Raw genomic sequence first — 72,089 nt, forward strand, 5'->3', positions numbered from 1 at the left:
AGTGCTCACCTAGCACGTGAAATCCTCAGCATCATATAAAAATAAATAAACAAAATACAGGTATTGTGTCCAACTACAACTAAAAAATAAAAATATTTTAAAAATAAATAAATAAAACCACTCATTCCTATGTCTTCACATATTCTTGTGGTTTTAAAGGGAATATTGATTCTTTTTCAGTTCTACTGAATTTTAAATTTGGATACCATGCTATTTATTTCTACTTGTTTTTTTTTCTGTCCATTTATCCGTTATGTTTTACATGTTAATTAACATTTTCCCCCATTAAATCTATCTGAATATTAATTGTTTTCCATATAAAAACTACTTTTACACCTACATCAGACTGTGATTTTTCTGTTTACTGAAGTCAGCCACAGATGTTTCTTATTCAGTGGCAGATTTAGGGGGCAATAAGAATGAAAACAATTTTTCAGTTGCTTGATGTCATTTAGAATCAGAAGGCTGCTTTCAAAGCTTCTATCAAGGGCTGGGGATGTGGCTCAAGTGGTAGCGCGCTCGCCTGGCATGTGTGCAGCCCGGGTTCGATCCTCAGCACCACATACCAACAAAAAAAGATGTTTAAAAAATAAATTTTAAAAATTCTCTCTCTCACTCACTCTCTCTTTAAAAAAAAGCTTCTATCAAAAAGTAAAATAGATTCATTATTCACCAAGTATTGAAAATGTCTACATATCTCGTTTGTCAGGGGCCAACTCAATATTTTGGTATTTGCTTCAACTTCTGCTAAGGACAAAGATTTCATTCCAAATATTTGAGCACTAGGTCTTCTGGCTATTTTTTAAATTGAAGTCACAACTTACTCTGCATGTCCACATTTTATTTTATTTCCATTATTTTGGAATTTGTTAGTGTTATTAAAAATAGTTTTGTTCAATATACCCATGATATTTTTGGCCCAAAAGAGATATGATTTTTGTGTAACATTCAAAGGCCATCCTACTTTTTAGATGAATTTTTGAAACTGGATACCATGACTGTTTTGGTTAGCTTTGTGTCACTATGGCCAAAAGACCTGTAAAGAACAATGTAGAGAAAGAAACATTTATTTTGGCTGAATTTCAGTGGTTCAGCCCATAGTTAGCTGACTCCATTGCTCTGGGGCATAGGTAAGGCAGAACTTGATGTTTTGATGTCTGAACAGAAGGGAAACAAAAGGGCATGTGGAAGAAAACAGCTCAGGACATTGCAACCACAAGCAGTGGGTGAGAGGGGAGAGAGATCTGCTCACCATGGACAAAATATAAACTTTAAAATCATGCACAAGCAACCTACATCCTCCAGTCACATCCTACTTGACTATACTTACCAACCAATTAATCTTTAACCAGGAGTCAATCCATAGATTAGGTTACAACTCTCATAACCCATTTATTTCAACCTGTGAATGTTCTTGCACTGTCTCACGCATGAATTTTTTGGGGTCACCTCATATCTAAACCATAGTAATGTTTAATGAGAAATTACATAAAATTCCATCTTGCTTTAAAGTCATGTGACTTTATGTGTTTCTGAGACAAGAAGAAAGCTTGATGTTTTGATGTCTAAATATTATCTAACCTTCAAAAATATGTATTTAGTGTCTAACCTTCAAAAATATGTATTTTATGCTTCTTTTAAAAATAGATTATAGGAAAAATGATAAAAATATATTTCTACTTGTACCCTAACTACATGTATGAAGACACAAATGGTGTGAATATACTTTGTATACAACGGGAGATCTGAACAATTGTGCTCTATATGTGTAATACGAATTGTAAAACTAAATAAAAATACTTTCAAAAAAACCCGAACATATAAAGGGGATTGACTATGAAGAGTGACAGGAAAATATTTGAATGCAGGAAAAACATCTATATCATTGTGATGAAGTTTTCAAAGTTGTATATTTTGTCAAATCACATTGCACAAATCAGTGAATTTTACTGTTTTACATTAAGCTTTAAACTGTTTTCATAAGAATAAAGAACTTAATTTGAAAAAAGTTGATAAATATATATTTGAAATAATGTTGACTAGAGATTTACTGTAGGAGTAGAATACATATTTTTTGAAAACAGAAAAATAATACTATTATATATTCATATTTTAATTCTTAAGAAATTATATTTTAAGCATATCATCTTCAAATTCACAGACAATATTTGCTTATCAAATATTGATTAGAAGAAATTTAAATGACAAATACTGAATCAAATAATTATTACCATTCTTTCTTTAGAAGTTAAATAATGAGTTATACCTTGAAGTGAATTATCCATACTATTTCTAAAATATATTTCTAAATAATTGAATAATTTATTGTATACATTTTACAATTCATTTTTTCAGAATTATATAGACAAAATTATAATAATGCTTCATGTTTGAATACATTTGTAAAGTAATTCATCCATTTTATTATAAATCTAGTATAAAAAGTGATAAAGTTTAACATGTTTTTTTTTTACTTAAGATAAATGTGCAACTCAGACTAGTCTATAAACAAGTTATTAATATTCAAACAGGATTACAAAAACAAATGTTCTTAATAGATAATTTCATTTATTACTGTAATCTTAGATTATATTCATAGTTTATTTTTTGCCTCATACTTCTGTATTACTACTTTTTCCTCCTATCTTTTGAGGAACTGAATTTTTCTCCTTGAAATTTAGCAATATGGACTATAAAAGACCTATCATTCTTTTATTTGACACTGCCACCATAAAAACCATTCATAGTAAAGGGATGAACCTTTAATCCAAATTGAGAGAAAGGTGTGTGTGTGTGTGTGTGTGTGTGAGAGAGAGAGAGAGAGAGAGAGAGAGAGAGAGAAAGAGAAGATAGGTGGGTTATATCAAAATATCAATTAAGAAAATTAAGAGCTCTTTCCGTTTTGGTCACAAGATATAAGTATATATGTCTAGAGCTACTGATGGACATGATCCTTTTATAGAGAAAGTCATCATGTAGGACAAACCACACCAAATAATTAAGACATAAAAGCTGAATATATCTCAGAAAGAATTAAAGCCCATGGTACTAGATTTTTCTGCCTTTCAAAAGGTTGTTTTCATTTCAGTCATTTACCTGAGGCTTTAGGGTTTTTTTTTTCCCAAATGACTATTTTTCTTCTTTTATTTTTATACTGTGCTTAAACTTTCAAAGTTTGGTATTGTTACTTGGAAATCAAGAAGTCTAAATAAACTCCACAACAAATATATGTTTCTGTCTCTGAATATATCTGAAATTATTCACAGGGAGAGAAACTTTAAAAGCATTTCTTATGTTACTTCCTGCCAATAACATAGGTTTGTATGAAAAATTATGCTGTCATTCTATAACTAGCTTCATTTCAAAGAAGAAGCCCTAGGTTGTAATGCAGGGGTACATTTTTTTTTTATTGTTGGTTGTTCAAAACATTACAATAGTTCTTGACATATCATATTTCACATTTTGATTCAAGTGGGTTATGAACTCCCATTTTTACCCCGTATACAGATTGCAGAATCACATCAGTTACACTTCCATTGATTTACATATTGCCATACTAGTGTCTGTTGTATTCTGCTGCCTTTCCTATCCTCTACTATCCCCCTCCCCTCCCCTCCCCTCTTCTCTCTCTACCCCCTCTACTGTAATTCATTTCTCCCCCTTGTATTATTTTTCCCTTTCCAATCACATCCTCTTGTATGTAATTTTGTATAACCATGAGGGTCTCCTTCCATTTCCATGCAATTTCCCTTCCCTCTCGCTTTCCCTCCCACCTCTTATTCCTGTTTAATGTTAATCTTCTTCTCATGCTCTTCGTCCCTACTCTGTTCTTAGTTACTCTCCTTATATCAAAGAAGACATTTGGCATTTGTTTTTTAGGGATTGGCTGGCTTCACTTAGCATAATCTGCTCTAATGCCATCCATTTCCCTCCAAATTCTATGATTTTGTCATTTTTTTAATGCAGAGTAATACTCCATTGTGTATAGATGCCACATTTTTTTTATCCATTCATCTATTGAAGGGCATCTAGGTTGGTTCCACAGTCTTGCTATTGTGAATTGTGCTGCTATGAACATTGATGTAGCAGTGTCCCTGTAGCATGGTCTTTTTAGGTCTTTAGGGAATAGACTGAGAAGGGGAACAGCTGGGTCAAATGGTGGTTCCATTCCCAGCTTTCCAAGAAATCTCCATACTGCTTTCCAAATTGGCTGCACCAATTTGCAGTCCCACCAACAATGAGCAAGTGTACCCTTTTCCCCACATCCTCGCCAGCACTTGTTGTTGTTTGACTTCCTAATGGCTGCCAATCTTACTGGAGTGAGATGGTATCTTAGGGTGGTTTTGATTTGCATTTCTCTGACTGCTAGCGATGCTGAGCATTTTTTCATGTGCTTGTTGATTGATAGTATGTCCTCCTCTGAGAATTGTCTGTTCAGGTCCTTGGCCCATTTGTGGATTGGGTTATTTGTTATCTTATTGTCTAATTTTTTGAGTTCTTTATATACTCTGGATATTAGGGCTCTATCTGAAGTGTGAGGAGTAAAGATTTGTTCCCAGGACGTAGGCTCCCTATTTACCTCTCTTATTGTTTCTTTTGCTGAGAAAAAACTTTTTACTTTGAGTAAGTCCCATTTGTTGAATCTAGTTATTAACTCTTGTGCTATGGGTGTCCTATTGAGGAATTTGGGGCCCAACCCCACAGTATGTAGATCATAGCCAACTTTTTCTTCTATCAGACGCTGTGCCTCTGATTTAATATCAAGCTCCTTGATCCATTTTGAGTTAACTTTTGTGCATGGTGAGAGAAACGAATTCAGTTTCATTTTGATGCAAATAGATTTCCAGTTTTGCCAGCACCATTTGTTGAAGATGCTATCCTTCCTCCATTGCATGCTTTTAGCCACTTTATCAAATATAAGATAGTTGTAGTTTTGTGGATTGGTTTCTGTGTCCTCTATTCTGTACCATTGGTCCACCCGCCTGTTTTGGTACCAATACCATGCTGTTTTTGTTACTATTGCTCTGTAGTATAGGTTGAAGTCTGGTATTGCTATACCGACTGATTCACACTTCCTGCTTAGAATTGTTTTTGCTATTCTGGGTCTTTTGTTTTTCCATATGAATTTCATGATTGCTTTATCTATTTCTACAAGAAATGCCATTGGGATTTTGATTGGCATTGCATTAAACCCATAGAGAACTTTTGGTAATATCGCCATTTTGATGATGTTAGTTCTGCCTATCCATGAACAGGGAATATTTTTCCACCTTCTAAGATCTTCTTCTATTTCTCTCTTTAGGGTTCTGTAGTTTTTATTGTATAAGTCTTTCACCTCTTTTTTTAGGTTGATTCCCAAGTATTTTATTTTTTTTGAGGATATTGTGAATGGAGTATTTTTCCTCATTTCCATTTCAGAGGATTTGTCGCTGATATACAGGAACGCCATTGATTTATGCGTGTTGATTTTATATCCTGCCACTTTGCTAAATTCATTTATTAGCTCTAATAGTTTGTTTGTAGACCCTTTTGGGTCTGCTAGTTATAGTATTATGTCATCTGCAAATAGTGATAATTTAAGTTCTTCTTTTCCTATTTTTATGCCTTTAATTTCTTTCGTTTGTCTAATTGCTCTGGCCATTGTTTCGAGAACTATGCTGAACAGAAGTGGTGAGAGAGGGCATCCCTGTCTTATTCCAGATTTTAGAGGGAATGCCTTCAATTTTTCTCCATTCAGAATGATGCTAGCCTGAGGTTTAGCATAGATTGTTTTTACAATGTTGAGGTATGTTCCTATTATCCCTAGTTTTTCTAGAGTTTTGAACATAAAGGGATGCTGTACTTTGTTGAATGCTTTTTCTGCATCTATCGAGATGATCATATGGTTCTTATCTTTAAGTCTATTGATGTGGTGAATAACATTTATTGATTTCTGTATATTGAACCAGCCTTGCATCCCAGGGATGAATCCTACTTGACCATGATGCACAATTTTTTTGATATGTTTTTGAATCTGATTCGCCAGAATTTATTGAGGATTTTTGCATCTAGGTTCATTAGAGATATTGGTCTGTAGTTTTCTTTCTTTGAAGTGTCTTTGTCTGGTTTAGGAATCAGGGTGATGTTGGCCTCGTAGAATGAATTTGGAAGTTCTCCCTCTTTTTCTATTTCCTGAAATAGCTTGAAAAGTATTGGTATTAGTTCCTCTTTAAAGGTTTTGTAAAACTCTGCTGTATACCCATCCGGTCCTGGGCTTTTCTAAGTTGGTAGTCTTTTGATGGTTTCTTCTATTTCTTCAATTGATATTGGTCTGTTTAGGATGCCTATATCCTCCTGACTCAATCTGGGCAGATCATATGACTTAAGAAATTTATCGATGCCTTCACTATCTTCTATTTTATTGGAGTATAAGGATTCAAAATAATTTCTGATTATCTTCTGTATTTCTGAAGTGTCTGTTGTGATGTTGCCTTTTTCATCCCGTATGCTAGTAATTTGAGTTCTCTCTCTTCTTCTCTTTGTTAGCATGGCTAAGGGTCTGTTGATTTTATTTATTTTTTCAAAGAACCAACTTTTAGTTTTGTCAATTTTTTCAATTGTTTATTTTGTTTCGATTTCATTAATTTCAGCTCTGATTTTAATTATTTCTTGCCTTCTACTTCTTTGCTGTTGTTTTGCTCTTCTTTTTCTAGGATTTTGAGATGAAGTATGAGATCATTTATTTGTTGGTTTTTTCTTTTTTTATTATTTTATTGTTGGTTGTTCAAAACATTACATAGTTCTTAATATACCATATTTCACAGATTGATTCAAAGGAATGAACTCCAAGCAATGAATTTTCCTCTTAGAACTGCTTTCAATGTGTCCCATAGATTCCGATATGTTGTGTCTGTGTTTTCATTTATCTCTAAGAATTTTTTAATTTCCTCCTTGATGTCTTCTATAAACCATTGATCATTCAGTAACCTATTGTTCATTCTCCAAGTGATGCATGATTTTTCCTTCCTTCTTTTATCATTCATTTTCAGTTTCATTCCATTATGATCAGATAAGATGCATGGTATTATCTCTACTCCTTTATATTGTCTAAGAGTTGCCCTGTGACATAATATATGATCTATTTTTGAGAAGGATCCATGTGCTGCTGAGAAAAAAGTGTAACTGCTTGATATTGGGTGGTATATTCTATATATGTCAATTAAGTCTAGGTTATTAATTGTGTTATTGAGTTCCATAGTTTCCTTATTCAACTTTTGTTTGGAAGATCTGTTCAGTGGTGAGAGAGGTGTGTTGAAGTCTTCTATGATTATTTTATGGTGGTCTATTAGACTCTTGAACTTGAGAAGAGTTTGCTTGATGAACATACCTGCACTGTTGTTTGGGGCATGTATATTTATGATTGTTATGTCTTGTTGGTGTATGGTTCCCTTGAGCAGTATGTAGTGTCCCTCTTTATCCCTTTTGATTAACTTTGGCTTGAAATCTATTTTATTTGATATGAGTATGGACACTCCTGCTTGTTTCCAAAGTCCATATGAGTGATATGATTTTTCCCAACCTTTCACCTTCAGTCTATGTATATCTTTTCCTATCAAATGCGTCTCCTGTAGGCAGCATATTGTTGGGTCTTGTTTTGTGATCCATTCTACTAGCCTGTGTCTCTTAATTGGTGAGTTTAAGCCATTAAAATTTAGGGTTATTATTGAGATATGGTTTGTTCTTCCAGCCATATTTGTTTATTTATGTTACTAAACATGGTTTGTTTTCCTCTTTGATTATTTTCCCCCCTTTACTGTCCTACATCACACTGTTGGTTTTCATTGTTATTTTCCATTTCCTCTTCCTGTAATGTTTTGCTGAGGATTTTTTGGAGAGATGGTTTTCTAGCTGCAAATTCTTTTAACTTTTGTTTATCGTGGAAGGTTTTAATTTCATCTTCCATCCTGAAGCTTAATTTCGCTGGATACATGATTCTTGGTTGGAACCCATTTTCTTTCAGTGTTTGAAATATGTTATTCCAGGATCTTCTAGCTTTCAGAGTCTGTGTTGAAAGATCAGCTGTTATCCTGATTGGTTTACCCCTAAATGTAGTCTGCTTCCTTTCTCTTGTAGCTTTTAAAATTCTCTCCTTATTCTGTATGTTGGGCATCTTCATTATAATGTGTCTAGGTGTGGATCTCTTATGATTTTGCACATTCGGCGTCCTGTAGGCTTCTAGGATTTGGAATTCTGTCTCATTCTTCAAGTCTGGGAAGTTTTCTCGTATTATTTCATTGAATAGATTGCTCATTCCTTTGGTTTGGACCTCTATACCTTCCTGTATCCCAATGACTCTTAAGTTTGGTCTCTTTATGTTGTCCCATGTTTCTTGAATGTTCTGCTCATGGTTCCTTAACAGTCATTCTGAGCTGTCTATGTTCTTTTCAAGTTGAAATACTTTGTCTTCATTGTCTGATGTTCTATCTTCTAAGTGTTCTACTCTGCTGGTAGTATTCTCAATTGAGTTTTTAAGTTGGTTTATTGCTTCCTGCATTTCTAGGATTTCTGTTTGTTTGTTTTTTATTACCTCTATCTCCCTGTATAGTTGATCTTTTGCTTCTTGCTATGTAATTCCTTGTCGAAGTGATCTTTCATTGACTGATTTTGCTGTCTAATGTCTTCCTTGAGACTCCAGATCATCTAAAGCATGTATATCCTGAATTCTTTATCTGACATTCCATCTGCTGCATCTATTACCTCTTCTAAAGTTGAGTTGACCTATATTGCTTGTGGTCCTTTCTTTCCTTGTCTTTTCATACTGCTCGCGTTTCTTTCTGCTTGGTGAAACTGTTGTGTTTTTGAAATTTTCCCCCTATATATTTATATTACTCTTGTATAGTTGAAAAGTCTCCCTTGCAGGGCGGGCAGCAGCTGTGCTCATCCTCCAGTTGGTGTGACGTGTCTACCACGCCCACGGACCCCTGGGGCTGTTCTGCCGGTCAGTCGCAGGTCTGCCTACCTTGCAGGCGCGGGCAGCGGCTCTGCTCTGCCCTTACACCAATTGGGGTGACGTGTCTACCACGCCGAGGGGTTGCAGGGCCTGTTCCGGGCGCGGGAGGCGGCTCTGCTCTGCCCCTACTCCAATTGGTGTGACGTGTCTACCACGCCTGCGGACCGCTGGGCCTGTTGTGCCGGTCGGTCACAGGTCTGCCTACCTTGTGGGCGCGGGTGGCGGCTCTGCTCTGCCCCTTCTCCAATTCGGGTGACGTGACTACCACGCCCACGGGTCATTGGGTCTGTTCCGGATGCGGGCGGCAGCTCTGCTCTGCCCCTACTCCAATTGGTGTGACGTGTCTACCACACCGGCAGGCCGCTGGGCCTGTCCCGCTGGTCAGTCGCAGGTCTGCCTACCTTGCGGGCTCGGGCGGCGGCTCTGCTCGGCCCCTACTGCAGTTGGGGTGAAGTGATACCACGCCGGCGGGTCGCTAGGCCTGTTCTGGGCGTGGGCGGCGGCTCTGCTCTGCCCCTACTCCAATTGGTGTGACATGTCTACCACACCGGAGACCGCTGGGCCTGTTCCGCCGGTCGGTCGCAGGTCTGCCTATCTTGCGGGCTCGGGCCACGCCGGTGGGTCGCTAGGCCTGTTCTGGGCGCGGGCGGCGGCTCTGCTCTGCCCCTACTCCAATTGGTGTGACGTGTCTACCACACCGGCAGACCGCTGGGCCTGTTCCGCCGGTCGGTCGCAGGTCTGCCTATCTTGCGGGATCAGGCGGCGGCTCGGCCCCTACTGCAGTTGGGATGAAGTGATACCACGCCTGCTGGTCGCTAGGCCTGTTCTGGGTGCGGGCGGCGGCTCTGCTCTGCCCCTACTCCAATTGGTGGGACATGTCTAGCACGCCGGCGGGTCGCTAGGCCTGTTCCGTGCACAGGCGGCAGCTCTGCTCTGCCCCTACTCCAATTGGTGTGACGTGTCTACCACACTGGCAGGCCGCTGGGCCTGTCCCGCTGGTTAGTCGCAGGTCTGCCTACCTTGCAGGCTCAGGCGGCGGCTCTGCTCGGCCCCTACGGCAGTTGGGGTGAAGTGATACTACGCCGGCGGGTCGCTAGGCCTGTTCCGGGCGCGGGTGGCGGCCCTGCTCTGCCCCTACTCCAATTGGTGTGACGTGTCTACCACGCCAGCAGGCCGCTGGGCCTGTCCCGCTGGTCGGTCGCAGATCTGCCTACCTTGCGGGCTCGGGCGGCAGCTCTGCTCGGCCCCCACTGCAGTTGGGGTGAAGCGATACCATGCCGGTGGGTCTCTGGGGCTGTTCCGGACGTGGGCTACAGCTCTGCTCTGCCCCCTGGCCCCCACAGAACTCAGCAGGATCTGGACCGAGAAGCAGTCTCCACGAGTTCCTCAGCCCTGGGTCAGAGCAGCTCCGGGAGCCAGAACTCGGCTGCTCTGGGCTCCGTGCATGCTCTGATAGGAGCAGGCTCCAAGAAGCAGCCTCCGCGGGCTCCTTAGCCCTGGGCCAGAGCAGTTCCGGGAGCCAGAATTCGGCCGCCCCGGGCTCCGTGTATGTTCTGATAGGAGCAGGCCCCAAGAAGCAGTTTCCGTGGGTTCTTTAGCACTGTGCCTGAGTAATTTGTCTGCGAGACGCAGGTGAATGGCAGCCTGAAATTACCTGTTCTATGGTTGAATGAGCTGCGATCAGTCGAAAACAGGGATGATGACGTCAACTCTCCAAGATGGTGGCCGCTGGCTTCCTCTGTGGTCTGACCGGTGGAGAACTGAACTGGACGGCTTCCTTCCCCCATCTCAAACCCAGAATTCAGCACTGTGTACCGTGATTGCACAGCTGGCAGGAGCCCACAGAATCCGCAACGCTGTATCTTTGCATTGCTATCTCTTGCTTCCCAGCAAGTGCCGCAGATTCTAGCCACGGGGCGATTTGCTGAATAAGCGGCGTGACCCTCCGTGTGGACAAATCGCTCGCGTTTGAGCCCCTGTAGTTGATCCTCCTGCGATGAAAATCCTTCCACTAGGTTTTGGAGCACCCCAGTTTTGCTAGAAATTCCTAACAAGATAGTTTTTAGCCGTTCTAACTCATCATTCTTCTGAACAGTGACGTGGAAAAACGGGAGTGATGCACTCCCTTCGCCGCCATCTTCCCCGGAGCCCAGGGGTACATTTTAACCAGCTCACTACCTGTCTTGAGCAGCACTGTTACTAATCATTTGGAGGTGGATTATCTTTAATGCAAGCATATATTTCATCATACCACTCTTCAAACATAAATAATTAATGCAAAAAGTGTTGGGTGTGCTGGTGCACCCCAACTAGCATTTAATGCACACTAATTAAACACTACAAGCAAAAAACACACACAATCTCAGGACAACCACAAGTCCCCAAATACCTACGATGCCACGTGACTTCTCTTAGCTGAAAAGCAGACATTGTCTTATCCAGTTGTTCTATCCAGCTGGCAGTGGGATGTCAGGGAATGGAGTTGATCTGGGTACAGGCAGCAAGCCGGCTAGTCTTACTGATGTCTTCAGAGCAGCCTCATTGATGTAGCAGGACAAGTGGTTGAAATATAGTTACAGGTTGGTGATTTACGTTGGTGATTGGTTATACCCAGTTAAAGTCAATATCCATTGGCTATGTCTAGTTAAGTGATGTAATTGCACTGGGCATGTTCCTTGTGCATGTCCACAGGGCTATGCTCCCTATCAATTGTAACCAGTCATTACTAAGCATGCCTATATCTAGTGCCCCTTACAGCTACTTATCAATTGCAACCAGACATGACTGAGAATGCCTATGGCTTCTGTTCCTTATGGCCAGCAACTTAGTGAGTCCCAGCATGCCCAACATGTCTATGGCAGATAATCTTTAAAGTGACCATACTTAAATGACCTAATCCTCTAGCTTCAGGCTCAAAAACAACCAATTCTCAGGGTCTGCAGTGACATAAACTTCTGATATGGAAATCTCTATCAAATCAGAGGCAATAAAATGTATTAAGTAAGGATAGTCTAGAGGAAGAGAATCAACAGAATATATATATTACATAATTAATATATATATATATATTATGTAATATATACATAATCTGTAACATATAACATTTTATCATCATATAATATATATCATGTTAAAACACTATATAACAATATATGACATATATAATATATAAACATAATCGTATATGTGACATTACAGATATATAATATATTACATATAGCACATGATATAAATATATACATAACATATAATTAACATAAATATATATTGTATATTATATATAATATGTAACATAAAATTTAAAAATATTATATGATTAGAGAAAGGGTAATTATTAAATTTGTTTATGTGACAAGAAGCTGGATAGTCCCACATTGGCTTGCTGCAGATTGGAGAGCTGTAGGAACCAGTAGCTCCTCAGTCCAAGAAGATGGACCCTAAGAACAAGAGAAATCAATGAGGCATGTGGGGTCACACACATTTGTAATGATAGTGGCTCTGGAGCCTAAGACAGTAGGACCATGAGATCAAAGCCAGCCTCAGCAACAGCAGGGCACTAAGCAACTCAGTAAGACCCTGTCTCTAAATAAAATACAAAATATGTCTGGGTATGTGGCTCAGCAGTCAAGTGCCCCTGAGTTCAGTCCCTGGTACCCTCGCCCAAATCCCTGCAAAAAAACAAAAAGAGGAACCAGTGATGAAACTCCAGTCTGGGACTAAAGGCCTGGAAAATCCCTAGAAAGTCACTGATCAGAGTCTGCTTTGGAAGAGTGAAGAATATCAGGTGATCACTGAAGCAATTAAGGCACCCACCCAAGAAGCATCAAACTTCATGTCTGCTCCTACTTCCTTGTTTTTCCAACTTTTTGTTCTACCTATCCCCCCAACCTACTGGACTGTTTCCAACACTTAGGGACTACACTCAGTTTCCTCTTTCACATGCCAATCATCCTTAGAAACACACTCATTGAGATACCCAGAAGTCTCTTAGGTGTTTTTTAATCCAGGAATGTTGCCAATTCAGGTTAACCATCATATAAATGAAACATTCAAACTATTAAATGTAGAGAAAGAAACTATCAGTTGCTGGCAAAAAGAAAGGTGATAGTGATTAATGGAAAAATCAAGTTATTAGTAAACATAAGCAGTAAGCAAAAAGATGTCATAGAAAAGATATAAAGCTAACAGATGTACAAAGTAGAGACTGAGAAAATTTGTTGGTGGTAACAAGTTATAGGAGAGGCAAACACAGAAGAATGTAAATGCCACAATGGAGAAATCATAATTAATTTATGCTGCAGGAGTACAAATTAAATCATCTTGGGCATTTCAGTTGTTAAATTGCATTTCATCTTCACTTGTATAGCTGTAAACTTATTTTTTTTGCAATTATACAAAAGTGTTCTTTTCTGATGTATGTGGCATTCATTATTTATCCCTACGTAAATAATGGTAATTTGAGTGAGTTGGGGTTTTTACTAAAATTAACTAAATATCCCAATTCTATATTTTTTCTTTATATCACACAATTATGAATTATGTAAAAATTCATTTTTGACAAGATTTACTAAACCATAACAAGGAAGGAGATATCCATAAGCAATGTAACCACATACCAAATAGTTAAAGCATTATTTCTATTAGATGAAAAATTTTTATAGGTGAGAAAAGATTGTGTCTCTTCATTTTTAAGCATTTGTTTGCTTATAAAATCCATAAATATTGTTTGTATGTATTCCAATCTTGTTTCTGTTTCTTAATATATTATTTCAAAATGTATATTTTCCATTGGACCATGAATCTAAGACTGCTTACTTTGGCCAAGAACATAGGTCCATGGGGACTTATATTTGGGAATGTATTTGGGACATACTTTCATTGAAGGTTCATTAAAATAATCATGATGTCACAAATAGATAAATTTTCACACAATTTACATACACGTGTTTACATATATTCACATATATATTCATATAATGTCTGAATGTGTTATATATAATCATAAAGGACCTTCACAAAAACTAATATAAAAGGACTACAAATGCACAGTTCAGAGCAAAATGAAAATAAGGAAACCAAAGACTAATAAATCACATGCATTATCATAAATGATTTTTCTTACAGAACATGGTAAATTTGACATACTTTTTAAAAGCAAGATAAAATTATTCTTTCTTTCAGAGAATAACTGATAGAGTACTTGTTCTCCTGGTAGAAATAATAAGAAAACTGGGACATATAGATAAAATACTATGTTTTTAGACATTGATCAACATAAAGTAAAGAACTGTGATCAGTGATGTTCCAGAGAGAGAGAAATGAGGAAGATGAGCCTAGGAAAGATGGGTACTCTCTCTACACTGAGAAGACAAAAACTGAATTTTAGTGAGGTTGAGATGGCTGGGATTTATACAGAAGAGTACCAGAGAGAAAGAAACAGCACAAAGGAAGTGCTACAGGAATTTCTACAGAAAAAGCCTTTTAGATTTTTTTAAAGCCATACATGCACAGGGGGAAACGTCATGAGGCTGAACAGACAACAAGTTTGAAAATTATGGTGTTAATGATTCTCAGGAATCATATTAGGTTTGGAGACATTTAAATTATGACAATCCAGATTCACAAAATTTTATTGTACCATAGAATAAAAGTAACTTAACTAAATGTCTAAATATAATTTAAAACACCTTAAGGGTGGGTCAAAACTATTGATACTCAAGAATATATTCATGGATGTCCATTTTATCATCAAAGATTAGTAGACATGTCAAGAAGCAAAATAATGTGACCCATAATAGGGGGTAAGTCTATCTATAGAAAAAGTAACATAAGTAATAGAGATAGTTCAATGATCAGAAAATACTTTTAAACAGCTGATACATATATATGTATATGTAAATATATATGTATACATATATGCTGAAGAGTAAATTAATAATACTTAACATAATGAGAGAAGCAAGGCAAATGCATAAAAGTAACAAAATTTCTAGGACTGAAATATATGTTAAATGAAACATTCTCTCAATGGACTAAATAGCAGAATAGACCCTGTAAAAAAATAGCAAGAAAATTTAGTAAAAATCTTACTGAAAATATCCTCCATAATTCCTCTAAAATACGAGTAAAATTGTAGTAATGTCCTTGAATAAGTTGATAAATTAGTTATGAAAGATATTAAATTTACTAATGCACTATATAATAAAGGGATTGTAAAGGGAAGAAGAGAAGGTAATGTGCAAAGACAGAAAAGAGAAGATATAAAAATAATACTAAACAATATTAAAATAAGAAAAATAGTGGGTGGTTGGGGATTTGAGGCAGGAACAGGTAGGTAATGCAAGAGAGAAAACAGAGACTAAGAGAAGCAAGTATAAACCTGCTGTAGGAAAGCAAAGATAGAAGGAATAATTCCAGGCAATGTTTTAAAACATAAAAAATACAATCAATTGATTTGGAGGCTATAATATTGAATAATAGGGGAATATTATGGATCCAATACAAAAAGTAGTATTTGTAAAATCAAAATTGACATTAGAGCTATTTATGGTATTCTATGTCAAGGTGCAGAGATTTCTTATTGAGTCTTCCTGATTTGGATTTCATCAGGATTTGGCACCTGTAGAAAATATCCACCACTCATCTGCTTTACCTTTACATTTCCTGCGTGTGAAGATAGTGATCACACCAGTTCACCTGTGATACAATTTGGTGAGGCCCACTCTGATTTTTGGTGTGCATAGGTACTTACTAGTGTTCTGGTGGGTCAAAGAAAACATCTCTTAATTTTCTATAACTTAAAAGCCAGAATATTCCCTGTTAGGGGTGCATGCAGCCTTTTGTCTTCTTATGAAGGTTCTCTGTATCCAGCACTATCAAGTTCAAAATGGGCACCCTATGTATATTTTGGAGTATGTGTAGTATGGCAATCTAAGTTAGAGGAATCATCTGGTTGGTGTGGTGGTAGGTGGTCCATGGAGTGGGGGGGAAGGTGTAGGGCTTCTGCCCTCTCTTAAGTACAAACGTCACAGATCAGTGGGCTTATATCTGGGCACATTGGACAGTGACTGGTGTCTGTGGGAAACATCTCTCTAAGCCCCTTTCTGGAGTGAAGTGATGTTGCATATGTGCTGAGGTTCTCCATTGGTTACTGGCAGTTATCCTCATGAAATTACATCTGTAGATATACATTTCTGAATAAGAATTGAGTTAGCTTGTAAGTCTGGAAGTCATAGCTGTGGAACTTTCTAGAAGTGCTGGGGCACAAGATTTGTGGAATATTGAGCACCCATTCCCTTCTAAAGGGGCTTCTTTATAACAGCATAGAACTTGTGGCTGTCTGCAACTGTGGGGCCTGTGCATTGACTGTGCCATCAAAGCCTCCATTCGGACTTATGTAGATCACAATGGCATTATCGCTCTATCTGGGGCAGACTATCAGTTAGCCAGATAATAATTGAGCACCTACAGCTAGTGACTATGAATTGCTGAGTGCCAGTTCCCCTCCACTGCGACTTTGTTGCAGTTGTATCTAAGCTCTTGATGGCTGATTGCACCTGTGGAGCCTTTGTGAGCAGACTCTCTGTTGGCAGTTTGTGACACAGAAGACATCACTGGATATGATATGTCAGTGTGAAAGAGATAGGGTGTTAGTTGTATTTGCTTGAGCTCCTGCACAGGGAGTTCTGGGTTGGGGTTAGCACTACCTGGGAATGATTTGATCTTGGGTCATCTCCACCCTTCCCAACTTTTCCTCAGTTTGGGGGAGGGATGGATTTTGGTAACGTTCAGCTAGCAGCAATCCCTCTACAAGTTCCTTCTAGATGAATTACTGAGACAACATTTTTGAAAGTGTTCACCATGGTTTTATTTGTTACTCTCTGTAGATGGTGAGAAGCTGTAGTGATTTAATTTCTACTATGGAGGCTGGCTAGCTGTGAACTCTACAAATGGCTGCCCTAACTGGCACAGCTTTCAGCCCACAGTTTGAACAAAACTGTGTGATCTCCTTCTCTGTCTTTGCTATTACTGTCCTGTTTTAACTTGGTCTGCTTTTCTTTACAATAGTTATTAAGGAAAAAACTTATGAGTTTTTCCCTCTCCCTCTTTCCATTACCCCTTCCCCTGGGGCCCACCCTCATCAGGGTTCAGTGTCAAGAAATTCTGTCCTTATTTACTGTTCCAGTAACAACATTCCAAATTCCTCCAAGTCTCAAACTGTCCAATGTTGATTTTAGAGTTTTTATTCTGTCACCCACCTCTATGGTCAGCTGTTCTTTCATTGCTTCTCTTTTGGGCTGTGGAGAAGTTGAGGGTTACTGCCTAGATCTGCTCCATAATCTTCTGAGATCTCCAAATTAAAAAAAATAATCAAATAAACAATTATTGTATGTATTTGTAATAATTGTTAGAAAGGTTGAAATAAAACCAGTATGGTTATAGAATATTTTAACAACCATGTCAACCAAATTGACATAATTTACATTTATAGAACACTACGTTAAAAGTAGCAAACTACATATTCTTTTCTATTACACCTTGATTTTTTTGCAAGACAGACATATTACAGGACATAAAAGAAAACACTAGTTGACACCTGGACTTGTATAACTAGAATTTTGGCTGCAAATTCCCTATAAACTGAGCTAGATATGGATGAACAAAGGCATGCATTTTCTACTCTATGAAATGTATGTTAAATAGCATCCTGCATTAATTAGCTTTTCACTTCTGTGAACAAAATACCTGACAAGAGCTAGTTAGAGGATAAGAGATTTACTTTGGCTTACAATTTCAGAGGTCTATGCCCATGGTTGGCTGATTCATTGCAGAAACACCACAGCAGAAGGTCATGACAGAGGAAAGCTGTTCAGCTCATAGCAACCAGAAAGCAAAGGAGAGGTGGGGTGAAGGGGTTAGGGACAAGACAAACCCTTTCAGGTTAGGCCTCCCAGTAGATGTGTGATCTCAGTATTCTATTCAGTTATCAATGGATTAATTCATTTGATGAAGTTAGAGACCTTAGATTCAGTTATTAACTAAAATCCCCATGTCTGAGCCATGCTGCATTGGGGACCATGTTTTCTACATATAAGCTTTTCAGGAGATATTCTGTGCCCAAATTATAACATCTGCTTAAGTCAGGAATGCATATTGGTTGCTTCTTTGTTTCTAATTTTCATAGAGATGGAAAGATGACATAGATAATGTTTTTGAATGAAACCACCAATGTACTTGAGAAAGAAAAGATTTCTTCTAGAATAGTGAGTGTTTTTGAATGCCATGGGCAAAACACATATAAATGAATTTTATCAAATGTTATGGCTTGGGAATTGAATTTTCAAACAAATATTTATACACTAATATTTCAGAAAAATATCTGGGTAATGACAACATAATTCATTACTATTATTTCATATGTAAATCATTAGTGTTGGTCTACTCTTTTTAATACACTATTTAAATACTTCTTTCTTCAGGTTAAAACTATTTAAAACAATGTCACCAAATCAAAAATTTTAGCTAAAAGTATTTTGATGCTCATTTATAATGTTTTTGTGTTTTTTTCAGTAGTTTTGTATATGGATTCAAGAAGATGAAGTTATTTTGAAAATAGTAGATTTGATGGCTCTGATTTTTATTGCTCTGTTAAAATTACAAACCCACAGAAATAGACAGGGCACTAGGCTAAGTACATTTTATATATCAACATAATTTCCTTTTTCTATTAGTTGTTCAAAACATTACATAGCTCTTGACATATCATATTTCATACATTTGATTCAAGTGGGTTATGAACTCCCAATTTTTCCTTGTATACAGTTTGCATAATCACATCAGTTACACATCCACGTTTTTACATATTGCCATACTAGTGTCTGTTATATTCTGCTTTCTTTACTATCCTTTAGTATCCCCCTCCCCTCCCCTCCCCTCCCATCTTCTCTCTCTACCCCATCTACTGTAATTCATTTCTCTCTCTTGTTTTTTTCCACTTTCCCCTCAATTCCTCTTATATGTATAACGATGAGGGTCTCCTTCCATTTCTATACAATTTCCCTTCTCTCTCCTTTCCCTCCCACCTCTCATCCCTGTTTAATGTTAATCTTCTTCTCATGCTCTTCCTCCCTGCTCTGTTCTTAGTTGCTCTCCTTATTTCAAAGAAGACATTTGGCCTTTTTTTTAGGGATTGGGTAGCTTCATTTAGCATAATCTGCTCTAGTGCCATCCATTTCCCTCCAAATGCCATGATTTTGTCATTTTTTAGTGCTGAGTAATACTCCATTGTGTATATATGCCACATTTTTTTAATCCATTCATCTATTGAAGGGCATCTAGGTTGGTTCCACAGTCTAGCTGTTGTGAATTGTGCTGCTATGAACATTGTTGTAGCAGTGTCCCTATAGTATGCTCTTTTAAGGTCTTTAGGGAATAGTCAAAGAAGGGGAATAGCTGGGTCAAATGGTGGGTCTATTCCTAGCTTTCCAAGGAATCTCCAAACTGCTTTCCAAATTGGCTGCACCAATTTGCAGTCCCACCAACAATGTACAAGTGTACCCTTTTCCCTGCATCCTCACCAGCACTTGTTGTTGTTTGACTTCATAATGGCTGCCAGTCTTACTGGAGTGAGATGGTATCTTAGGGTGGTTTTGATTTGCATTTCTCAGACTGCTAGAGATGGTGAGAATTTTTTCATGTGCTTGTTGATTGATAGTATGTCCTCCTCTGAGAATTGTCTGTTCAGGTCCTTGGCCCATTTATTGATTGGGTTATTTGTTTTCTTAATGTTTAATTTTTTGAGTTCTTTGTATTCTCAGGATATTAGAGCTCTATCTGAAGTGTTTGGAGTAAAAATTTGTTCCCAGGATGTAGGCTCCCTATTAACCTCTCTTATTGTTTCTCTTGTGAGAACAAACTTTTTTTAGTTTGAGTGAGTCCCATTTGTTTATTCTTGTTTTTAACTCTTGTGCTATGGGTGTCCTATTAAGGAATTTGGAGCCTGACCCCACAGTATGTAGATCAGAGCCAACTTTTTCTTCTATTGGACACAGAGTCTCTGTTTTGATATCAAGCTCCTTGATCCATTTTGAGTTAACATTTTTTCATGGCGAGAGAAAGAGATTCAGTTTCATTTTGTTGCATATGGATTTCCAGTTTTCCCAGCACCATTTGTTGAAGATTCTATCCTTTCTCCATTGCAAGCTTTTGGCACCTTTTTCTAAAATAAGGTAGTTTTAATTTTGTGGATTGGCCTCTGTGTCCTCAATTCTGTACCATTGGTCCACCCACCTGTTTTGGTACCAGTACCATGCTGTTTTTGTCACTATTGCTCTGTAATATAGTTTGAAATCTGGTATCGCTATTCCGCCTGATTCACACTTCCTGCTTAGAATTGTTTTTGCTATTCTGGGTCTTTTATTTTTCCATATGAATTTCATGATTGCTTTCTCTATTTCTACAAGAAATGCCGTTGGGATTTTGATTGGCATTGCATTAAACCTATAGAGAACTTTTGGTAATATCGCCATTTTGATGATGTTAGTTCTGCCTTTCCATGAAAAGGGTATATTTTTCCATCTTCTAAGGTCTTTTAATTTCATTGTCAAACCTGAAGCTTAATTTTGCTGGATACAATATTCTTGGTTGGAATCTATTATTTTTCAGCATTTGAAATACTATGTTCCAGGATCTTCTCGCTTTCAACGCGTGTGATGAAAAATCAGCCGTTAACCTAATTGGTTTACCCCTGAATGTAATCTGCCCTCCTTTCTCGTGTAGCTTTTAATATTCTCTCCTTGTTCTGTGTGGTGGATATCTTCATAATAATGTGTCTTGGAGTTGGTCTATTACGGTTTTGTTTGTTTGGGGTCCTGTAGGCTTCCAGGATTTGGCAATCCATTCCATCTTTCATGTCTCGAAAGTTTTCTGCAATTATTTCATTCAACAGATTGTTCATTCCTTTGATTTGGACTTCTATACCTTCCTCTATCCCAATGACTCTTAAGTTTGTTTTTTTTTTTTTTTTTTTATGACATCCCATATCTCTTGGATGTTTTGCTCATGGTTTTTTACCAGCCTTTCTGCGTTGACTATACTCTTTTAGAGTTGATAAACTTTGTCTTCATTATCTGATGATCTGACTTCTATTTGATCTAGTCTATTTGTAATATTCTCATTGGAGTTTTTGATTTGGTTTATGGTTTCCTGCATTTCTAGGATTACTGTTTGATTTTTTTTTAAATCTCTATCTCCTGGTAGAGTTGATTTTTTGCTTCTTGAATCTATTTATGTAATTCATTTTCAAAGTATTTTTTCATTGTTTGGACTTGCTGTCTAATGACTTCTTTAAAATTCCATTCCATCTGAGTCAGGTATGCCTTGAGTTCTTTCTCTTTCCATTTTTCTGATGCCTCTAGGTTCTCCTGTAAATTCAAGTTGTCCTGCATTCTTTGTAATCCTTTTTTCCCTTGTTTTTTCATGGTGTTCACCTTACTTTCCAACTCTGTTTAACTGCTGAGTTTCTGTTTTCTCCTATGAATTTGTTTTGGTTTTGTATATCTCTGTGGGCTCTCCTTTGTGGTGGGAGACTATGTCTACAGATGTTGGGCTTTATTGTAATTTAAAGCTAATTCATTTGATTCATAAAAGGATTATAGATTCTGTAGGCATATAGTAACCCGTTATTTGGTCTTAGGAGTTTATATTTAGGTTGGGTGCTATGATGGTATGAGGTTTATTATGTCTTGGCTACTTTGTTTGATTTCTCTACTGAAGGGGGATATTAACAGGCAAATGGATCAGGGTATTTGGTAATAGCTAGGTACTTAGGAGCCCTATAGACAGCCTCAGAATATTCACCTATTTGCATTTAGAAAATTACACATAATTAAAGTTGTAATGCTTAGGGTGAAAGTTAGGAAGAAGGGGAAGGAAAGAGTCCTTAAAGAGAAAGAGAGAGAGAGAAAAATAGGTAGAATAATGGAGAATGGAAAGAACAATAAAAATTGAAAAGGGAAAAGAAAAAAAATGATAAATGAAGTCTTAGAGTTCTATTTTCTTCTCTTCCAGTAGGCAGAGCTCTGCCCTCAGAGCAGAGCTTCTGCCCTCTATGTGCCGGCAGCAATCCCTGTATGGCGTCTCCTCTTCCCCTACTGGGCGTCTCTCCAATCCTGTTAGTCCAGAGCCATTTCTCTTCTGTGCCCCTCCCCCCTTTCTCATGCCAGCCAGCCAGGCCCCACTCAATGGAAGCAATCTCCACAGAACTAATTACACTTGCAGCCCCCCTGAGTGCCCTATTTCCAGAACAACTGTGCACTCCCTCTGTTTGTCATCCATCCAGACCCCAAGGTTGTGGAGCGGGTGATCTGGGAACTGTCAGTTTAATTTGTTGGGACCCCTTCAGTGGCCACGCCCCGGGAACTGGCGGCTAAGGCCTTGGGTGTCGCCGCTGATGGTAGTGGGAGTTGGGGGTCGGGAGTCCCCTCTGCTTCCCTCGGCCCCTACAGTCACACCCATGGAGCTCTGGGGTCAGATTTTTGAGGTTTCCCAGCTGTATGCATTTGGTGGGGATGGGAGTCACACACCTGTTTAAGCGATTTCGCTGGGAAGGGATCCCGTCCACCAAACTCTGATGACGTCAGCTCTCTGCTATGACGGGCCCCAGACTCCTTGCCGGAGGATGGGTCTAGCCTGTCTCTGGTCTGTCCCAGACATGGTTTCAGTTCTGGTCCACTGTTTCATAAAGGCTTGGTTAGCAACCTCTTCAAAGTGTCTCTATGCTGCACATGGTATCCCGCAGTGCTGAACTGCCTCCTTATGCACCGGTCACCACCGGTCGCCAGGCAGTGGTGGCCCGGACCTCCGTGCAGGGTGGCCAAGATTAACCTGTCCGGGACAAGCTGTCACCTCCAATAATCCCAAATTCCCCACCTAGGTCTCACTTCAGTGGAATTTTGCTGGGAGTTTCTCAGCAGGTAGAATCCAAACGTTCTGATGTGTCTCTCTGTCTGCATGGCTGAGGAGGTACTGAAAGCACTGCCTCCCCTCCTGCCGCCATGCTGAGTCTCTCCATAAGTTCCTTTTACAAAAGATAAAGTTAAGAGGATGTGCCAGAGAGGAAACAAAAGATGAAACACTTCACAACACATTTTCTTAGGATGAAAAAGAATAGCACAATAAGTGAAGAGGCTATAGTAGTTTGCCATATATTATTGTCTGGATTGTGAACATCACTAAATTCCTATTCAGGGAAGGCAACTGGGATAAGAAACAGAATTCTGCCTTTAAATTTGAAGGGCAGAGTTGATGCATATCCCAAACTGAACCAACTGGATACACTAACAAGTAATTTGAAAATTGATTTACACAAAGATCCAAAGAGATTTGGGCTGGGGATGTGGCTCAAGCGGTAGCGCGCTCGTCTGGCATGCGTGCGGCCCGGGTTCGATCCTCAGCACCACATACCAACAAAGATGTTGTGTCTGCCGAGAACTAAAAAATACATATTAAAAATTCTCTCTCTCTCTCTCTCTCTCTCTCTCTCTCTCTCTCTCTCTCTCAAAAAAAAAAAGAGATTTAGAAATTATTCAGAGTACAGAATAGAGATTACAGGCATATCAACTGTGATCAGAGGGGAAATCTTCAGGTAAGTTGTATTAACCAAACTTTAGTTAACTTCATTTTGCAATTTCTTAACTTCCTTTTGTTTCTTTTTTTAAACCAGTTTGTTCATCTTCCTGTTCATTTTCTAACTTGCACATTTTCCTTCAAACAAGGTAATTTTCTATGTAAGTTAACCAAAATACATGTCCATATACAGCTTTAAAGCCATGCTTATAAAATGAGCCTGGCATTATAGGATATGGATAGTAATTAATTTAATAAGTTTTAGTGTGTTAAGAACTTATGCTTTTCCTCGAGTATTATGTGTGATTTAGTGAAAGAGTAATGCCAATCTCGCCTCTGAAATAAAACTATAAAACTTGTCATATTTCCTTCTGCAAATTCATTCAGCTTTATAATACATGGTGTGTATAACTATAAAATTGAGTTCCATGAAAAAGGCAGAGTAGGGAGCTTCAAGACTTGAGTAACCATGAACCTGGAAAAAAATTCAGAATCAATTTTTTTTGTAGTACTGAGATCCAAATAAAAAGTTATATATATATATATATATATATATATATATATATATATATATAAATAACTAAATAAAGAACAAGGCTGTTAAATTGATTGCAGTAAGAATGCATGATAGTAATTTTGTTTATTCATCTTTCTTATTCTCCATCTCAGTGGTGGCTATGGGTTGGTGGCCTACATTTCCACTTCAGCTTCCTGGTGCCAAAGAGGAGGTATGGAGAAATACAGACCTTGTTCTCCAAAAAATTATGATTCTCTCTTCTGATTTCTTTGTCAGTTCAGTGAAAGAACAGAGCAGAAGCTTGCTTTCATCTCACTTACCCCCTCAATTTGGAACTATCTTGGAACTGAAACAGCTTTCTGATTGACACCTATTAAAATGGGTTGAAGATGCACACTACTTGCCAATTCCTGAAGCAAGGTATGACAGGCAAGAAAAGCAAGAGAGATCCCCCCAAAATGGAAAACAGAATGTTGAGGGGAACGATATATGGGAAGGTAAATACTTTGAAGAATTCCTGCCTATGTCATGGAGTCCTGATTTCAATATCTTTGCCCAGGTTCAGACACATATTGTCAGAGAAGATCATAGAGGAATATCAGCTCATATGTCTGGTTGAGGTTTAGTTTCCTGATGAGCAGTAGGTGAAGTATAAAAGAGAGTTGTAGGTAGTCTACTTAAGCACTGAGATGCTAACCACAGAGCCAATATGTAAAGACTGAAGTAGTATACATATATTCATAAATATATGTTGTTTTTAACAGCCTGCATTTAAGAAAGTCTCCATCAGGGGCTGGGAGTGTAGCTCAGTGATAAAGCATTTGCATAGTATTCATGAGAACCTGCCTTTGATTCACAACAATAACAACACATATAAATACATACACAAGCAAGGGTAAAGAAGAGAAATGAAAATTTCTATCAGGTCCCTGGATGACCAGTGAAATAATGGAATAGAAAGTTCAGTGACTTACAAGGCAAGGAATTCAGATCTAGCAAAAAATACTTTCAGGATGCCACTAAGCAAATTTATGACTGCAGCTCCCAACTGGCAACAACAAACCTGGAGTGGAAGAAAACATTCTAATTTTCAGAAATGCCACATTATAATATTCAAAATCCCTAATTTTCAACAAATAATTACAAGGTATACCAAAAAAATTGGGGTTACTCACAGGAAAATGCAGAAACATTGACAGAAACTGTCTCTAAGAAATCTTAAAAATTGGATACACTAGATGAATAATATTAATAACTGATTTAAATACATTTAACTAATAAAGGAAAATATGGTTAAAAATAAACAAATATAAAGGGACATAAGAAGAATGTTTCACTAAAATAGAATATCAATAAAGCTTACAAATCATGTACATTTAAGTCCAATATTAATTCCACAGTGGAAACATAATAGCTTAAAATTTTTAAAAAATAACCAGCAGATGCAACAAAAATTTTCAGTGGAAAAATTTAAAAAATAGTGAATTTGAAGATAGAAAAATTTACAATATCTTATCTGAAGTACAGAATAAAAATTTAATGATTAAAAAATGAAATGATCCTTAGAGACCTGTGAAATACCATAAAGCATACCAGCATATCTATGAGAGTCCTAGAATGAGAAGAGTGAGAGAAGAGAAATGAATGAATATTTTAAGCCTAAACACTCAAATTTTAAGAATAACATGAATTTACACAATCAAGAATTTCAAATAACTTCAATTAATACATAGGCAAGGAAATGCACACTAACACACATGATAATCAAATTTTCAAAACAAAAGACATAGACTCTTGAAAACATTAATAGGAAAAAGGACAAAAAAGAGAAAAAAAAAGGATTCTTCATATACACATTGTTTTCTATAAGATTTTTTTTCAGTTTCTCATCAGAAATTATGGAGGCCTGATGTCAGTGAGAACACATATTTAAAATTTAAAAGGAAAAAATGTTCAAACAAGAATCTAATATACAGAAAAGCAATCCTTTAAAAAAATGTAGAAATTAACACATCTCCAGCTACATGAAAAACTGAAGGAGAGTAACTCATAGCCAATAAAGTTAGTATGTAAAAACAGTAAATCAACTCCATATATAGAAATTAAGAACTCCAATACTAGTAACTACATAGACAAGTAAAAAGCCAATATTGTTTCATTTATAGTTTGTAACATTTTTGTTTCTTCTATGATGTAAAATGCAAAATGCATAAAACGTTAATTATCAATCTAGGTTAATGGGTTCAGAGTATATAAAGATAAATTTGTAACAATAACAGCATTAAAGAGTGTATAACTCTGCAAATCCTGACATACTGAGTGATTTACGCAACATAAATGTATTGCTCCTGGCTATGGGGAATAGAATCCCCAGTTGAAGTTCTAGCAGGTCTTAGTTTCTGGCAGTCTCTTCCTTTCTGATTTGCATATGGCTGAGTTATCCTTGCAGTCCTTATATGACTTTTCATCTGAATATGCATGAAGAGAAAGGCATTCGGGCTGGGGATGTGGCTCAAGCGGTGACGCGCCCGTCTGGCATGCAGCGCGGCCCGGGTTCGATCCTCAGCACCACATACAAACAAGGATGTTGTGTCTGCCAATAACTAAAAAATAAATATTAAAATTCTCTCTCTCTCTCTCTCTCTCCCCTCACTCTCTCTTTAAAAAAAAAAAAAGAGAAAGGCATTCAATCTTATCATATTAGGGTCCCACCTTTATGACATCTTTTAACCTTAATTATTCCCTAAAGTCCTTATCTCTGAAATCAAACCAGACTTTGTCTTAAAGATTCAACATATGAATTTTAGAGGGACTCATTTCAGTCCATAGTATGAAGGTAGCATGACGGTACAAAGTTTATATACTAGACTTTTTTAATCTCTTAAATTATTATCAACTTATCCTAGACTTTTATAAATTTAAACCCACTAATATTGACAGAAATAAAGAAAAAGAAATTTATACAGTGCTAGACAATTCAGTGTTACACTTTTTTGATATTTATTTTTTAGTTGTAGTTGGATACAATACCTTTATTTTACTTACTTATTTTTATGTGGTGCTGAGGATCAAATCCAAGGCTTCACATGTGCTAGGTGAGTTCACTACCACTGAGCCACAACCCCAGCCCTTACACTTTTGGTAATAGATAAAACATCCACATAGGTGAATAAAGAAATGGAGGACTTGAACAATAGTAAACCAAATATCCATAACAGAATTTAGAATAGTTCCAAATGCATATTGACAACACCAGGGAAAATACTAAATTAGTTTTTTAAAATCATAATTGATATGCTAATCATGGAAAGAAAAATAATCACATAAAATGATTAAAAACAGAAAGAGCTGAGTGTGGAACACAAGCAAACAAAAAACAAGGCAATGGGTGGAAAACAGAAATAATTTAGTGACTATTACAACTATATCAAATATCTCTCTGAATATTCTAAATACAATACTAAAGGGGATTTTTAAAAAGAACTCAACTATATATTGTTTACATGATAATCACATTAAATATGAAGACACAGAGTAAAAGTAAAGTGGTAGAGAAAAATATACCATACTAACAATATTAATCACAAGAAATCTGAATTAGATGTATTAATTTCCGGCAAAAGAGATTTCAGAGCAAAAAAAAATTTGTTGCTAAAGAGAAGGCTTACATAAATACAAAGGAGTAAATTATTCAAGAATATATAATAATCCTTAATGTTCATGTGCTTAACACAAGAAAGAAAAATCAGTAAGGATATACTTGAATTGAACTATCAACTAAATTTATTTGACATTTATAGAACACTCAGCCCCCAAAAGCAGAATAAACATTTTCTCAAGCTAATATAGGACATTTACAAAATTCACAACATTCCGAGCCACAAAACACACTTTAATCAATTTAATGTGAGAGAAATCATGCAAAGTGTGCTTTCAGATAATAAAGATACTAAACTAAAAATTGTTAACTTAAACATAGTTGAAGTAACCCCCAAATATTTTAAGATTAAATGATACACAATAAAATAACATATGGATTAAAGGAAAGGTCTGGAGATAAATTTTAAAATATTTTCAAAAAAAAAAAATGGAGCTTACTGAAATTTGTGTGCTGCACTGAAAGCAGTGCTTAGAGTGGAATGCATATTACTGAATTCATATAATACAAAAGAGAGTGTTAATATCTATCAAACTTTCAAACTGGTAAATTAGAGAAAGAAAAACAAATTATATCCAATGTAATCAAGATAAAAGTAAAAATTATAAATTATATAGATAAAAATAATAAAGTTAGAACAGAAGGCAGTTAAATTGAAAACAGGAAATTAGTTGCAAATATTTCACACATTACATGTTCTTATTACAGCATTTTTTTTATTAAGGATGAAATTGAACCTTGGATTTGATGATGTTTTCTGAGTTATTACACTGAAACTATAACCAATAAATAATAAACAAATAAAACCTCATCAAAATTAAAACTTTTGTGCATCATAGGAGAATCTCAAGAAAGTGCAAAGAAAACACACAAATTTGGAGAAAATATTTCTAAGTCATATATCTGGTATAAGACTTGCATTAAGAATATATAAAGAACATTTTCTACTAAAAAAAATGAGCTACCAAATCATGAAAAGGCATGGCAGACATTAAATGTATATTAGTAAGTAAAACAAGCCAGCCTTGATTCCAACTATATCACATTCTTAATGAGGCAAAACTGTAGAGACAATAGATCCATTATGTCATGGGCTCAGAGAGAGACAGATTGTGGATAAGCAAGTAAATAAAAGAGGATTTTTATAGCAAAACGACCCTTCTGTATGATATTGTAATGTTGTGTATATGATATTATACCTTTGGAAAAACCCATAGAATCATACAACAACAAAGAGTAGCTTTAATATAGCCAGTGGACTTGAGTTACTGTTAATGTACTAATAATGATTCATTGATTATAACAAATATACCACACACTGAAAAATATTAATAAGGAGACTGTGGTTGGGGGATAAGGTGTATAGAGCACCTCTGTATATTCTGTTCAGTTTTCCTGTAAACTCAAAATTTCTCTAAGAAATTGATTTAGTTTTAAAAAATAGGCAAAGCACTTGAATAAACATTTCCCTAAAGAAGATATACAAATAGCCCAATGCACACAAAAAAATGCTAAATATCATTAACAATTAGGTAAATACAAATCAGAATCACAATCAAATGTCAACTTGCACCACTAAGATAAAAAATAAGATAGAAAACAGAAAGTATTGTGCTGAGAGCCATTGCCAAGTAGGAATGATGCATGGCAAATTCTTTGTCAGCCTACTCCATGTTGCTTAGAGGAAGGACTCTCCATTGTGGAAATGGGCTTGCTTTTGGACCCAGGTCATTTGCAATGGCATTGCATGTATGCTTGAATAAGGTGACCTTGCTCAAGGACCAGGGCAGATCCGGCTTTAGGGTGGATCAGGTTTTAGGGAGTATCCTGCTCCTTGGGTTTAGGGTGGTTCCAGTTTTAAGGTGTACCCTGCTGGGAATAGGGCATATCCTGCTGCCTCAGGCACGCCTGCTCCTTGAGTTCCCGTTGAGTTCTCGCAGGATTCAGAGAGTATTTGGGATTCAGAACGTGGATTTTGCGCAGAACGTGGATTTCCCCAGAACGTGTGTAGAGTGCCAGTGTGAGTTCAGGAATAAAGTGTTGCTGTTTGAATCTACAAGGTGTGAGTGGCTCGTGATTTTGTGCCCAGCCAGACTGCGGCATTCATTAGCCCAATGTCTCCCTCTATGGCATCATGGGCAAATACCCGGTATTCTATTCCTTTGATACCTAGTTTGGATAAACCCTCCTCCTAATGGGCAACTCCTTTTAAAATGTCCTGTTTGTTCACAATTGTAGCATGTTTTTGGCCTGGCATCTAAATCCTGTTGTACTGCAGCTGCCAAGACTTGCCCTTGTTCATTAATGTCTCTTGCTCAAGCATACATACAATGTCACTGCAAATGACCTGGATCCAAAAGCAAGCCCATTTCCACAATGGAGAGTCCTTCCTCTAAGCAACATGGAGTAGGCTGACAAAGAAATTGCCATGCATCATTCCAACTTGGCAATGGCTCTCAGCAGTATTGGTAAATACTTGGACATAATGCAAACTTAATATGTTGCTGACAGGGATGAAAATAATGTAGACTCTTTAAAAGCAATTTGGAAGGGGTGGGGGTATAGCTCAGTGATAAATCACTTATCTAGCATTTGTGAGGCCCTGTGTTTCATTCCCAACAGCAGAAAAGACAAGTTTGACAGTTTTTCAGATAGTTAAACATGAAATAACCATAGGATACAGCAATTCCATTACTGGGAATGCACACAAAATGGTTTAAAACGGGTATTCTGCAAAAAGTTTTCCAAATCCTTTCATAGAAACCTTATAAAATAGTCAAAAACTGAAAACAATTCAAATGTTCATCAACTGAAAAACATAAAAATGTGCTATATGTATATACACACACACACACAATGTAAATAAATGATACACTGATATATACTACGTTTTTTGTGTTTGTTTCTTTTCTTTACTTCCTTGTAATACTAGGTACTAGGGATTGAACCCAGGGGCACTTTTCTATTGAGCTACATAATACCAGGTTCTTTCTTCTTTTCCTTTTTTTTTTTTTGGGGGGGGGGACTCACTAAGTTGCTGAGGCTGGCTTCAAACTTGAGATCCTCTTGCCTTATTCTCCTGAGTCATTGACATTATACACATGTGCCACCATGCCTGGCTGTAGTACAATGTGAATGAACTGTAAAAACATTACACTAACCGAAGAAACCCAGATACCAAAGGCTACCTGTTGTATGATCCCATTTACATGAAATATTTAGAGTTAGCAAATATATAGAAATGGAAAGCACACATATGATAGACAAAGTTGTGGAGAATAGATCATGGCTGGTTAATGGATATGGGTTTCCTTTGGGAATGCTAAATATTTTCTAGAACTAGATAATGGTGATAGTCACACAACACTGTGAATTTATTAAATGACAATAATTATAAATTTATCATTTATTTTATCATACTGAAAAAAATCAAGAGACCAATTATTTCCAACCCTCCTTTAAGTCTGAATGTTTATTGTAAATCCAGTCTGAAATTTTATATGTGTGAAATATATTGTAAACTGCTTATCTGATCTCCCTTTAAAATATACAAGCAATATTATCTTCAAATAAATTATTTAGAAAATAACTACTGTAAGTTCTATGAGCACATCTGTGATTGTTTTGTTCAATGTTATATTCCAAAGTACTTTGGGCAGGAAGTGCTCATTAAATATTGGTTTGGTATAGAATGATCTATTTGTGCAGCCATATTCAATGACATTTTGAAAGCAATATTTAGCTATGGAATACAAGAGTTGAATATTTAAAGTAATGTCAAAAAAGCCAATAAAATAGAAAGGTACCAAATAAATAAATACTCTAACACTACAAGTCTCTGGAAAATGAAGAACAAATTAATACCAAAATCAGAAAACAGGAAATTAAGTGCAGAGCTTAATGAAACTGAGAATAAAAATACAAAGGATTACTAAAATAAAGATTTGGTTCTTTGAAAAGTTAAACAAGATTGATAAACCCTTAGCAAAACTAACCAAAAAAAATAGTGAAGATCCAATTAAGAAAATCATATGCATGACCTATGTTATTCTACAACGTGTACACTCAAAAAATGAGAAATTATATACCATCTATGTACATCAAAGTACATAAATTTATCTTACTGTCATGTATAACTAATTAAAACAAATAAAAATTAAAAAAAAAGAAAATTAGAGTTGAAATAAAGGAATTATCACCACAGACAATATCCAGATCACTAGAAACTATTTTGAAAATAAATACTCCAATGAATTAGAAAATTTTGACAATATTGACACATTTCCAGAGACATATGACCTACCCAAATTGGACCTTAAATATATTGTAAAATATTTGACCTGCTAGCTTCTTCACCATATTTCAACAAGTCATAGAAAGAAAGGTGGGCTGAATTAATATAATTAACCTATATCATTAAAGCTTCTTGGTTTAATTCCTAGGCCCCTGATACATTTTTAGTTAAGTTTTGTGCATGGTGAGAAATAGGGGTTCAATTTCATTTTCTTGCATATGAATTTTCAGTTTTTCCAGCACCATTTGTTGAAGGAGCTATCTTTTCTCCAGTGCATGTTTTTGGCACCTTTGTCTAATATAAGATAATTGTAATTTTGTGGGTTAGTCTCTGTGTCCTCTATTCTGCACCATTGGCCTACCGGTCTGTTTTGGTGCCAATACCATGCTTTTTTTGTTTCTATTGCCCTGTAGTATAGTTTAAGGTCTGGTATAGTGATGCCACCTGCTTCACTCTTCCTGCTTAGACTTGCTTTAGCTATTCTGGGTCTCTTATTTTTCCAGATGAATTTCATGATTACTTTTTCTATTTCTATGAGGAATTCCATTGGGATTTTGATTGAAATTGCATTAAACCTGTATAGTGCCTTTGGGGTTATGGTAATTTTTATAATATCAATTCTGCCTATCCATGAGAAAGGTAGATCTTTCCATCTTCTAAGGTCTTCTTTGATTTCTCTCTTCAGGGTTCTGTAGTTTTCAATGTATAGATCTTTCACCTCTTTTATTAAATTGATTCCAAAGTATCTTATTTTTTTGAGGATATTGTGAATGGGGTAGTTTTCCTCATTTCCTTCTCAGAAGATTTGTCACTAATACACAGAAATGCCTTTGATTTATGGGTGTTGATTTTATATACTGTTACTTTGCTGAATTCATTTACTAGTTCTAGAAGTTTTCTGGTGGAGTTTTTTGGGTCTTCTAGGTAAAGAATCATATCATCAGCAAATGGTGCTAGTTTAAATTCTTCTTTTCCTATACTTATTCCTTTACTTTCTTTCATCTATCTAATTGCTCTGTCCAGTATTTCAAGAACTATGTTGAATAGAAGAGGTGAAAGATGGCAACCCTGTTTTGCTCCAGATTTTAGAGGGAATGCCTTCAATTTTTCTCCATTTAGAAAGATGTTAGCCTGAGGCTTAGTGTAGATAGCCTTTACAATGTTGAGATATGTTCCCATTATCCCTAGTTTTTCAACTGTTTTGAATACAAAACAGTGCTGCATTTTGTCAAATGCTTTAAACCAGAGACTCTGTGTCTAAAAGAAGAAAAAGTAGGCCCTAATCTTCATCATGTGGGATTAGGCTCCAACTTCCTTAATAAGACTCCTATAGCACAACAATTAAAAACAAGGATCAACAAATGGGATGGATTCAAACTAAAAATTTTTTCTCAGCAAAAGAAACAATCTGTGAGATGAACAGACAGCCTACATCCTGGGAGCAAATTTTTACCCCCCAACATCAGATAGAGCTCTAATCTCTAGGGTATATAAAGAACTCAAAAAGCTAAGCACCAGAAAAAAAAAACAAAATTAATAAATGGGTCAAGGACCTGAAAAGACAGTTCTCAGAAGAGGATATACAATCAATCAACAAATAGATGAAAAAATGCTCATCATCTCTAGCAGTCAGAGAAATGCAAATCAAAACTACTCTAAAATATCATCTCACTCCAGTCAGAATGGCATCTATTATGAAGAGAAACAACAATAAGTGGTGGTGAGGATGTGGGGAAAAAGGTACACTCATACATTGCTGATGGGACTGCAAATTGGTGCAGCCAATTTGGAAAGCAGTATGGAGATTCCTTGGAAATCTGGGAATGGAGCCACCATTTTACCCAGCTATTCTTCTTCTCTAACTATACACAAAGACCTTAAAAACAGCATACTACAGGGACACAGCCACATCAATGTTTATAGCAGCACAATTCACAATAGCTGAACTGTGGAGCCAAAGTAGATGTCCTTCAGTGGATGAATGGATAAGAAAATGTGGCATATATACACAATGGAATTTTACTCAGCAATAAAAGAGAATAAAATCATGGCATTTGCAGATAAATTAATAGCATTGGAGAAGATAATGCTAAGTGAAGTTAGCCAATCCCAAAAAAGCAAATGCTGAATGTTTTATCTGATATAAGGGGGGTGACTCATAGTGGGGTAGGTAGGGAGAGCATGGGAGGGTTAGATTAATTCTAGATAGGGAAGAGGGGTGGAAGGGAAAGGGAAGGGGAAGAGGATTAGCAAGGATAGTGGAATGTGATGGTCATGATTATACAAATTTTACATGTATGAAGACTTGAATTGGATGTCAACATACCTTATATACAAAGAGAGTTATAAAAAATTATGGTATATATGTGTTTTAAGAATTGTAATGCAGAGATGGCCGCTGCATATGGGGGAAGATGGCCGCTGCGTAAGGGGGTTGCTGAAGTGCTGAGCCTGGTGCTCAGAGCAACGGCTTTAATCGAGACTTCGCGCAGCTTGTTAGAGCTCCTTTCACCATTAATCTGTAGTGGACCACCCGGCCAAGCAGCAGAAAAAACAAAGAGATTGAAAAAGAGATGCTTGGCTCCCGGACGCTTTCCTACTCAGAGCCGTGGGCGCTTTGCGCCCATCTGCTTCCTCTTTCACTTCGCTCCCGGCAGAGAAGCTGAATGGGTAATCAGCAGTGGATTGTAAGTACCTGAGGCAAAGAAAGCTCAGTACACCCCGCCCTTTTTATTTATTTTTTGAATATTGTCTATACAGGGAGAGTTAGTGGATTGGAATTGTTGGCGGGGCTGTAGTTTCAGGGCCGAAAATCCACTCTGCGGGAGCCGCCATTTGCTTTCTGCATGCTGTCTTGATAGCCCTGTCAACACGGTCCAGCTGCCGCATCTAGAGACTGGAACTGGGCTGCGTGCCGAGCCCTGTCCTCCGAAGGCTGGACCACGGCCTCAAGCGCCTCGGTAGCCTGTTCCCTGCTGCACCTTGGGGCAGAGCCTGCTCTGGGGTCGTTCGGCACCCCCCTGCAAGGGGACCTGTGCTCTGGGGCTGGGGAGGCGCGGCGGCAGCCGTTTGGGCCCTGGATGCTAGGCACCGTGCCGAGGAACAGCGGAGGCTGCGGCGGTGCTGCTAAGGTCGCGGACAAGTGCGGCGCCCAAGAGCGCGGCCCAGAGGGGGAGGAGATGGCAGCAGGTTTTCAGTTCTAGAAAACGGGACTGGAAACAGAAGCAGCAGTTTGTATAACCCCAAGATCTTGCTTATGCCAGGAAACTGTGAAGGTAACATGAATATCATTGAGGAGGTCTAACATGGCGGCAGGCACGGAGAGATCAAGTCTCTGACCTCTTCAACTGCGCGGGCATAGGGAGCTGTAAATTATCTAAAGCCTATTTTCTCAGGATCACTAGGCAATGCTGAGCTGACGTGGAGCTAGGGCGTACAATTTGGGCCCCTCAGAAAACACACACTGAGCACGAATCTACTGCATTTAAGCCCCGGATCGCCTGCTTCTCATGACTCAGCACTAACGATCCCGCTGAAATAACTAGTCGGCCCACCTGATCTCACAGAGGTAAAAGCCAACTGAGCACCATAGCCAGACCCAGGGAATCAGGAGTGACGTGGGACTACCGGTGCAGAACCCCCGGCTATCGCTCCCACCAGGGCTGACAACAGAGGTCCCATGCACCAGCTACCAGGGGAGTTGCTACCTGAGGGCAAACAAATTCGCTGGGGGTCCTCAGCCCCAAGCCCTACAAACGTAGGGTCCGAGGGAGGCAAACAGAAAGGGTGTGCCCAGGCATCCGTGAAAACAGGGCTCCCAGGAGCAGCAGACCCGGCATGTAGCCAGTAATCAGGTAAGCATCACAGGTGAGTGGGGCCTGGATTGAGGAACCACAAGAGAAGGACCTAGGCACTCAGGACTGGAGACCCACACAGACTGGGAAGAAGAGCAGAGGCACAGTGATTGCTTCCCACCTATCAAGAGGAGAAGCCTGGCCCAGTGGACATAGCTCCACCTACAGGAAGAGAAGTTAATCAAGCTCTATGACTGCATTTATTATTATTATTATTTTTTTAAGGATTATTATTAGTATTTTTTTTACTTTTTTTATTACTTTTTGTAGTGGATTTTGTTGTTGTTCTTTAACTTTCTTATTAATGGTTTCAATTTTTTAATTCTTTTTATTCTATTATTATTACTATTATTTTTTAAACTTCAATTTCCATTTTTTATTATCATTATAATTTTTTTTGTTTCTTTCAAATTTTTGTTTTATCGTTTTTTCTTTCTCTTCACTTTTTTTCTTTTGTCTTTTGATTTCTTTTCAATTTTCTTATTCCCCCTCTCTTGAATTCCACCTGCCTACACTCACTCTCTTTAGTGACTTCTTCCCTTCCCTTCTAATACCTCTCCTCCCAAGCATCAAATAAATTTATAAGAGTAAACAGTAACCCAGCAGTCAAACAGAACAAGAAGTATCATGAGCATAAAAAAGCAAGGAAGAAAAGGAGTACAAACAATGAAAGACAGCCTAAATATTCAGGAGGACCTGGAGTCATCAGAAAAATGGCCATATAAAGAACTCAAGGAACACCTTAGACAGATGGAAAGGAACCTTAAAGATCACATTGCAAATGAATTACATAAACAGATAAAAGAAGAAGTTAAGCATCTTTATCAGGAGATAGAGATATAAAAAAAAATCAAACAATAATTCTAGAAATGAAGGAAACGATAAACCAAATTAAAAACTCAATCGAGAGTATCACCAACAGAGTGGAGCAAGTAGAAGCCAGAACGTCAGATAATGAAGACAAAATATATCATCTTGAAAAGACTCTAGCCAACTCAGATAGGCTGGTAAAAAATAACGAGAAAAACATCCAAGAGATTTGGGATAACTTAAAAAAACCAAACTTACGAGTCATTGGGATAGAGGAAGGCACATAGATTCATGCCAAGGGAATGAGTAACATGCTGAAGGAAATAATTACAGAAAACTTTCCAGAAATAAAAAAGGAAACAGATATACAAATTGTAGATGCATACAGGACACCGAGCACACAAAATCACAGTAGACCAATGCCAAGACACATTGTTATGAAGCTATCCAATATACAGAACAAAGAGAAAATATTAAAAGCTACAAGAGAAAAGAGGCAGATTACATTTAGGGGTAAACCAATAAGGTTGACAACGGATTTTTCATCACAGATGCTGAAAGCGAGAAGATCCTGGAACAACGTATTTCAAACACTGAAAGACAATGGATGCCAACCAAGAATTCTGTATCCAGCAAAATTAAGCTTCAGATACGACAAAGAAATAAAAATCTTTCATGATAAACAAAAGCTAAAAGAATTTGTAGCCAGAAAACCAGCATTGCAAAGCGTCTTGAGCAAAACTCTACTAGAGGAAGAAATGGAAAACAATAACCAAAACCATCAGCGGGAAGTGCCTCGGTAAAGACAGAGGATGGGGGGAAAGCTAATCATGGAGAAACAAACTAAATTAGGAAAAAAAGAGAGAGAGAAATAATCAAACATGGCAGGAAGTACAAAACATATATCAATAGTAACTCGAAACGTTGATGGCTTAAACTCTCCAATAAAGCGACATAGGCTGGTAACATGGATTAAAAAAACAAATCCAACAATATGCTGCCTTCAGGAGACACATCTGATTGGAAAAGACATACACAGGCTCAAGGTAAAAGGTTGGGAAAAAATATACCAAGCACACGGTCCTCGTAAGCAAGCAGGGGTGGCCATTCTCATATCGAATAAAATCGACTTCAAAACTAAGTTAATCAAAAGCGATAAGGAAGGACATTATATACTGTTAAAAGGAACCATCCACAAACATGACATAACAATTATCAATATTTATGCACCAAATAATGGCGCTGTGACGTTCATAAAACAAACTCTCGTCAAGTTCAAGAATCGAATAGACCACAACACAATAATCATGGGTGACTTCAACACACCTCTCTCACCATTGGACAGATCCTCCAAACAAAAATTGAATAAAGAAACTATAGAACTCAATATCACAATCAATAACCTAGACTTAACTGACATATATAGAATATATCAACCATCATCAAGTGGATATACATTTTTCTCAGCAGCACATGGAACCTTCTCAAAAATAGATCATATATTATGCCATAGGGAAACCCTCAGTAAATATAAAGGTGTTGAGATAACACCTTGCACTTTATCAGATCATAATGGAATGAAACTGGAAATCAATGATATAAGAAGGAATGAAAAATCCTACATCACATGGACAATGAACAATAGGTTACTGAATGATCAATGGGTTACAGAAGACATAAAGGAAGAAATCAAAAAATTCTTAGAGATAAATGAAAATACAGACACAACATATCGGAATCTATGGGACACAATGAAAGCAGTTTTAAGAGAGAAATTCATCGCCTGGAGGTCATTCCTCAAAAAAAGGAAAAACCAAAAAATAAATGAGCTCACACTTCATCTCAAAGCCCTAGAAAAGGAAGAGCAAAACAATAGCAAATGTAGCATAAGACAAGAATTAATTAAAATCAGAGCAGAAATCAATGAAATTGAAACAAAAGAAACTATTAAAAAATTAACAAAACAAAAAGTTGGTTCTTTGAAAAAATAAATAACATCGACAAACCCCTAGCCATACTAATGAAGAGAAGAAGAGAGAGAACTCAAATTACTAACATACGGGATGAAAAAGGTAATATTACAACAGACGCTTCAGAAATACAGAAAACAATTAGAAATTATTTTGAAAACCTATATTCCAATAAAATAGAAGAAAGTGAAGACATCGATACATTCCTTAAGTCATATGATTTGCCCAGACTGAGTCAGGAGGAAACTCACAACTTAAACAGACCAATATCAATAGATGAAATAGAAGAAGCAATCAAAAGACTACCAAGAAAGAAAAGCCCAGGACCGGATGGGTGTACAGCAGAGTTCTACAAAACCTTTAAAGAAGAATTAATACCAATACTTTTCAAGTTATTTCAGGAAATAGAAAAAGAGGGAGGTCTTCCAAATTCATTCTATGAGGCCAACATCACACTGATTCTGAAACCAAAGACACCTCAAAGAAAGAAAACTACAGAACAATATCTCTAATGAACCTAGATGCAAAAATCCTCAATAAAATTCTGGCGAATCGGATACAAACGCACATCAAAAAATTGTGCACCATGATCAAGTAGGATTCATCCCTGCGATGCAAGGATGGTTCAATATATGGAAATGAATAAATGTTATTCACCACATCAATAGACTTAAAGATAAGAACTATATGATCCTCTCGATAGACGCAGAAAAAGCATTTGACAAAGTACAGCATCCCTTTATGTTCAAAACATTAGAAAAACTAGGGATAACAGGAACTTACCTCGACATTGTAAAAGCTATCTATGCCAAGCCTCAGGCTAGCATCATTCTGAATGGAGAAAAATTGAAGGCATTCCCTCTAAAATCTGGAACAAGACAGGGATGCCCCCCTATCACCACTTCTATTCAATATAGTTCTCGAAACACTGGCCAGAGCAATTAGACAGACGAAAGAAATTAAAGGCATAAAAATAGGAAAAGAAGAACTTAAATTATCACTATTTGTGGATGACATGATTCTATACCTAGAAGACCCAAAAGGGTCTACAAAAAAACTACTAGAACTAATAAATGAATTCAGCAAAGTGGCAGGATATAAAATCAACACACATAAATCAAAGGCATTTCTATATATCAGCGACAAAACTTCTGAAACGGAAATGAGGAAAAACACTCCATTCACAATATCCTCAAAAAAAAAAATACTTGGGAATCAATCTAAGAGGTGAAAGACCTATACAATGAAAACTACAGAACCCTAAAGAAAGAAATAGAAGAAGATCTTAGAAGATGGAAAAATATACCTTGTTCATGGATAGGCAGAACTGACAACATCAAAATGGCGATACTACCAAAAGTTCTCTATAGGTTTAATGCAATGCCAATCAAAATCCCAATGGCATTTCTTGTAGAAATAGATAAAGCAATCGTGAAATTAATATGGAAAAATAAAAGACCCAGAATAGCAAAAACAATTCTAAGCAGGAAGTGTGAATCAGGTGGTATAGCGATAACAGATTTCAAACTATATTACAGAGCAATAGTAATAAAAACAGCATGGTACTGGTACCAGAACAGGCGGGTGGACCAATGGTACAGAATTGAGGACACAGAGACTAATCCACAAAGCTACAACTATCTTATATTTGACAAAGGAGCTAAAAACATGCAATGGAGAAAGGATAGCATCTTCAACAAATGGTGTTGGGAAAACTGGAAATCCATATGCAACAAAATGAAACTGAATCCCCTCCTCTCGCCATGCACAAAAGTCAACTCAATGTGGATAAAGGAGCTAGATATCAAATCAGAGACTCTCCATCTGATAGAAGAAAAAGTTGGCTCTGATCTACAGATTGTGGGGACGGGCTCAAAATTCCTTAATAGGACACCCATAGCACAAGAGTTAATAACAAGAATCAACAAATGGGACTTTCTTAAACTGAAAAGTTTTTTCTCAGCAAGAGAAACAATAAGAGAGGTAAATACGGAGCCTACATCCTGGGAACAAATTTTTCTCCTCACACTTCAGATAGAGCCCTAATATCCAGAGTATACAAAGAACTCAAAAAATTAGACAATAAGAAAACAAACAACCCAATCAACAAATGGGCCAAGGACATGAACAAACACTTCACAGAGGAGGACATACAATCAATCAACAAGTACATGAAAAAATGCTCACCATCTCTAGCAGTCAAGGAAATGCAAATCAAAACCACCCTCAGATACCACCTCACCCCAGTAAGAGTGGCAGCCATGATGAAGTCAAACAACAACAAGTGCTGGCGAGGATGTGGGGAAAAGGGTACTCTTGTACACTGCTGGTGGGACTGCAAACGGGTGCGGCCAATTTGGAAAGCAGTATGGAGATTCCTGGGAAAGCTGGGAATGGAACCACCATTTGACCCAGCTATTGCCCTTCTCGGACTATTTCCTGAAGACCTTAAAAGAGCACACTACAGGGATACTGCCACATTGATGTTTATAGCAGCACAATTCACAATTGCTAGACTGTGGAATCAACCCAGATGCCCTTCAATAGATGAATGGATAAACAAAATGTGGCATTTATACACCATGGAGTATTACGCAGTCCTAAAAAATGACAAAATCATGGAATTTGCAGGGAAATGGATGGCACTAGAGCAGATTATGCTTAGTGAAGCTAGCCAATCCATAAAAAACAGATACCAAATGTCTTCTTCGATATAATGAGAGCAACTAAGAACAGAACAGGGAGGAAGAGCAGGAAGAAAGATTAACATTAAACAGAGACATGAGGTGCGAGGGAAAGGGAGAAAAAAAGGGAAATCACATGGAAATGGAGGGAGACCCTCATTGTTATACAAAACTACATATAAGAGTTTATGAGGGGAATGGGATAACAAACATGGAGGGAAATGAATTACAGTAGATGGGGTAGAGAGAGAAGATGGGAGGGGAGGGGAGGGGGGATAGTAGAGGATAGGAAAGGTAGCAGAATACAACAGTCACTAATATGGCAGTATGTAAAAATGTGATGTGTAACCGATGTGATTCTGCAATCTGTATTTGGGGTAAAAATGGGAGTTCATAACCCACTAGATTCTAATGTATGAAATATGATTGGTCAAGAGCTTTGTAATGTTGTGAACATCCAATAAAAAAAAAGAATTGTAATGCAAAAAAAGTACATGTATAATGGCATAAATTGGCGTGAACATACTAAAAGAGATACAAAAAATTGTGCTCTATATGTGTAATAAGAATTGTAATGCATTCCACTGTTGTCGTGTATTTAAAAATAATAAAATCAATTAAAAAAGATTCTTGGGAAAGCATAAGATGGCTTAATGTTGCAGCCTATTGATAGATTTTGGGAGATTTTTTTTTCTTTATGTACCTGTTTGTCTATAGCATTGTGCTGGAACAATTCATACAAACAACATCTATACCACAAGGTAGAAAAACATCACTCAGTCCATTAATTGCTAAAAATGACAAGTTATTCTCAGGGCAATGCTGGACTATTGATGGAGAGCAAATAACAAGTTAAACTGGACCAACTCTCACCCATAAATTATCTTTTTTGTCCATTTTCCTATATATAGACTAATTTTAAAGTAGAGGATATATTAACCAAATGAGATAGCATTTTAAAAAAAATATTTACTTTGTTTATAGGTTGTTGGAGATTGTTTGAGCATCAGTATTACTAAGTAGGGTAGTTAAAATTCAAGTCTAAATTTCAACTCCAGAAATATCTTATCTTGATCTGTATTACCTAACTCCTACACAAACACAAAATCATAGATACAAAGGTGCAGAAACTTTTAAGAAGAAACATAAAGTCTGGAGTTTCATATCTTTTTCCAGGTAAATGCAGATGATAATTTGAAACATCTGAAGAATTGAAACATCTGAAGTTTCGTAGAATTAAATAACAAATAACCATTAAGAGAGTTAATAAGCTAGTCAATGAAAGAACTTAAAATACCTTTTGTAAGTATCTTCAATGAATAAAGGAAGATAGTGGTAAATTTAATTTGGAATAAGCCACAGTAAAGAAGAACCAAGTGGAAAAGCTGTATATGATGAGGATAATAGTTGAAAGACAGAACTCAAAGATGATTTAAATAGTGGATTATTTACAAAGAAAAAAGTAGTGTAAGATAGATCCCATTGAAGTAGTCACCCAGAATTGTGAAATTTTTCTATAGAAAACAAACCAACAAATAACTGACAAGAGAACTAGTTAAACATAAGAGTCTTTAAGAGCAACAGTAGATGCAAGAAGGCAATGGAACAATATTTTCAGAAAATTAAAAATGGGAATTCAGTCACAAATTATTTTTATGTTGGCATTAAAATGACAAGGCCAGCTGAGCATGGTGGCACATGCCTGTAATCCCAGTGGCTCAGGAAACTGAGGCAGAAGGATCATGGGTTCAAAGCCAGCCTCAGCCAAAGCAAGGCACTAAGCAACTCAGTGGGACCCTGTCTCTAAATAAAACACAAAGTAGGGCTGGGGATGTGGCTCTGTTTTCGAGTACCCCTGAATTAAATTGCCAGTACCCCCCTGCCAAAACATGAGAAAGTCAATACAAGCATTTCCACCATATAAGATTTCTAATGTTTAACTATAGAAAAACCCTCTTTGTAAACATTGTTAGAGAAAATTTACTAGAAAGTAAATAATGATTCCAATAGAGCACTAGGAGATATGGAAATAAGAAAGAGACATCAGTGTTTTAAACATTAATATTTTTTAAGATTAAAACAACTGTTCCTCAAAAAATGTACATTCAAAATGACCCAAAAACAAAACACAAGATAGCAAGCAACATGGCAGCAATTGATGTATTTATAGGGATGATCACAGTGTGATGAGAGATACTGATCTTTCCTGTTTGTAGGGTAGGAGTTAGTATTTGTCTTGCCTGGGAACAGATAGAGATATTAATAAGTTTAAAAATAACTGTTAGGAAAACAAATATAAAAAAGGGCTTATCAGCAACAGAAATTCAATTATTTATATTTTTAATGAAGCAAAACTTTAATATCTCTAATGGAAAATTAGAAAGTGTGATGTAATTTGTATTAAGAAACAAGTATATAAGAAATATAGGGCTGGGGATGTGGCTCAAGCGGTAGCGCGCTCGACTGGCATGCGTGCGGCCCGGGTTCGATCCTCAGCACCACATACCAACAAAGATGTTGTGTCCGCCGAGAACTAAAAAATAAATCTCTCTCTCTCTCCCCCTCTCTCACTCTCTCTTAAAAAAAAAAAAAGAAATATATATAAGACATATATGTTTCATATATTTATATTAAATATATGTTTGAATATACACGTGTGTGTGTGTGTGTGTGTGTGTGTGTGTGTAATCCTTTGTCTCTGGTTTCTGGCTCAGAGTGCCCAAACTCCTTTGAATTTTCTGAGCAATAGGTATGATAAGCAAGTATTTTGTTCTAATATTTGGTCTCTGGCCCTGGTTTCTGATACAGAGATCCCAAGTTCCAATAACTTGGAATTTCCTCGGTGATAAAGTGTCTTTTGTTCCAATGAGGTAATTATTGGTATACTTCTTGATGGGGCCTGGAAATCAGAAAGACCCAACCATGATTAGAAAATTTGAACTTTCAGTTCCACTCCCCTTCCTCTGGAAAGAGAGATGGAATAGCTATTTAGTTAATAATCAGTTGTGGGGCTGGGGCTGGGACTCAGTGGTAGAGCATTTACCTTGCACATGTGAGGCCCTGGGTACAATCCTCAGCACCACATAAATAAATAAATAAATAAATAAATAAATAAATAAATAAATAAATAAATACAATTAACGTTATTGTGTTCATCTACAACTAAAAAAATATTTAAAAAATAATCAGTTGTGTACATGACAAAGTTTTCATAAAAATCTCTGAATATAGGATTCACAAAACCTCCAGACTGGTGAACACATCCTGGACATTAGCATACCCCTACTCTACAGGGACAGGAGCTGCTATGATCAGAACTCTTAAAGAGTCTGCTTTATCTGACTATCCATATGTAAGCTTCATCATATCATTTATTAATATAATAAACTGGTAAACATGTTTCCCTAAATCCTGTGAGCAACTCTAGAATATTAATGGAATCTCAAGAAAGAATTGCAAGAATCTCAAATTTACAGCCGGTTTATCAGAAACACTGGTCAAAATGACATGGAGCTTCCATCTGGCATCTGAAGTGAAGTCTTGTGTGAATGAAATTTAAGTTGTGAGATCTAACTCTAACTCTACTGTGGGGGGAAATAATCACACTCATCTGCTGTCAGAAGTTCTACTTTGAGTGTGAGAGTAAAAACAAAAGTGTTTTTTTTTTCCTATCTCTTATGAATGAAGGCAAAGGTAACCAAAGAAAATATGGTATGGCAGTATTTAATATGACCTCAAAACTACTTTATCACTCTTTCGGTCAAGAAATGGTTTTATGACTGTTATCTTTGACTCTGAGAAGGCTTTGTGAATATTTTTACAAATAGATTACAAATACTGTTCACAAAAAGGAAAAAAATGCTTTTCCACCTAACATAATATAAATAAAACATTAGCATTATGAGATATTTAGTTAATATAAATATATTTAATTAATTCAATTAATATAAATTTAGTTAATAAGGTTATATGCCAGTTTATAACAAAGTCTTCAAGGATAAAAATTACATATAATAAGTAAAGCTATAAAGAACTAGAGAAAAATATTTATGTATATTTAAGTGACTTCAAGATGGACTAGGAGAGTATTTTTGTCTTGATTAATCAATGAACTAATTAATTATAACTCATATAAAGTTGACAAAACTGAAAAAGTGAAAGCTTATAAGTAAATACATACATACATAAACTGTTTATTAGCTATGCTAAATATCTGCTAAATAAGCAAATGAAATCACTTGATTTTTCATGTGGAACAGTTTTTGAGTAAATAATCTATCTCTCTCTCTCTCTCTCTCTCTCTCTCTCTCTATATATATATATATATATATATATATATACACACACATACACATATATATAGTGATTGATATATATATATATATATATATATATATATATATATATATATATATATAATATAATCTCACTAACAACATAAGCTGTGATAGAATTCAAAGATAATAATGATTACTGTTCTTCATTTATGCCCAGGTGACTGCCTGACTGAGAAGGAGAAATTATTTTCATTGCCCTTGAATTTTGGTTGACCATGTGACTATTTTAAAAAGTGGAATGTAGAAGAAATTATATGTTGAAACTACTGAGTACAGATTTAAATAGGATCAGCAGTTTTCATTTCCTTCCTTTTGTAAGGCTTGTGTTGGAGAGCCTCTTGGGAACTCAGCTATCATATTGTGAGCAGTCTAAGTGGAATGAACAGATTGCACAAAGGAGAACAAATTTAGTCCATGTACAGAACTAAGATGAGAGTTAACAGCTAGCAACAACTACCAGTCCTGTTATAAAACTATCACCAACTTTTAAGCATAGTAGAGATCCCCATACAACATAAAATTTGAGTAGAAGAATCCCCAACTGAACCTAGTTAACCCAGATAATCATGAGATATAGTAAAAAGCTGTTTAAAGTTAATAGATTATAGGGTGATCTACTATCCAACAATAAAGAAAGAACTGGAAGGCTGGGGCCTGGAATTTTCTGAACAATCATTCACTCACATGTCTGGAAGTTCCTGCTGTCTCACAGATAAGACCTTAGCTGAGGCTATCACAGAGAACTAATACTACACTCAATCTCATCCTGTGATGCTTGGCTTCAAAGAACAAGTGTCTTGAACTTTTTAATGATCTAGCTTTTGAATATAGTATCACTTCTGTCATATTCTCTGGGTTGAAACATTCACAAGCCACTCTAAATTCATAGATGGTAGGAAAATAGAGTCTGACACTTTATAAGAAATGTTAAAATTGTGAAAACTTATGTGAAATGGACGATATTTCTGTGGTCAATTTTTGGACTAGGGATTGAACATAGGAGCACTTAACCACTGAACCACATCCCAAGCCCTATTTATTTATTTATTTATTTACTTACTTACTTATTTTTTTTTTTATTTTGAGATAGGATCTCAGTAAGTGGCTTAGGGCCTCAATAAAATTCTGAAGTTGGCTTTGAATTTGTGATCCTCTTGCTTCAGCCTCTGGCCTCAACCTCCCTAGCCACTGGAATTACAGGAATGTGCCACCATGACCACCATCTGTGGTCATTTTAAAGTAAAATTTGCCACAAATACTAAAGGGATATGTATATGTATAAATGGATATGGATATGTATAAAGGAATATGGATATGTATAAAGGGATATGTATAGTCAAAAAAGTAAAGAGATACATCAAACTTTTAAACATCTACTTTCTCTGTTGTAAAGAAAAAGCAATTGAAATATTCTGTCTTAAGTGGCATGTGAAGAGCACAGTATGAATTTACCAAAAACAAACAAAATTCAATAACTAAAACCGTTGGCTCCAGACCCCCCACCCACACATAAATACCATGTGCCAGCACCCAATCAACCAACACAGTGCTCCCCTGACTGCCTCCATCTTGGAACACTGCTACTACTGCCATAGTCCCCTCCACATGGCAGCCTGCACCTGAGGACACTGAATAGGGTCTGAAGACAGTTGCCCACCACACGTTACATGCTGCACCTCCAAATGCACCACACAAAACACCAAACTGTCCACCCTTGCAGCCCCATCTCTGAGAGTGGTCACCTCCATTTTGGGACAGTTTTGTTGCCTGCTTGGGTTTTTTCCACTGCTGCCATTGCCATCTTTAGGTGGGGAAACTCCCACCTTGGGACACTGGCTGGGGCCTAGAAGCAATAACAATGTACCTATAGTTCCCTAACCTGTGCCTCCCCATAGCCCATGGCTCTCTAAGTCAGGCCCTGATCTGCCCAATACAGAATCTCTCTCCATGATATGTGCACAAGCCCCAGAGCTCAGCCAACATGACCTCCAGAGAAAGAGTCTTTGATTGGGTAATAGAAAGGGAGCAGGATTTGAGAGATACAGTTCAGAGACTAAATTATAGACCAGAAAATGTGACCTCTACCGGTAATTTCAGGGGCTAGGACCAGGTGTCCCCACACAAGTGGGCTCCAAAGGAAATTCTTGGGGTGCAGCCTTTCAATGGGGGCCAGAAAGTGCTATATCCCACTTTCAGGAGTATACCTTCCTCTAGGACCAACCTTTACACACTAATAAACTTTACCCCCCTGTGAGTGGAAATAACAGCAAACACCAGACAACCCCACCTACTGGATGAGAAGGGAAAGAGGGAAAATACTGAACTCCAGCAGAAACAATCATTCAATTTTTCTTTGAGATTTTTTCCTTTTCTTTTTCTTTTTTTCCTCTCTCTTTTCCTGCCCTCACGTCCCCAGCATTTGTGAAATCAAGTAATTTCCATGCATTTGGCTACTTAGGACTAAGATGTCTATTACAGTTTTGTTTTATATTATTTTATCTTTTATTGTCATATTTTTTTCTCACTAATTTTGTTTGTATGTTTTTTTGTACTCTCTCTCTATTCTTTTCCCAATTTTCTGCCTCTCAAGAACCTCTTGCTCTCTTTTCCCCTAATAGCCAACTTCTTTTGATTCCTCATACACACACACTTTCTTAGATCTAACAGTTCTGTATCCTCACCACTTTCCTCCTTAACATCTCATCCTACACCCACCAGTTCTCTCTTTGTCGACCTTTAGAAACTGTAGACACTTTCAGAAAACTATTATTTGTATTGTAGATAATGGTAGAATACATCATTTCTGTCTATTGTGACAAAATTGTTCACAATAGGAGCTATTTGGTTTAAGGCTGAGACCTGTAAATTAATATTCATCTCCCCTCTAAAGGAGAGGAATTGGAAACCTGCAGTGACAGTTTAAGTCTATAGGGTAGAAACTGTAAACCTCAGGTCTGCACTGCTAGATGGGAAGACACACAACATAAAAAACAAAACAAGGGAGTAAAGTACCCCCAAACAAGCCAAGATAGTACATTAACTGAAACTATGGCCAGCACAGTAGAAGTCATGTCAGAGAAGAAGTTTAGGATATACATTATTAAAATGTTCTGTGAAGTAAAAGAAATACAGAAAACAAAATATCACTTTGATAAAGAACTATTTGATCAAATACAGAAACAAAAGATTACTTTAATAAAGAGATAGAGATTCTGGAAAAAAAACAGGAATCCTTGAAATGAAGAAATCAATAAACTAAATTAAAAACTCAATAGAAAGTATCACCAAGAGACTTGATCACTTGAAAGACAGAACCTCAGACAATTAGGATAAAATGTATAATCTTGAAAATAAAGTTGATAAATCAGTAAAGATGGTAACAAACAATGAACAGAATATAAGTTAAAATTTAAGAATTATTGGGATATAGGAAGGCATGGAGATAGTAACCAAAGCAATGAACTATTTATTTAATAAAGTAATTTCAGAATATTTCCCAAACCTGAAGAATGAATGGGAACATCAAGTACAAGAGGCTTATAAGACATGGATTATACAAAATCACAACAAATCTACACCAGGGATGTTATAATGAAAATGCCTAGCATATAGAATAAGGATAAAAATTTTAAAGGCCACAAGAGAAAGGAAGCAGATCACATATAGGAGGAGACCAATTCAGATTTCAACACATTTTTTTCAGCAGAGACTCTCAAAGCTAGGAGGTCCTGGAATAACATGTACCAAACTCTGAATAAAAATGGATGCCAACCAAGAATTTTATATATGGTAAAATTAAGCTTTAAATTTGATGACTAAATAAAAACTTTCCACGATAAACAAAAGTTAAAAGAATTTACAACTAGAAAGCCTGCACTGAAAAACATCCTCAGCAAAATATTCCTTGAGGAGGAAATGAAAATCAACAATGAAAGTCAACAAGGGGAGGAAGAACACTAAAGGAAAAGTCATCAAAGTCAAGTTAAAAACCAAAAGAAACCAAAACTACCAGAAATAAAAAACATATATGAATAATAACCCTGGATGTGAATGACCTAAACCCATCAATCAAAAGATATTGACTGACAGGTTGGATTTAAAAAAAAAAAAGACCCAAAAATATGCTGCCTTCAACAGACTCATCTCATAGGAAAAGTCATCCACAGACTGACAGTGAAAGGTTGGGAAAAAAATAAATACCACTGACATGGAATGCATAAACAAGCAGAAATTTACAGCCTTATATCAGATAAACTAGACTTCAAGCCAAAGTTAGTCAAAAGGGATAAAAAAGACATTTCATATTGTAAATATATATGCCCCAAACAATGGACCATCTACGTACAACAAAACACACTTCTCAGTTTCAAGAATCAAATAGACCACAACACAATACTACTGGGCGACTTTAACACACCCCTTTCACCATGTGATAGAACTTGCAAATTAAAACTAAACAAAGAAACTATAGATCTCAATAATAAAATCAATGTTAGACTTAACAGATATATGAATATTTCATCCATCAAATGGTGAATACACTTTCTTTTCAGCAGCACATGGATCCTTCTCTAAAATAGACCATATATTGGGCCACAAAGCTACTATTAGCAAAGAGAGAGAGGGAGGGAGGGAGGGAGGGAGGGAGGGAGAGAGAGAGAGAGAGAGAGAGAGAGAGAGAGACACTACCTTACATTCTATCAGATCATAATGGAATGAAATTAGAAATCAATGATAAAATAAATAATAGAAGCTACTCTAACATCTGGAGACTAAAGAGCATGCAATTAAAAAAAAAATGGATACCAGAAGACATCAGATTGGAAACTAAAAAATTTGTAGAGGTAAATTAGAAGACTGATAAAAACATGTCAAATCACGGGGGCACTATGAAGGCAGTAATAAAAGGAAATATGATTGCACTGAGTTCATTTCTTAAAAGAATAAGAATGCAACAAATAAGTGATCTGACATTATACCTCAAAACCCTAGAAAAAGAAGAACATATCAACACCAAAAGTAGCAGAAGACATAAAATAATTAAAATCAGAGATGAAATCAATGATGTTGAAACAAAAGTGACAATTTAAAATATTGACAGAAGAAAAAGTTGATTCTTTGAAAAAAGAAATACAATTGATAAGCCCTTGGCCAGTCTAATGAAAAGAAGAGAGAATTCAAATTACTGAAATTCATGATGAAAAAGGAAATACCACAATGGAAACTACTGAAATAGATCAGATAATTAGGAAGTACTTTAAAAATTATACTCAAATAAAATAGAAAACCTTGAAAACATTGACAAATTTCTAGAGTCATATGATCTACCCAATTAAAATGGAGCAATTTCAAGCAATGTAATAGAGGATGCCATCAAAAGCCCACCAACAAAGAAAAACCCAGGACCAGAAGAATTCTCAGCTGAGTTCTCTAAAATCTTCAAAGAAAATTTAACACCAATACTCTGCAAATTGTTCCCTGAAATAAAAAGGAGGGATCCTTCCAAACTCATTATATGAGGCCAATAGCACTCTGATACCAAAAACAGACAAAGACACATCAAGGAAAGAAAACTTCAGACCACTATTTATAATAAACATAGATGCAAAAATGCTCAATAAAATTCTGGCAAATCAATATAAAAACATATTAAAAATATAGTACACCACAATTAAGTGGGATTCATCCCAGGAATGCAAGGTTGGCTCAACATATGGAAATCAATAAACATAATTTATCACATCAATAGACTTAAAGACAAGAATCACATCATCATCTCAATGAATGCAGAAAAAGCATTTGACAAAATAGAGCACCACTTCATGTTCGAAACACTAGAAAACTAGGAATACTAGGAACACCCCTCAACATTGTAAAATCTATCAATGCTAAGCTCAATGCCATATTTTTAAATGGAGAGAAATTTAAAGAATTCCTCCTAAAGACTGAAATAAGACAGGGATAGCTTCTTTCACCACTTCTATTCAACATAGTCCTGGAAACTCTAGACAGAGCAATTAGATGAAGGAAATTAAATGGATACAAATAAGGAAAAAGAGAACTCAAACTATCACCATTTGCTGATGGCATGATTCTATACCTAGAGAATCCAAAAAAATTTCACCAGAAAACTTAGAGAACAAATAAATGAATTCAGCAAAGTAGCAGGATATAAAATCAGCACCCATAAATCAAATGGATTTTTGTATATCAGTGACAAATCTTCTGAAAGATAAATTAGGGAATCTACCCCATTTACAATAGCTAAAAATTAATTAAATACTTGGGAATCAATGTAACAAAAGAGGTGAAAAACCTCTACAATGAAAACTACAGAACACTAAAGAAAAAAATTAAAGAAGACCTTAGAAGATGTAAAGATGTCCCTTGCTCTTGGATAGACAGAATTAATATATTTTTTTATTGTTGGTCGTTCAAAACATTACATAGTTATTAATATATCATATTTCACAGTTTGATTCAAGTGGGTTATGAACTCCCATTTTTACCCCGTATACAGATTGCTGGATCACATCAGTTACACTTCCATTGATTTACATATTGCCATTCTAGTGTCTGATGTATTCTGCTGTCTATCCTATTCTCTACTATCCCCCCTCCCCTCCCCTCCCCATTTCTCTCTCTACCCCCTCTACTGTAAATCATTTCTTCCACTTGTATTATTCTTCTCTTACCCCTCATTTCCTCTTATATGTAATTTTGTAAAACCCTGAGGATCACCTTCCATTTCCATGTGATTTCCCTTCTCACTCCCTTTCCCTCCCACTTGTCAAAATAAGCATACTACAAAAAGCATTATATAGATTTAATGCAATTTCTATTAAAATCCCAAAGACATTCCTCATTGAAATAGAAAAATCAATATGAAATTTATTTGGACAAATAAGAGACCCAGAATAGTCAAACAAATCCTTAGCAAAAAGAGTGAAGCAGGAGGCATCACAATACCAGAGTGTAAACTATAATACAAAGCTATAGTAACAAAAATGGCCCAGTATTGGCAGCAAAACAGACATGTGGGCCAATGGTACAGAATAGGACACACAGAGAGAAACCCACATAAATACATTTATTTCAAATACTAGACAAAGGTGTTAAAAACATACCTTGGAGAAAACGTTGCCTATTCAATAAATGGTACTGAGAAAATTGGAAAGCCACATGTAACAAAATAAAATTAGACCTCTATCTCTCACCCAGCACAAAACTCAACTCAGACAGGATCAGAAACCTAGTAATTAGGCCAGAGACTCTGCTCCTAATAGAAACATAACAGCAGTCCCAAATCTACATTATGTCTGCTTAGGACCTGACTTTCTTAACAAGGTTCCCAAAGTGCAAGAAGTAAAATTAAGAATCAATAAATGAGATAAATTCCAACTAAAAAGCTTCTTCTCATCAAAAGAAACAATTAATAAAGTGAAGAGAGAGCCTACAGAATGGGAGCAAATTTTTACCACATGCACTTCAGATAGAGCACCAATCTCCAGGATACATAAAGAACTCAAAAAACATAACACACACACACACACACACACACACACACACACACACACAAAACCAATAACCCAATCAATAAATGGGTTAAGGAAATGAGTGGACAATTCACAGAAGAAAATATACAATTGATCAACTAATTTATGAAAAAAAATGTTCAAAATCTCTAACAATTAGAGAAATGCAAATTAAAACTAAGAATTTCTCTCACTCCAGTCAGCATGGCAATTATCAAAAAATCAAGCAACAATAAATTTTGGTAAGAATGTAGGGGAAAAGGTGCAATGATTCATTGCTGCTGTGACTGTAAAATGGTACAAGCATATTGCAAAGCAATATGGAGACACCTTAGAAAACTTGGAACATAGCCACCATTTGACCTAGGCATACCTCTCCTTGGTCTATATCCAAAAGACTTAAAAGCAGCATGCTAAAGTGATATAGCCACCTCAATGTTCATAGCAGCTCAACACACAATAGCTAAACAATAGAAGCAGCCTAGATTCCCTTCAATATATAAAATAATAAGGAAACTGTGATATATATAATGGAATACTATGCAGCCTTAAAGAAGAATGGAATTATGGCATTTATGGGAAAATGGATGGAATTGGAGAATATCATACTAAGTGAAGTAAGCCAATCCCCAAAAAAAATGAAAGGCAAAATGATTTCTCTAATAAGTGTATGCTGATTCATAATGAGTGGGGGGACAAGAGAAGAATGGATGAACTTTGGATTAAGCAGAGAGTAGAGAGGAGAGGGAAGAGAAGTGAGAAAGAGGGTGTTGGGGGAAGATGGTAGAATAATATGGGCATTGTTACCATGATGTATGTGTAGGAGTTCATAAATGGTGTAACTCTGCATCATGCACAACAAGTGAAATGAAATTTTGTGCTCCATTTGTGAAAAAAATTAAAATAATAATAAACTACAGAAACTGATTTTATTGCCAACAAACAAAACTGTACAAAACCTAACAGAAATGTTTTATATTTTTCAAAAATACATAAATTCTGTTTTCTATTTGCTTTAAAAATACAAATTTTCATTTTCTGTTTTTAAATTTAAAAATTGGTTTCATTTAGGAATAAACTTATAGTATGAATAAAATAATTGCAATTTACAGAATATTAAACAGTATCCTCTTGGTTTTTTGAAGTAATTCCACTAATTGACCACAATAAGTAAGTAAATGCCATTTTAGAATTATTCCATAATAATTATATTCTTTAAGATTATCTTAAAAATCCTTTTAAAAACTCAACAATGAATTTGATAAGCTTCATAATATAATTTTATTACATTTTCAAAATGCATTCATCTTAATATTTATTTTTCTGAGATTAAACAACAATTTTATGCTTTGAATCTAATTTATTTGATATCCATTGCTTAAGAAAGATGCATTTCAATGTTCTGTACATTTGCTACTCCAAATTTATTATTTATCATTTCATCTTCCCAGAATTCCAGATTCCATCATCTTTATTTTTTCCTCTGTTGATGAAAATTATGTCACATTTCTGTTATAATGTACTGTTTTTTTTGTGTGTGTGTTGGGGTTGCTATCTTTTATTTGTTCTACATGATAATAGAATATATTTATGCACTTTGATATATCATATACAAGTGGAGTATAATTTTTCTGATTGTACATTTTGTAGATTCACATCAGTTATTCCATCATATATGTACATATGGTAATAATATCTGTTTCATTCTACCATCCTTCATAACTCTATTCTTCCCTGGTCCCCTTTCTTCTTGTGCATTAGATCCATATATTGCAGAAAAGTTTCAGCCTTTGGGATTTTGGAGGATTGGCTTATTTTGCTTAGCATGGGGTGTTCTCCAACTTCATCCATTTACCTGAAAATGACATAGATTTATTTTCTTTTAATGTTGAATAATGTTACATTGTGTATATATACCACAATTTCTTTATCCATTTATCAGTTGAAGGGCACCTAGATTGGTTCCACAGTTTAGCTATTGTGAATTAGCTGCTATAAACATTGAAGTGGCTGTGTCCCTGTAGTATGCTTAGTCTGAGTTCACTGAGTATAAACTGAAGAGTGGCTGGCTGGGTCAAATAGTGGTCCCATTCCAAGTTTTATGAGGAATCTCCATACTACATTCCATAATGATTGCATCAATTTGCATTCCCACCAACTATGTATAAGTGTACCTTTTTCCCTACATCTTCATCAACATTTATTGTTGTTTGTATTCTTCACAATTGCCATGCTGACAGGAGTGAGATGAGATCTTATAGTAGTTTTTATTTGCATTTATCTAATTGCTAGACATGTTGAACATTTTTTCTATATTTGTTTAGCAATTGTATTTCTTCTTCTGTGAAGTGTTTGTTCAGTTCCATAGCCTATTTATTGATTATGTAATTTGTTTTTTTGCTGTTAAGTTTTTTGAGTTCTTTATATATCTTGGAGATTGATACTTTATCTCAGTACATATGGTAAAGATTTTCTCCCAATCTGTAGGCTCTTTCTTCAGTTAACTGATTGTTTCTTTGGGTGAAAAAAGTTTTTAATTTGAATCCATCCCATTTATTGATTCTTGATTTTACTTCTTGCATTTTAGGGGTCTTGTTAGGGAAGTCAGTTCCTAAACTGACATAGTTAACATTTGAGCCTACTTTTTATTCTATTAGGTGCAGGTCTCTGTTCTAGTGCCTAAGTCTTTGATACATTTTGAGTTGCGTTTCATGAAGTATGAGAGATCGAGGTTTAATGTCATTTTGTTACATGTGGCTTTTCAATTTTCACAGCACCATTTGTAGAGTAGGCTATCTTTTCTCTAATGAATGTTTTTGTGCCTTTGTCTAATATGAGATAACAGTATTTATATGGGTTTCTCTCTGTCTTTTACTCTATACCATTGGTTTACATGTCTGTTTGGTGCCAATACCATGCTGTTTTTGTTACTAGGGCTCTATAGTATAATTTAAGGTCTGGTATTGTGATACTTGCTGCTTCATTTTTCTTGCTAAGGATTGTTTTGGCTATTCTGGGTCTCTTATTTTTCCAAATGAATTTCATGATTGCTTTTTCAAGTTCTATGAGGAATGTCATTGGGATTTAGTAGGAATTGCATATAATGCTTTTGGTAGTATCGTCATTTTGACAATATTAATTCTGTCTATCCAGGAGTATGAAAGGATTTTCTATCTTCTAAGGTCTTTTTCAGTTTCTTTCTTTAGTGGTCTGTAGTTTTCATTGTAGTTGCCTTTCACCTCTTTTTCAGATAGATTTTCTGGTATTTTTTTTTCTTTTTTTAAGGCTATTATAGGCATTTTAAGGGTAATTTTCCTAATTTCTCTTTAAGTAGATTTATCACTGATGCATAGGAACACATTTGATTTATGGGTGTTAACTTTATATCCTGTTACTTTGCTGAATTCATTTATTAGTTCTAGAAATTTTCCAATGGAATTTTTTTGGATCTTCAAAATAAAGAATCATGTAATTGGCAAATAGTGATAGTTTGTGTTCTTATTTTGCTATTCATATCATTTAAATTTATTTCTTCTGTCTAATTGCTCTGGCTAGATTTTCAAGGTTGATGTTAAATAAAAGTGGTGGAAGAGGGCATCCTTGTCTTGTTCCAGTTTTTAGAGGGAATGCTTTCAATATTTTCTCCATTTTGATTTATGTTTGCCTTTGCCTTTAGCATATATAATTTCCATGATGTTGAGGTTGAGTCCTACTATCCCTAGTTTTTATAATTTTTTGAGTATAAATGGGGTGCTGAATTTTGTCAAATGCTTTTTCTGCATCTATTGAGATGATCTTATGATTTTTCTTTTTAAGTCTATAGATATGATGAATTATGTTTATTGATTTTTTAAAAATATTTATTTATTATTATTTTTTTAATATTTATTTGTTAGTTTTCGGCAGACACAACATCTTTGTTTGTATGTGGTGCTGAGTATTGAACCCGGGCCACACACATGCCAGGCGAGAGTGCTACTGCTTGAGCCACATCCCCAGCCCATATTGATTTCCATATATTGAACCAACCCTGTATCCCTGGGATGAAACCCACTTGATCATGGTGCACTATCTTTTTAATGTGTTTTTGTATGCAATTTGACATAATTTTATTGAGGATTTTTGCATCTATGTTCATCAGGGATATTGGTCTAAAGTTTTGTTTCCTTGATTTGTCTTTGTCTGGTTTTGGCATCAGAGTGATATTAGCCTCATAGAATGAGTTTGGAATTTCCTCTTCTTTTATAAGGTAGTGTTTTTAAAATCATCTTGAAAGTCATTGGAAGAGCAAAGGCTTTACGGATAGGATATATTTAAAAATGAGTAGAAATAAATTAAAGGAGCTCAGGAAGTTCAGAGATCGTCTGTGGTTAAGGCTTTGTACCAGGCATGTTTATATGAAGTATGTTACATTGTCATTAACTTGTTGATTTCTCATCAATTTTCTTTTTTTATTAATTTATGGCCTCAAATTTTCTTACCACCTAAGTATAATAAAACTCTCATTAAGTGAAAATTATGTCATATAAAATTTTAGATATTATACCTTTTAAATACATACTTATATGTATTTATATTCCAGATGTGTATGGGTATAATGTTTTGTATAGGTGATACATTCTAGCTTTTATCCAGGTTTACCTTAATAAAAAGTTTTAGTCATATTTTATATACTAAATATATTTTTCATAGTAATCTCGTGGTAATTAGAATTGTATACACACCTTCCTAAGTACCACAAACACAGAGATTCTTCATATATTTCCAACCCAAAATGTAAAAAGTGAATTTGACATTTTCTATCTCAATAACTCTTTTATTTACTCCTTTATCAGTGGTAACAAAATTCACTCATTTTCTCCATACTGGAACTGTGTAATTCTTCCTAGAATCCTCCATTTTCTTTACCACCTACATTCATACAGTTATAAAATCTAATTCACATAAAATGTAACTCTTAAAATTTTTTTACACTAATTTTTGCCATCATCATCATTGCTTCTTCCTTAAATAGATGTATACCACATTTACACGAAATGATTATTTTCTGACAATTCTTCCAGTCTTATCTCTTGACTGCTATTTGCTCTTTTTAGAAAAATCACAATATATGTTTTATCATTCATCCCTTAATTTAATAATTTTGATAGCTAACCTTGCTATTCAGGATAAAATTCAACAAAATATATAAGGCACATTTTTATAGCTCCTATCTTCTTTAGCACTTTTATTTCTGGAAACACACTCATAACAATTTTCATTTTCCTATATATATCATAGTCTTTCTTACCTGTATGCTTTTGCCAGTGATATCCTCTCTTTATGAATTTCTTCCCCTTTCTCATTCTCTTTTTGAATTATTTCTATTTGTCTCTCAAGACTCAACTGAAGTATCATATTCGTCAGGAAACATTTCCTGAGTTCTTCATGCTTTCATTCCCATCGCAGACACATAGCTACATACATTTCTCATTTTTACATAGAATGTTTATTTATCACCATAATACCTTCTGTTACACTGCATTTTAACTTTCAACTTAAATTATCCTCTATCTTTGTTTCTGATATCCTTGAAGGGAGGAATTCTTCCTTATTTGTTGTTTTTTTTCTTAAGTATTTAAACTGGGTTAGCATAAAATATGTATTTAATAAGTATGTGTTGATGAATGAGTGAATTAAATATATAAACTGGAATAAGCAAAGTCTAATTATTAGAAATCTGAGCCTCTAGTTCTATTTTCTTACTGAATAATTTTGTAGCCAGAGACAAATAGACTAACCTTTGAACCTCAATTGTTTTATCTGTAAATTTAAAAAGTTATATAAAATTTTTGAAGGCATCTTACACAAGGATACAGTACAATTTTCCCCATTTTTCCCAGATTTAACATACTATAATTAACTCATTGAAATTTCAGAGCTGAAACTTTAGAGAAAAGCAAGTTTTCTATATATTAGGATGGTTTTAGTTACAAAGTAATGGTCAACTCCAAATCAAATTACTTTATAAAATAAAAAAAATATTGATTATTTCATGTATCTGAAATTCTCTAGGCACGGTGAAATTCAGGGTTCATTGATTCAAAGATTCAATGTTTATTTTAGTACTGGTTGCTTCCACCTTTCCACATTGTCATCCTTACTGTGCCAACTGAATATTCTCATTGTCGCAAGATGACAGCCACAAAGAAGTGCTTAAAAAACTTTCTTACTCTAATTTCACCAGGGAAGAGAAACTTCTTCAACTACTATGGTAATTCAATACAATAGTTGAAAAACATCATCCAGGCATGATGGCACATGTTTATATTCCTGATGACATTGGAGCTGAGGTAGGACGATTGCAAGTTCAAGGCTAGTCTCAGAAATTTAGTTGGGACCTCAGCAACTTAGCATGACCCTATCTTGAAATAAAATTGAAAAAAAAGTACTTGGGATGTAGCTCAGTGGGAATTTGCCCTTTTATTCAATTCCCAGTACCCCCAAAACAAAATATACAAACCACAATAGAGCCTTATAGGTGATTGATTCAGACTAACCAAGATACATAACTGAAGCTCTGGATAGGATTAACATCTTAAAATTATATAGAAACAAAAGGCAGGATTTTGGTTTAGAAGGGAAAGGAAAATGGATGCTATTCAGACAATCAAGAAAAGTATCATTGCAATTACATACTAGAAAAACTATTCTTTGTCCATCAATGAAACTCTTACACAGAAAAGAGAGAGGCTGACAATGCTCCAAGCTAAATTAGTAAAACACAAAGCACTTTCAAACAGTGGCAATGTGCTACAGGCTATATACATTGGTACAATTCCAAGACACCACAAATATCATAGTTAAATAATAATGGTCATTATATTGACAAAATCATCTAGACTCATGGTTATATATGGTTGACTGGCTGTCATTTCTTAATAAAGCATATTTGTATTTAGAGATTCATTTCTAAATAATTAAGACACTCATTGCGGTAAGCATTTGTTACCAGAAATACCAATATAATGAAATAGTCTATATGATCATTCTTATGATAAATCCTTGAATCTCAGAAAGTAGGCCTTAAAATTAGCAGAATTGCTTTCAGTATATATTCTAGGATCTAAAATTAATTTCCAAAATTGTGCTTTCATCATTCTATATACTTATTCTCTATATTTATTCCTGGTTGAAAAATATTTGTGCTATAGGTTCCTTGTGTGGGTTTAGTGTAATATTAAGCAACAAAGTTATTTTTACCCACCCCTCATGTAGATATCTCAACACCTTTAACTACAATACTTTCATGACTCAAAATTGCCTACCAATGAAAAAATGAGAATTCATATTCTAGTAGGAAAAAAAATGACTATTAAGGATATAGAAAACATGATTTTTTTTCTCCAAAAGGCTCAGAGCACATTTTCTCTGTATGAACTAAACATGGAGACAATAGGCTAAATTCCTCTTATGATATCAGTTCTTATGGATTTTTAGCCAGATATTTGTTGAATTTTCTTTTCAAGAAGCAGATAAGATGATTCAGAAAGACTATTAAAATTGTATTTTTCCTCTCAATTTTTTGTAAATTAAAATATAATGTGATTCTTTACAAAACTTCAATTGAATAGAATATTTCTAACAATATAAGTAAGCAATAGAGATGCATTTGTTAGATACCATGCATTTGGAAAGTATAAAGCTTTCTTTTTAATCTTATAAAAAATTCCATATTTCTTGAAATCTAATTTAAATATGAACTTGAAGTTTTAGCAAACAAATAATGTATAAAAAATCATTCTGCTTAGAGACTTAAGAAAGAAAAAACTGCTTCTGGAAATCAATAGATACATGATAAATTTAGAGTATGCGAATACTAGTGAAGTAAAGATAAATCAACAGGTTTTCATTCTGTGAAAGTAATGTCTATCAAGAGTTAAGGAAAAAAATGATGTTGATCTTTGGCTTCACATAAAAAAATATAAATTTCAGATTTTTTAAGCAAACACACAAATTTAATAGAATATAGTACTAATAAGAAGTTTGAACCATTCTGAATATTTGATATATACTGCAAAATTCCTATTTTGTAGCAAATATATGGATATTTAAATATAAAATCATTTTTATAAATTTTAAAGGAATAGAATGACAGTCATCTTATTTTATTTTACACTAAGATTCATTACAGAGGAATTATAAGTTAAGCAAAACATGTATATGAATATGAATATATACATATATATTCAAAGAGTTTTGTCTTATTTTGAGATAAAACTAATAAAGACACTAATTTTTCCTTGCACACTTCAAAACTCACATGTAAGGACACAATGTGTTTCATTCACATTATACTGTTTAGATGCACTTATTTCTTACACAAAAAAATCTGATATATTATGAATTATATAAGGTCACCAGATGATCTCATGAGACACTTACCTTTTTACAATAAGTGACGAGATAAGATATGATCCAAGTGGTTTAAATAGTTAAAAGAAAATGGGTTTAATTATCATGTTTTTTTCTCAGACTTCAAATCTGAACTCTATCACATATGATGATGAAGCCCTTGATGCTTAATATGGATAAGAGATTCCCTTGGCTACACATAAAATCCTAGGGTAATTTGAAAATATCTTACATGACAAGTCCTTCGAAAATGGCATTCGAATTGAACATCTCAAAAATACAATGAGAAAAATCAAAAACTTTTAAAGTTACAGTTAGAATTTTTATCACTCATTTACATTTTTGTTGTTTAGTATAGTAAAATATACACGACAGTACCATTTTAACCTTTATAACAATAAATTTCAATGGCATTTATTATATTTGCAATGTGTACAACAATTACCACTGTTATGGCTTGAAAATTAAGTGTTCCCCCAAATCCCCCAAACTAATGCAGAAATTTTCAAAGGTGAAATGATTGGATTGTGATAGCTACACTTAATCAGTCAATCCTAGTTTGGATGGACTAACTCCGTAGTGGCTATATGCAGGTGGGGTGTCGATGGAGTGGGTAATGTTCCTTGAAAGGGGTCATCTTCTCTGTGGCCCTTTCCCCTTTCTCTCTCTGCTTCCCATCTCTCATACATGGAGCAGCACTACTTCAGGATGCCCTTCTGCCATAATGTTCTGCCTCATCTTGGGCTCAAAGCAATGGAGTTGTCCCACCATGAACTGAAGCCTGAAATCATGAGCCAAAATAAACTTTTCTGCTTCTAAGTTATTCTTGTCAGGTATTTTTGCCACAATATTGAAAAGTTAGCTAGCACAACCACTATTTACAAAAATCATTTTATAATATGAAATATAATCACTAATAATTAAGCAATAATTTCCTATTTTCTTTTTCCTCTACTCTATTAATCTATGGTCTAATATCTTATGGTTCTTCTTCTAAGAACTTCAAATAGGTGTAGTCATGCTATTTTTGTATGTTTTTCTGCATTACCTCACTACTATAGCACATTTTACTCATTCACCTATCAATAGACACTTGAGTAATTCCACCTTTTGGCTTGTGTAGGTAAAGTTGCAATTAATATTCATTTCCAAACCTCATTCAAGTTTCTGCTTTCGTTTTGGGGGGTGTTAAATTAGGATTACACATGCTAAATCAAATGGTAATTCACCCAGCCCTAGACTCTTAAAAAAAGAAACTCACTAGATAATCCCTTGCATAAAAGTATAAGTGATAATCACCTCAGCACGTGGGTAGGCATATAAGCAGTATAAAAAAATGAAGGGAAAAATAACTGAAAAAGTTTCAAAAACAGATCGATTGAGGGCTAGGGCTGTAGTTCAGTGGTAGAGTGCCTGCCTCACACATGTGAGGCACTGAGTTCAATCCTCAGTACCACATAATAATGAATAAATATATTGTGTCCAACTGTAACTAAAAAAATAAATAAATGAAAAATAAACAGATCAGATTGACACCAAAGTGGATGAAATATCAGAGAGAGCATTGAGAACTCAGAAAGTTCATAGCTAAAATGTTCAATGAGCTAAAAAAAGATGATGGAATGAACTTCAAGAAATAAAACAGGAAATGAAAAACTCATTTCAATAAAGGAATAGAGGTTCTGAAAAAGAATCAAATGGAACCCTTGTAAATTAAGTATGTAATAAATCAAATTAAAAATTCAGTTGAAAGAATCATCAATAGATTAGACCATTTTAAAGATAAATTCTCAGGCTTGATGACAAAATAAATAACCTTGAAAATAAAACCAAAGGTGCTAAAAGATCATAATGGGAATACTCAAAAAATCTGGAATACCATTAGGAGACCAAATCTAAGAATCTTTGGCATAGATAAAGCTGTGAAAGACACTCTAAAAGAATGCACAAACTTTTGAATAAAATAATATTATAAAATTTGCCAGATCTCAAGAAAAAGATGTAGGTTTATACACAAGAGGCTTATAGAACCCCAAATACGCAATATCAAAAAAAAAAAAAATCCCCAGCAATATGCTTTACAAATAAAATGCCTAATACCCAGAACAAGGATAAAATTTTAAAAGCTTTTTTATATATAAAAATATATTTCTTCCTGGCCTTCAATTTTTCAGATAAGAAATAAACTGAAAATTTATTGAGCAACACTTGCATGTCATGAGTCTCTTTCTATAGCTGCTTTAAAGCTTCTCTCTGTCCTTGACTTTCAATAGTTTGATTATAATGTGTCTCAGTAAGGATTTTTTATTTCTACCCTTCTTGGAATTTTGTAAAATTTCTTTCATTTTCAAACACATGTTTTGCATCAAATTTGGTAATTTTTGTTATTATTCTTTCAGTAGTCTCTGTGTCCATTTCTGTCTCTCTCTCCCTCTCTCCCTCCCTCCTATCTCCTTTTGTAACACTAATAATTTATATGTTAGTCTTCTTTATATTGAATATGAATTCTTAACTCTGTTTTTTCATAATTTTTTTTATTTCTGCTTTTCAGAGTCAATAATTTCAAATTTGCCTATTCTTTCGCCTGCTCAATCTTGCTGATAATTATTTATGGTGATTTTAAAAATTCAATTATTGTATATTGATCTCAACAATTTATTTGGTTCCCTTTTATGATTTCTACTTTTTTATCATTAATATTTTGTCCATGTAATTTTTCTTCCAATATAATTTAGTTCTTTGTCAGTATATTCCTATAATTCTTTGTGCATATCTAAAACATTGTTTGAAGTCTTTGCCTAGTAAATATGATACCTAGGATTCATCATGGATGATGATGAGTATATTTTGTGAGTATATTTTGTTCATTTACATGGTCCAGGTGCTCCTGTTTCTTTGTATGCCTTGTGAATAATTTCTGCTTAAAGAGTGGGTATATTAAAAATGCTCCTCTGCATATATGCAAAGGGCTTAAAATCAGTATCCTATAGTGACATGGCCACATCAATGTTTATAGCTGCTCAATTTACAATAGTTAAACTATGGAGCCAGTCTAGGTGCCCTTTAACAGATGAATAGATAAAGAAAATGTGGTATATATACACAACGGAATATTACTGAGCCAGAAAGAAGAAAGAAATTATGGCATTTCCAGTTAATATATGGAAGTGGAGATTATCATGCTAAGTAAAATGAGTCTATCCCCAAAACTCAAAGGCCAAATGTTCTCTCTGATATGGGGATGCTAACACAGTATAAGGGTGGGGAAGAGAAGATTAGAATTTCATTGTATTAGACAAAGAGGAATGAAGAGAAGGGAATGGTGATGGAAATAGGAAACATATTAGAATGAATCAGACATAACTTTCCTTTTTATATATGAATACACTACCAGGGTATCTCTGTATCATGTACAACCACAAGAATGGGAAGCTATACTCCATGTATGTATAATATGTCAAAATACATTCTACTTCCATGTATAACAAAACAAACAAATAAACGTTTTTTTTTTAATTTCTTCTTTTAATCTCTGCAGATTGGCTTGTTGCAGGGGAAATCATTCACAGATTAGCTTACTTTGCACTGAGCATAGTAACCAGCCTGAAACTAAAGTTATCAGTGTTGTTTTCTGAACACACATATTACCTGGATCTTCATGTAGCTCTTTCAATAACTTGGTATATGTGACTGCTTTTTATTTTTTATTTTTTAGTTGTAGAGGGACACAATACCTTTATTTTATTTGTTTATTTTTATATGGTGCCAGGGATTAAACTCAGTGCCTCACACATGCTAGGCAAGCGCTTTACCACTGAACCACAACTCCAGCTCATGTGTGACTGCTTTTTAATGTCTTACATTTTCTAATAGTCTCTAGGCTCAACTACAATTTTCTTTGAAGCCATAGATGATCCTCTATAGGTCTCTATCCAAAAATGTCTTTTTCTCTTGCTTCTTCTCCTTCTCCCCCTTCTTCTTTCTTCTCCCTCTTTTCTCCTCCTCTTCCTCTTCCTCCCCCTCTTCCTTCCTTCTCTCTCTCTTTCTCTCTCTCTCCCCCGTCTCCCTCTCCCCCTCCCTCTACCTCTCCCTCTCTCTCTCTCTCTTATTTGAGTATATATATATTACCAGAAATAGAACCCAGGGCCTCACACATAGTAATTAAGCATTCTATCACTGAACTACATACATTCCTAGCCCTTCATTTTATTTTTTGTTCTCAGTCAGACTGTTGCTAAGTTAATCAGGATCACCTGTAGCTTGCAATCATCCTGCTTCAGCCTTCTGAATACCTGGGATTACATGTGTATGCTATCATGCCTGGTTAGCCATAATTTCTTGCCACAGGTTTATCCTGGTCTGTAGTCTTCTTGCAGGTTTCATAAACATTACCTGCCACATTTTCTGCCTAAATTTTAATGTCAGTAATACAGAGACCAGACATTTAGTACATCTCCACACATGTTAGAATGTAGCAAACAAGATGTGATAAATCCCCACATAAATATAGTAAATCCACTAGTTCAATAGCACAAACTGTGAATGAGGCTGAACAAATATTGATGCATATAGGTAAAAACTGGAATTTTCATACGTTGCTAGTCACAATGCAAGATGGGGTTAACACTTAGGAAAACAATTTGGCAGTTCCTTAACCATAAACTTACCATATGAACCAGCAATTCCACTCTCAGTCACATACTTAAGAGACAGAAAAAAAAATATGTATCTGCAATAAAATTTGTACATAAATGTTCATACTTACATTCTTTAGAGTAGACAGAAATTTAAAACATCCTAAATAGTTTTCTATTTATGATGATTAAACAAAATATTGCATATCTATTCAATGAAATACTTTTCAGCTATAAAAAGTGATGAAGTATTTTATATATGCTACAATATGAGTGAACCTTAAAAATATTGTAATAAGTGAGAGGTGCCAATCAAAAAAGTCAACATTATTTTGTTCCATTTTTATTTGCTGTACAGAAGACAGAAATCTATAGAAGCATAAAGTATATTAGGAATCTACAGTCGCAGGGAATGGGTAAAATGGAAGTGACTATAATGGATAGGAGTTTCTTTTGGAGTGATAAAAAATTTCTCTAATTAGATAGTAATAACTATTGTACTACTTTGTGATTATACTAAAGTATACTGAATTGTATACTTGATGAAATTTTTATTATGTGAACTATAACAATAGTCCATTGTAAAAAAAATAAATAAAACCAATGGGAAATCAAAATGATTTTTTACTTTCCTTCAATGAATTCAATAGTAGGATATCATAAATGAAATTTGAAGTTTGATGAATCACAAAATCTAATGTATTCCCTGATGATATAGGTAGAAAATAAGCAAGTTTTGAAAATAGGTAGATGTTTACATGGGAAAAGGAACTGATATCATTGATAGGAATTATTCATGGAGGAGATTTTATTTGAGCAGTCTACGTTTTGGTGATAACAAAAAACACTAGAATTCAGTGACTTAACAATAAGCTTTAATTTCTTGCTCATGCAAAGTGTTCTACAGATCAACATGATGCCCAAGAACAACTGTCTTTTACATGGTGCATAGAGATCTATGTCACTTTTATTCTGTGGCCCTTTTTCTCATTAAATGCTTCCAAGATAACTACAGCAGGGAAAGGAAGACAGACTTATGACTCACATAGACATTCATGCCTCAGTCTAGAAGTGGCACACATCATTTTCACCAACATCTTATAGACCATATTTTTTTCTCCTGCCCCATGTAACCACAAGAAGGCAGATCATTACAGTTTTCCATGCATTGAGAGAAGGAGACCCAGATGTCAGTGAACACTGGTAGTATCTATCACAGTGAGTTATGCTGTAGGTCTTTTTTTCCTCTAACATATTTCTAGGTCCTAACTTACCTCACTACAGGGTACAAACACATGAATCTAAATCCGTTTACACCCAGAGGTAGAAGCTAGTACTACCGTCTGGCTTAAGTAGGAGATAAGTTAAAAGTGGATAAGATTAACCATGTACATTTCCTCCTCCTTCGTCTCTCTCACACAAACACCTGGAGAACTTCAAGAATTGGAAGTATTAGAGATTTCAATAAAGGAATAAGTTCTTTTTGTTTAGTGGGAGAGTGCATGGAAAAGGGAGAAAAATGCATAAATATGAAATACTAGAACTTAGAATATAACATTAGAGACTCTGTTATAAGGTATAAACTTCCCCTAAATTTCTTCAAGAAGGCCAGAGGCTAGGGCCTAAGCTTTAACTTGTATTTACACACATTATACAAGCAAGCATAATTCACATCTGAAGATATAGAGTGCTACATCTATAAAGGAAAATGAAAAATTAAGAATCATTTAATTAATCAAAAGAATTATTATAAAACCAAAAGAAATTAGAGTGTTGCTATTTCCTAGCCTCTCAATATTTTGATATACTAGTATACCAATTGCAATATTCTAATTTATGCCTGGAGATTGGAAACTTGAGAAATAAAGCAGAGAAGTAGAAGAAGAAAGACAAAACATTTCTATTTTAAATGCTTTATTTTTATTTTTGTAGTGCTGTAGATCAAACTCAGGGCCTTGTCCATGCTAAGCAAATAGTCTACCACTGTGCTACATCCACAGTGCAACTATTTTAATTGTTATTGCTGGATTAAAATTATTTATGGCATTACTAATATGATTCCTCATGAACTAAATATTGGTTATATCTCTACCTATTTTCATAGTGCTCCCTTTCCCTATGCCAATAAACACATTTTACCTACTCAACATATAATTTTGTGTCAGGGTTACTGGGGACTGAACTCAGGGGCACTCCACCAATGAGCCACATCCCCAGACTTATTTTGTATTTTATTTAGACACAGGGTCTGGCTGGTTTGCTTAGTGCCTCACCATTTCTGAGGCTGTCTTTCAAATCTCAATTCTCCTGTCTCAGGCTCCCGAGCCACTGAGATTATAGGTGTGTGCCACCATGTGAGGCAACGTATAATTGTTTAACCATATAATCTTAAACACATTATTTCCTTATTGAACCACCATTCATGCATTTCCTCTTTTTTAAAAAAAAAAAAAAAAGTCTTTTTGCCCAAAATGTTCTGTGTGTTTTATATACAATTCCTTTGAAATCTTCAAGAATATATATGATCTGTCTGGAGTGTTATTAACTACCTTGATTTCAAAAAAAATAGAAATTCAATAAAATATCTTAGAAAAGAAATGTATGTTTTTTATGTAATTTGGAAATCTTGGTCTACAGCAGGATTCAGGGACAGCTGATGCCATAGGTTCAAATAGATTCACTTGGCATTGGCTCTTGCTCAATCTTTCAAAATAGGCTTCCTCCAGATAGTGAACAATTTAGATGCCAGTGCCTTCAAACATATATATCTTGTTAGTTTAACCGACAAGAAATGTTTTCTGGAATAAATCCAAGAGAATTTGCAAAATCAGGCCTAAGTCATAGAGACATCCTTGTTTAAAAAAGGAAGGAGAGTAGTGGATTTTAGTCTGATAACAAAATACAAAGTGAGTTCCACATTAGATATAAATATTCTTGTGTGACAAAACTTGCATTTTGCTCCCCAGAGAAGGAATAGGGAATGGAGTGCTGAGCAGACAAAACAGAGTCCCTCTTGACTATTCACCATGCTTCCTTTGCACAGAGTATATTTTTATGATATGAGCTACCCTTCTGTATTATAACTTTGTTTACCTATCTGTTTGATCCACAATACTTAAGAATGTGGTACAGATTTCTAGTGCATTCTGGTATCTAGTGGGAGTTTCTCTTTTTTCACACACATGGGAGGATTATGTCTTTTTTTCCCTTAGAATAAGGTAGAAGATGATGCCATAATTATGGCTAATGGTTTGATTAAAAACAGCAACAACAACAACAACAAAATAATTTGTAGTCTTTTCTTCCACTAGTATGGTAACAGACACATATTCTAAATTGTGTAGCTTCAAGACAGTGGAATATTTATCTGCCTGTATTCTTGGGTGATTGGGAAAATTACAGAAAGTTGACAGTTTTGTAACTGCAACAAATTCCAACTTACTCTGACAAATACAAAAACTTCAACCTAATTTTGTGTGCAGCTGCAAAAGAGTAAAATAAAATAAAACATTATAATATAGCCTGGAAAGGTAACTAACTGAATTATGCAGTGACAAAATATTTGGAAAAAAAACTGTCATCCTTGATAAATTGTGAAGATGAACATAGAACAAATAAACTTGTAGCAAAGATGTTGGGAAACAAAATAGAAAACCAAAGTGTTAGTAATCTTAGTTGTTATTTATTGTTTTAGATACAGAATTACAAGAAAAAGAGGAACTCTGGAGATAATTGGCTAGTTTATAAGTAAAATAAGAATGGGAATAGAAGAGTCCAGATATTCTACACTTTTCAGTGTTTGAAAAGACTATTGTTTCTGAGCTCCAAACTTAGGAGTGATAAAGCTTTGAAGAGCAGAAGTCCAATAAAGCCTTTAATGTGATTTACATTACCCCTGGGAAAAGTTCTATTTAAATATGTGACACTCAATAAAATCTTTTAATTGAATAAAGTAACTCCAACAAAGATCCCATTAAGTGTGTGGTCTTCCAAGAGAGGACAGACAGCCTCAAGGTCATCCCATTACATCATAGGAGAGAGAAGAGAGGATAGTGGAGAATCTTTCTCTCTCCCCCTTTTTTTTTTTGTATATGTATATACAAACATATACGTAAAAAAATTAAAATAAATATAAATATATAATGACACAAATATATAAAATAATGTAATATGTATGACATACAATCAATCAATAAGTACAAGAAAAAGTGCTCACCATCTCTAGCAGTCAGAGAAATGCAAATCAAAACCACCCTAAGGTACCATCTCACTCCAGTAAGATTGGCAGCCATTAGGAAGTCAAACAACAACAAGTGCTGGCGAGGATGTGGGGAAAAGGGTACACTTGTACATTGCTGGTGGGACTGCAAATTGGTGAGGCCAATTTGGAAAGCAGTATGGAGATTCCTGGGAAAGCTGGGAATGGAACCACCATTTGACCCAGCTATCGCCCTTCTGGGACTATTCCCTGAGGACCTTAAAAGAGCGCACTATAGGGATACTGCCACATCAATGATCATAGCAGCACAATTCACAATAGCTAGACTCTGGAATCAACCTAGATGCCCTTCAATAGATGAATGGATAAAAAATGTGGCATTTATACACAATGGAGTATTACGCAGCACTAAAAAATGACAAAATCATGGAGTTTGCAGGGAAATGGATGGCATTAGAGCAGATTATGCTAAGTTAAGCTAGCCAATCTTTAAAAAACAAATGCCAAATGTCTTCTTTGATATAAGGAGAGCAACTAAGAACAGAGCAGGGAGGAAGAGCATGAGGACAAGACTAACATTAAACAGAGATGAGTGGTGGGTGGGAAAGGGAGAGAGAAGGGAAACTGTATGGAAATGGAAGGAGACCCTCATTGTTACACAAAATTACATATAAGAGATGGTGAGGGGAAATGGGAAAAAAAACAAGGGAGAGAATTGAATAACAGCAGATGGGGTAGAGAGGGAAGATGGGAGGGAAGGGGAGGGGGGATAGTAGGGGATAGGAAAGGTAGCAGAATACAACAGTCACTAATATGGCATTATGTAAAAATGTGGATGTGTAACCGATGTGATTCTGCAACTTGCATTTGGGGTAAAAATGGGAGTTCATAACACACTTGAATCAAATGTATGAAAGATGATATGTCATGAGCTATGTAATGCTTTGAACAACCAATAAAAAAAAGAGAAAAAAATAAAAATTAAAAAATAAATAAATAAATATATAATGACACAAATATATAAAATAATGTAATATGCAATATTTAATATTAATATAACATATAATATTTTAGAATCTCTAGAAAAATTGAAAGGTATCACTATTGATTTTCTAAAACAATTGTAACCTTAGAAAGTCTCAAACATATAGTGAGGTAGGGAGACCATATTTTAAAAAATATTCATTCAACACCTATCATATCATTTAAGCAGTAATGCTTCAGTATATGTCTTTTAAATCTACATAAAATATTTTATTCTATATTTTCATATAAACATTTTAAATTTTTTTAAGTTGTTGATAGACCTTTATTTTATTTATTTACATGTGATGCTTAGAATCAAACCCAGTGCCTCACACATGCTAGGCAAGAGCTCTACCACTGAGCTATGACTCCAGGCTACTACATATAAACATTTAACAATAATTTCTAATATCAAGAATCATAAGCATATTTCTCCAATTTTCTCACATTTCTTTTCTTTTTTTTTTCCCAATGGTTGATCCAAATCAGGATCCAAACAGCATGCATACATGCCGTTTAGCCACGTTTCTTAAGTATATGTTA

This window comes from Spermophilus citellus (genome assembly GCF_964194105.1).
Source record: "Spermophilus citellus genome assembly, chromosome: X".
Taxonomy (NCBI): domain Eukaryota; kingdom Metazoa; phylum Chordata; class Mammalia; order Rodentia; family Sciuridae; genus Spermophilus; species Spermophilus citellus.